This window comes from Haliotis rufescens, unplaced genomic scaffold, assembly GCF_023055435.1.
Source record: "Haliotis rufescens isolate VD_foot unplaced genomic scaffold, xgHalRufe1.0.p SCAF_1, whole genome shotgun sequence".
Classification (NCBI taxonomy): Eukaryota; Metazoa; Mollusca; class Gastropoda; order Lepetellida; family Haliotidae; genus Haliotis; species Haliotis rufescens.
In genome coordinates, this window is record NW_025963779.1 from 19,656,292 (window position 1) to 19,728,380 (window position 72,089).

At 39.9% G+C, this 72,089-nt stretch overlaps 1 protein-coding gene across 6 annotated transcripts; it reads right to left on the minus strand.

The window, feature by feature from the left end:
* Positions 1-1,715: 1,715 nt before the first annotated feature.
* LOC124113390 (tubulin polyglutamylase ttll6-like) lies at positions 1,716-56,787 on the minus strand. 6 transcript variants are annotated; one of them, XM_048392643.1, is made up of 19 exons: positions 56,652-56,787; positions 46,887-47,045; positions 37,606-37,857; positions 37,090-37,228; positions 27,640-27,680; positions 27,358-27,476; positions 27,118-27,248; positions 26,162-26,318; positions 25,301-25,444; positions 24,279-24,364; positions 22,829-23,054; positions 21,548-21,729; positions 20,474-20,659; positions 20,175-20,352; positions 18,224-18,442; positions 12,321-12,701; positions 8,720-8,933; positions 6,810-6,836; positions 1,716-5,521 (listed from the first exon to the last, which is right to left on the minus strand). In XM_048392643.1, the coding sequence occupies exons 3-19, from the start codon at positions 37,829-37,831 to the stop codon at positions 5,238-5,240; spliced, it is 2,940 nt and encodes a 979-aa protein (XP_048248600.1). In that variant the 5' UTR covers positions 37,832-37,857; positions 46,887-47,045; positions 56,652-56,787; the 3' UTR covers positions 1,716-5,237. The 6 variants fall into 6 exon arrangements, with proteins under 6 accessions (XP_048248600.1, XP_048248595.1, XP_046329656.1 ...); XM_048392638.1 differs by lacking the exon at positions 56,652-56,787 and adding an exon at positions 50,904-51,011; XM_046473700.2 differs by lacking the exons at positions 12,321-12,701; positions 56,652-56,787 and adding exons at positions 14,972-15,337; positions 50,904-51,010.
* Positions 56,788-72,089: the final 15,302 nt, after the last annotated feature.

The window sequence follows — 72,089 nt, forward strand, 5'->3', positions numbered from 1 at the left end:
GAGCTTCCAGGAGCAGTGGTCTCATTCGTACGATAAGTATTCATCGTTGCTATTGTAATTCTATTTATGGCATGACAAGCAAACGGTTTAACCACTAGGCTACCGCACACATTGAAATCACATGCACCAATCGACAGTATAGTAGGAAACATCGCTCATGCGTGTCACCTAAGAGATATCGCTACAATAGAATTGCATCATAATGCTTTGCAGAACATTGTGACGTCAACAGTTACCAATGACGTCATAATAATGTGACATCACTAGTCTCTATGTTAAAAGATTATGAGTCTGATAGGTTGTTGACTTAACCGCACTAGGTTTGCTGTAAATTGTCAAAGAGTCTCTGCTTGTACAAATGTATACACATATCTTTGTAGTCTACATCCAAATTTTTAAAAAAACCATATTATTTAATATGGGTGGCCCAAGTGGTCCTGCGAGTGTCGTCCAACGCAGTTAACATCTTGTAGAACTGTCTATCTGGGCTGAGATGTAAAAGCTTCAACCAGTATTTTACATCTTCCCGAGCCAAGAGAGTAAACTGACTTTAAAAGTCCAGTTTCCACCCTTGCCGAACTAGGCTGGAATTCCTGGACTCGATCGTACCACCACCAGTGGCTATTATGAGTTATGTAACTTCTATGCCTCTCATATGGACCAATCAGATTCCACCTCTCGTATCACTTGCATTTGCTTCAAACAAAATGGTGGCTCCCCGTGCACCAAATCACATGAGCACCTTGGTGAAAAACATGAAAAGATTTGGAAAATATCTGTTGACAACGAGTTGGCGGTGGACATGCTTTGCAAATCCTGCAATCGATGGAAATCTGCGTGACAGTTTACGAACCGGATTTTGATTTCGTTGCGCGATTGTGATTGGACTATGCATAGACTCGTTAGTCCAGCCAAAAGCTAACTCCATAATATCAGCCTAGGTCGGCAAGGGTGGAAACTGGACTTTTATAGTCAGTTAACTCATTGTCCCAATTCTGACCAGTCTGAGGCAAAAACCGCTTTTGGGGATAAAATCTCAACGACGTTCAGGGGTATCGTTATGGTGCATGGCTAGTTGTACCGTTGCTTCACGCTGCCTCACCAACGATGTTGACGATGAAGTATCACTTGCCTCCCGTCCACCCACTGTACATATAACGGACCATTAGCTTGGTGACTGTCATTCGGCTAAAGCCAAAACCCCCTGCTACGTGGCAATGCGTTGCTTCTTGATGTATCATACAAATTACGTATTCTTTTAGCACCATTAATCTCAGCATGATATTTGTCTCTGTCCAACGGTTTGGGTGTGAATGAACAGTACATCGTTCCTTTTATATCCCTATCTCTGTAGGCTGGCAAGCTGCAAGTGCAGCAAATGTTTCACTTCAAACTTAAGTTCCACTGATCTGGGTAATGTAGCACGTGCAATGATGTGGTTGTGTTCGGGCGTATGATTGAAATTTGTAACATTTTTTCCACAGGATGAAATGTGCTGCAAAAAAAATCTCAGCCCCTAAAAATGAAGAAAAAACCCAATGACTCTACACACACACACCCTCCTCCTCCCCTCCCCCCCCCCCCCCCCCCCCCCCCCGACACACATCCCAGAATATCAAATGACCTGCAACTTATTTTGTATCCATTTGCATTTGTCTGTGAAAACATCTTTTTGACACTGAAAACTAAGTGGTTAATTACAACAGAATCACATGTAGAGTACACCAAACTTTATTTTCTTCAACAAGAACAAACTGTACAAGGACAATATACATAGTAACTACCACATGTTACCATCTTAAGAAACATGAGTAGTTGCTGATCACAGAGATGCAGGAGAGACTGGATGTCAGGACGTTAACAACAGATATTGTCAATATCTCAAGATGCAGGAGAGACTGGATGTCAGGACGTCAACAACAGATATTGTCAACAACTCAAGATGCAGGAGAGACTGGATGTCAGGACGTCAACAACAGATATTGTCAACAACTCAAGATGCAGGAGAGACTGGATGTCAGGACGTCAACAACAGATATTGTCAACAACTCAAGATGCAGGAGAGACTGGATGTCAGGACGTCAACAACAGATATTGTCAACAACTCAAGATTACAAGATTCTGGACTTTACAACTATTACCAATAAGAGGACTTTCATTGTCATGGACATATTCTACACACCCATGTTTTTGATAGGCAAGGATTTGATGATGCAGCCAAAGCAATCCAGTCTACTTGGTGCATGGTGGAGCTACACCTTCATCATGAGTAAACATAGGAAAACATATTTTCAGAATAACAAAGTACAATATATATCCATACACTCATGTGTCTTTTTTATATCAAACATAATTGTTTTAATTCATTTTCTAAAATAAACATATTCTCATAACTTGTAACAATGTAACATAGAACCAATATCTGAAGTTAAACATGCTCAAAATGTGATTATGGCAAAACAAAATCAAAGTATAGTTATCAACTTGGAATGTTTCTCCATTTAAACCGAAAGTCACAATGAAACTGATGTAAATGATAAGAAGGATGGAAGTAGAATCACACACTAAACTGATGTACTCTCCTTATTGTCTTACCTAGTATACCTGGGCCCATTTGCACATAGCTATCTTAGTGTTAGGACTATCATAAGCTTATGTTAAAGTATGGGTGTTACGATCATCTTAGCACTAAGATCGTTTTGTGCAAGTGGGCCCTGGTAGAAAACCACAGTGACTATCTATATTGCTAGAACCCATCGGAACAATGCCTTGTCTACATTCAATCCTTTCAACTTTTGAATTATTTTTTTTCCATATATGATTACAACATTGCTATGTGTATCTATAGTCACTGGCTGTCCAAACAAACTGAAATGTGAGGAATCTAATCAAGAGAATGTTCACTAACCATACACAACTTTAACAAATACATTGGTCTGCCTCACAGTAAACAGGAAATGCCATGTACGCAAACCCGCAACAGTTTTTATCTCCATAATCCATTCTTGTATGAAAGTTGGTGGGTTGGTTTGTTGTTTAACGCCGCACTCAGCAATATTCCAGCTATATGACAGTGGTCTGTAAATAATCAAGTCTGGACCAGACAATCCAGTGATTAATATCATGAGCATCTATCAACGCAATTGGGATCGATGACATGCATCAATCAAGTCAGCGAGCCTGACCCCCCGATCCCGTTAGACGCCTCTTACGACAAGCATGAGGTATGAAAACAAAAATTTAACAAATATGGCTAAAATCTTTTTTGCAAGTAGTTGTCAGTCATGTTTCCATGCAAAATTATGATCAATAACCATAATTATTTGTAAATAGGTTGTGTCACACCAACAACCAGGTGCTATGGCAACAACAGGCTTGGAATATTGTCAACATGGGTCAGATCTTAACAAATAGATTCACACTGCATGCAGTAAAGCTCCGCAATACTTTCTTCAGTGAAACTCTGTTAGTGTACAAACCTACCTTCCTGACATACACGGGCAAACTGATCTAATGAACTACATACATAGTTGGAGTCAAGTGTCAAAATGTCGTCGCATGCAGAATACCTCCCTGAATATCAATACAAAATAAACATATAATCTTCCTAATAAAATAATGTGATCATAATAAACTACACATTTCATAATCTTAGTTTCATGAGGCACATGGTAAGCAGTGTATGCTTGGGGGATGGCACTATGAACGTTATTATAGAAACGTCTCTCTGTTTGGCCATCACATTCTTGAAAATAAATTACTTTGGCAACAACTGCTTTAGACCATAAACATATTTTGGCTATCGCTGCTTGATACGAAAAGTCGAGTTGTTCATTTCAAAATTGGAATTAATAAGACTTAGAACCTAAAAATATTTCGGCCATCACTTCTTTTAAACATGAAATATTTTCGCTGCATAAGTACATTACAATTTTCCTCCACTACTCTTCATCAGGGCTATTTCGTTGGGACACTAACATGTAACTTGTTCAATTTTACAGTTTTTGCACATTTTGTGTTTAATATATTTAAGTTTAAAACATCAAAATAGTCAAACAAGTCAAATATCACAGCTGTTTCATAACCAGCAAAAGACTTAGCGAATGTCTATAATAAAGTCCAACAATTCTCTCCTGATTTATCAAGTCATGTTACAGAAATCCAATTACTTCTTCCGACATTCACAACAAATAGCAAAATGATAAGATAAGTTCAGTCACCCAGATTTCAATACATTTCCACCTCAAGTTGTATTGCGAAAGTTTATCACAGTTTCAAACCAATCCTAAAGACCACAACGTGGTAGTATAACAAAACACTGAATTTCTGCACCAGCCACTGATGGCATCGGCACTGATACACATGCCCATTATATAACAAAACAAACACGATGGTCCAGTACACACACAACTATTTCATACAATAAAAAATCATCTCCAATAGAAAAAATATTTGGAAAATGAATATCCCAATGCTGATTATTTTCAATGAATACTGTACTCCTTTGTTGACCAAAACATCATTGTTTTGTCAAAATGACCAAATTGGGACCAGAATGCTTCTGTTTAAAATGGAAGGAGAAATATGTACTAAAATATATGATAAATTAGAAAAGTCCCTCGGCTTGTGTAACAAGTTTTAAAATATGATTGAACAAACTTTAATATTGTAAGAATGAGACCGTTTGATACTTCCTACTAAATATATTTCCCCAACTCTCGCTTCATAGTATTTGTACAAATGCCATACCTATAGTTGTCTCAAATATAATAAGTCATGGTAATAATATCTTCATATTTGGAATATCAACAAAAGCATGGAGCAGAACCATGTCTGTTTGTTATAATTTACAGGCAACTTTGTGGTTATCAAAGCAAACAAACTCACTCAAACTAACTTTAAGCATATACATAGAAACACTGAAAAAAGAAATATAATATGAACAATCTGCAGGTAAAAAGACCCTGGTACAATATATCACTGTGAAGACACTAATTCTTCAAGGAACTGAGTTTTATATGTAATCATGTAAAAATCAGTGTAATTGTAGATAATACTGAGACACTGTCGATACTCCAACATCCTCTATTGTGAAAATGCAGATCCGAGGCTCCTTTCTCCATTAAAACTGGGTTGTTGGTGCCCTACAATAGGGTCAAGAGTTCTTTAGCATCATTAAGACTCCGCAACAACTGCTCATGTACAGTTCCCACCCTGTACATGCCAAGGATTCAGTATCAGCTGTAGACAAAGGCGTGGTTTTCTCTCATTTCCAACTGCCGTAGTCTCATCGTATTGGACGCGCCACGTATCCGTTGCGACTTGGTTGAGCGGTGACTGGCAGGATTCTCTGTCATAGAATGGTTTGAACTGATTCTACTGAGGCCACTTCCTGGCGAAGATGCTGACACAACCATTTCTGGTCGAACAAGTTCTGGACGTTGGATGACTGGTGCCGGTGCCGACACCACGGAGAGACCATGTGATGGAGGGGCAGGGCCAAACCGAGGGAGGGGGAGATCTGAAACAACACACCATTACTTACTGACAGAGACTGGTATTACAACCTACATGGTCACCAAGTGATTTGGGATTTATGACTTTACATATATAATGGCAGAACAGTTTTACCTTTGTATCTTATTCTTTAAATATTACATGAAGTTTGATTTTACAAAGTAGTTATTATCCATGTGAACTCAAATTGTCTTAGGGTAAGCATGAAAGAGAGACATTGTCCGACAAGTAAAGTGTGCATTAATTAATCTACATGCTGTGAAGTTTATTTCAAAGGCCACTAGAATATGACTTAGTACAAAAGCAAAGTAAGAAGAATGAATGCTATGTTTAAACTACTAAGACACAAGAAGCAAATGCTTCAATTGTTTGTATTGAAACTGAAAGCAGACTAAAGGAGACAGAGTTATTGTTTTAAATCATACATAATTACGTGTTATTAAGTTTAATACCTTTACTGAAAAAACAATTCCATAACAGGCATACATGATGTCAGTACACAAAACATCAGGCAAGACCAGTGACAAAACTGTAGATATAGATATAGTCGAACTATCTCGAAGAGTAAATAGTCATGTTAAAATATATACGGCGGATACACACGAACTAGATGTAATGATACTGCATACACAATATTATATTTGAGAATATTTCCAACATGCACACATCTAGTTTAAAGTTAGAACAATACAGCAGCTTATAAGGTTAGGTAAAGCACAGCATGTACATGTTTTACTGGTTGTGTCATGTACTGCTGCAGTGGCTGCCAGATCGTATAGAGCAGTATCATTAGAAGGGATGAAGAGAGACAGGCCCACAGATACATGATCGACACCCCAGGGTAGCGGCCTCTTTTATTGTCATTCAAACAAACATGAAAACAAAACAATTAAACTGCAGACTTATAAATATCATTTATATTTCCTTGCTCACTTGTCATGAAAATTTTGAACATTTGATGCCTTTCAATTACAGTCCTTGGAATTTGTTAAGAACTGATAATAGAATAGGTCCATTTTCATGCAACAATTAGCACTAGACACAAACATATTAGAAAAATAGGGAAGTGTCATCATCATCAAGAGATCTGCTCACAGTGAACTAAACAATTACTTTTGTTGTTTTGTTTGACGTGTGCAGTGAATATCCCTGTCGTATACTGTTAGTGTTGTGTGACAGACTGCAGCAGCCATACTGACAGCAACCCCAGTCGACACTGATGAAGGTATATACATGTGTGCACTGCAGGAAGCTTACGCTCAGTTAGACACTGAGCAAATTCACTGGCCTACCTATCAGATACTCCCAGCCTTTCTGCCCTAGAGTAATGGTAATGGGTTTGATGTATTCAACAAGTAACAGTAATAGTCTAGTAGGCAGATCATTCTCTACACTAATAGTCTAGTAGGCAGATCATTATCTACAGTAATGATAGTCTTGTAGGCAGATCATTCTCTACAGTAATAGTCTAGTAGGAAGATGATTCGCTACAGAAATAGTCCAGTAGGTAGATCATTCTCTACAGTAATAGTCCAGTAGGCACATCATTATCTACAGTAATGATAGTCTTGTAGGCAGATCAGCGTTAGAAACAAACAGTTGTCGTCCACTAGTCCTTATAATGATAACATATAGCAAAACCCTTAAAAAGGGCACATTTCTACTAGTCCTTATGATATTGGGGAGTTTGGCAAGGACTATAGGACGAGTGCCAATTTCTACTGCTGCAGATCATTCTCTCCTGTAATAGTGAAGAAGGCAGATCATTCTCTACAGTAATAGTCAAGAAGGCAGATCATTCTCTACAGTAATAGTCAAGAAGGCAGATCATTCTCTCCGTAATAGTCAAGAAGAGAGATCATTCTCTACATTAATGGCGACAGCGAAACTTCATCAAGATGATGTCATGCATCATTGTACCAATCCATACAGTAAAAAGCGAAATTGATGACTTTATCTTGAAGTTTCTCAATAAAAGCATGAACTGATGGTACTATGCATAGCCTATGGGATTTGTGAACTTCCTACCCAGTGTCTTTAGTATGTCTTTTCAGTGGCCACATTGGTTTTACGCTTTGGTGAAAACCTCTTAACTTAAAAGGAACAAAGGTTGCAAATGTGAAAAATGGAAAATAAAATGGAAACAGGAGACTTTATAAAGTTGATATTCCAATGTCTATTTCAGAATCAGGGTCTGATTTTTTTTGGGGGGGGGACTTTAATAATGCAATGTGATCTGTACAGTCGAGTATCAGAACAATCCTCAAGCACTGGCAGCAGCTTTAGGTTTAATACACTTGATTCTCAGGTACAACACATATTAGAAAAACCTCCCTTTAAATCCTTTCCATTTCTACATGAAGACAAAAAAAGAACATTTCTGACAATCAGGGTAGGACACTTTTCACACAAATAAAGACACCACCAATCCACATCCATTTTCCAAAGTAATTGTTTGAGAAAGTTATTGTATTTTTCAACCTTGAATATTGATACAAGGCTTTAGCTTAAAATCCCATCATCATCAGACCCTTTCAAACCTTCTAATCAACCTAGATCAAAACCTAAATGTCAAAACCTCTAAGATCAATAAACACCCCAAGCAGACATAACATCATCAGACAATATGTTCCTAAAAGTCAAGCTTGAAATGTCTATCTAACACAGTTGCCTTAGACCATGGATTAATATCCTTCTCAATCACAAGCCCTCAATATACTCAACACCATATTACACCCTGATGTATATATCTACCACCACATCACACCCTGAGGTATATATCCACCACCACATAACACCCTGAGGTATATATCTACCACCACATAACACCCTGAGGTATATATCCACCACCACATAACACCCTGAGGTATATATCCACCACCATATTACACCCTGAGGTATATATCCACCACCATATTACACCCTGAGGTATATATCCACCACCACATAACACCCTGAGGTATATATCCACCACCATATTACACCCTGAGGTATATATCCACCACCATATTACACCCTGAGGTTAATATCCACCACCACATAACACCCTCAGGTATATATCCACCACCACATAACACCCTGGGGTGTATATCCACCACCATATTTCCAAGTCCCTCTATACAATGTATCAGCTTAAAGCCCTGAAATAACTGCATGCATGTCATCACCCAAGGAAAACACTGCACTCTGCAAGCCACCATACCTGGGTCTCTTCTCCCATGTGCACTGAGTATTCGAGCCTTCTGTGTGGGCGTAGTTGTGTCTGACCGCCAATCTGTCTGACCACTACTCCGAGCTAGCAGCCGATTCCTCTCTGCCTCCGTCTCGACCATGCTACTCCGGTAGTCCGTCTCTGGCACAATGGTGGCTGGTCCACTCCTGTTGGCTGCAATAGGTTTCCGTGACAGCTGTCGTCTCTGGAACAAACAAGGACACTTTTCCAACATTTGTACATGACAACCTTCATCTACCATAAAACATATTAAACACTGAATAATCATACTACAAAGTTTACATTTACACACCAGAATAAAATTAAGAAAAATAATTCACAATTGGATGACTTTTCTTTGAAAAATATTATCTTATCAAGACACTTAAAAGAAACCTTTTCACTATTTCACTGAGAATGACATCCATCACACAAATGTGTAACCATGAAATAAGTGCTGCTCATATGCAAGGAAGCAATCCTTACTCTGACACTGAGCGCATAAACACAGCTGAGAGTGAGCATGTCAGTGAATGAATACAAATGCTAATAATCTACAAGATAAAATGACTGAAAGAAAACATTTCATGATGATTACAGTGAGTGAGCTAAGCTTGACTGACAAGTGCAGTGAGAGGAGTTAATCACACAAATGAATTGATGAGTGGGTGTTGAGATGACATGCTCACACGACCTTGAAGCCAGTCAGGGAGCACTAGAACCCTGACGTCTAGACACCTGGTGTCATGACAAGCACATGTTGTGGGCCTCCTAGAAGCCAGTCAGGGAGCACTAGAACCCTGACGTCTAGACACCTGGTGTCATGACAAGCACATGTTGTGGGCCTCCTAGAAGCCAGTCAGGGAGCACTAGAACCCTGACGTCTAGACACCTGGTGTCATGACAAGCACATGTTGTGTGCCTCCTAGAAGCCAGTCAGGAAGCACTAGAACACTGACGTCTAGAGACCAGGTGTCATGACAAGCACATGTTGTGTGCCTCCTAGAAGCCAGTCAGGGAGCACTAGAACCCTGACGTCTAGACACCTGGTGTCATGACAAGCACATGTTGTGTGCCTCCTAGAAGCCAGTCAGGAAGCACTAGAACCCTGACGTCTAGAGACCAGGTGTCATGACAAGCACATGTTGTGTGCCTCCTAGAAGCCAGTCAGGGAGCACTAGAACCCTGACGTCTAGAGACCAGGTGTCATGACAAGCACATGTTGTGTGCCTCCTAGAAGCCAGTCAGGGAGCACTAGAACCCTGATGTCTAGACACCTGGTGTCATGACAAGCACATGTTGTGTGCCTCCTAGAAGCCAGTCAGGGAGCACTAAAACACTGACGTCTAGAGACCAGGTGTCATGACAAGCACATGTTGTGGGCCTCCTAGAAGCCAGTCAGGAAGCACTAGAACCCTGACGTCTAGACACCTGGTGTCATGACAAGCACATGTTGTGGGCCTCCTAGAAGCCAGTCAGGGAGCACTAGAACCCTGACGTCTAGACACCTGGTGTCATGACAAGCACATGTTGTGGGCCTCCTAGAAGCCAGTCAGGGAGCACTAGAACCCTGACGTCTAGACACCTGGTGTCATGACAAGCACATGTTGTGTGCCTCCTAGAAGCCAGTCAGGAAGCACTAGAACACTGACGTCTAGAGACCAGGTGTCATGACAAGCACATGTTGTGTGCCTCCTAGAAGCCAGTCAGGGAGCACTAGAACCCTGACGTCTAGACACCTGGTGTCATGACAAGCACATGTTGTGTGCCTCCTAGAAGCATGTCAGGAAGCACTAGAACCCTGACGTCTAGAGACCAGGTGTCATGACAAGCACATGTTGTGTGCCTCCTAGAAGCCAGTCAGGGAGCACTAGAACCCTGACGTCTAGAGACCAGGTGTCATGACAAGCACATGTTGTGTGCCTCCTAGAAGCCAGTCAGGGAGCACTAGAACCCTGATGTCTAGACACCTGGTGTCATGACAAGCACATGTTGTGTGCCTCCTAGAAGCCAGTCAGGGAGCACTAAAACACTGACGTCTAGAGACCAGGTGTCATGACAAGCACATGTTGTGGGCCTCCTAGAAGCCAGTCAGGAAGCACTAGAACCCTGACGTCTAGACACCTGGTGTCATGACAAGCACATGTTGTGTGCCTCCTAGAAGCCAGTCAGGAAGCACTAGAACACTGACGTCTAGACACCTGGTGTCATGACAAGCACATGTTGTGTGCCTCCTAGAAGCCAGTCATGGGGGCACTAGAACCCTGACGTCTAGACACCTGGTGTCATGACAAGCACATGTTGTGTGCCTCCTAGAAGCCAGTCAGGGAGCACTAGAACCCTGATGTCTAGACACCTGGTGTCATGACAAGCACATGTTGTGTGCCTCCTAGCAGAGTAAGACAGTTCCAAGAAAACAGGGATAGCTAGTGTCAGAAGGATAGAAAGACAAAACATTTGAAGAAATATTCTACAGACCTTCCAATCAATGATCAGTAAATCAACATGATATCATAAAACTATGATTCCAGGTATCAACACGGCGGCAACACATTATGTCTTTATTAAAATGGCAAATAAAATTAAATTTACAATAAAATAATTTTCTCAAAATGTTTAATCAACATAAGCGACTTTACAATAATATCAACAATATTGCTTCAGATTCATTCCATTTCACATCTTACACAATGTTTTGACTACTATGTGATTACCTCCCTTACATACTGAATTTGAGAAACACAAATGAGCGCAGTAGTCTATTCAGGCAACATCATGTACATGGTTGCCGGTTAATTCTTGTGATGAACCGGCACGCAGGCATTGTCTTCATCCCATTATTGTGGTGGAATAAATAAACAATCACTAGAATTATATTTTGAATTGTGGCTCAAAATATTGAGCAGGCAAACCAGAGGTTGATAGTGTGAGCTTCAGTAATTGGTATAAGAGTATAATGACAAATTATATCATCATTGTAATACAGGAGAATTAGTTACTCATGCAATTGCTTCTTACAAGCAAGGGCTCAGACTAGGGATCTGGGGGGCATGGGTGGCCCAGTCGTTTAAGGCGCCGCGATTCGCTGTGTAGAGTTGCGTCCCTTGGGCACGCCGGAAACCTATGACTGGGATCGAATCCCAGTTAGCCTGATTATGTTTCTAGGTTTGTCGGCACTATACCCGTGCTCGTGAGTTTCACCGAAGTGGTAAACGTCTGAGACCTGCATCACTTCGGGCTTTCCTCCCACACGCCGTGATATAACTGGAATAATATTAAAAGCGGCGTTAAACCCAACTCACTCACTCACTCAATCAGACTAGGGATCTAATCTGCCCTGAAATTGTCACCAGGGCACCAGCTGACTAGGGGGCTACAAGAATTAGGATGAAGTGCTATGATGGTTCATTCTGAAATCTACAGCAACATAACCATGTGTGTTACTTGTATGATACAATGCGTGCAAGTGTATAGTTAAGTGAATGACATGCATCCATGCTGGACAGGTCTACCCTGTATCCAACAGTGAAGCTAGCTACAAGCCATCTTCTAGAAGCCCCACCACATCTAGCTTGTGACACAAATCACTTACCTGAAAAGCTGGGACCGTTCTCTCATTCACGTTGGCTAAACTGGCGTTTTTGCCCTGCCATCGTGTTCCATTATTAGGCTGAGTGGATAAATGAGTATAGGGTAAGGTATACGGCCCTATAGGTCTGGTCAAGTAGGCTGGGGGTGGGATGATTGGGTGGGGGGTGGAGGCCATGGCCAGGAGGGGGAAGGAGGTCGCTAGGAAGCTTGTGGGACTTGATGCAAAGATGGACTGAGACGTCACAACAGGTTGAGAAGGCACGAGGTTAGAAGTGAGAGCGGCGTGAAGTTTGGGAGAGTATGAGTGAAAGTGGTGACTTTTGTCATGCAAGTTAACTTTGGTGTTGTTGTGTGTTAGAGATTCGCCGTTCCCTCCACTTGTCTGAAAGTTAGAACAGAGTCAAACCCTTCAACACTAATCACACACGCAAGCCACAACATACAACGTCAGTAGCACCTTAAACTCCACACACTGGTACACAGGTATCTCATCACCATGACTACAAAGGGTCTAGCACTGGCACATCACTGGTTTCGCACAGTTCTGAGACTTTAATATTCCAAAGAGAACATTCATTAAACTTCAGCATCACTTTTTCATTGAAAGGAGTTGAATGAAGATACTTGTTATCTTCAGATACGTCAGGTTGTTGTTATTTGCACTCTTTCTCATAGAGAACTCAGATGTCGAGTTTTGTAGCCTTGTTTACTTTTTGTTACAGTATAATCCAAGTTTGTTTCCCAGGTACCGGTACATCAGTTAGATTCAGTTATCGCTGGTTATATGAACACCACAGCCAGTTATGGCAGAAATGTATTAGACGAAGCATACAACCACAGTACACCAATATCACAGAACAGGATATGGTAACAGTTCTTATCAATATCTACCAACTCGACAACATTACAAACACACCCCAAGCCAATGATAAGGATAAGTTTTGCACATACATATAATCATTGACAGGTGTTAGTGAATATTTTCTCCTGCTAACATCTATTGCTATTTATACCTATCTACCAACATGCATATGAATTATGATGACCAAACGATTTGCAATGCCTGAAGCAAGGGAGCAACCATTTCCATTAAAGCTATATAGAATTATAACATACTTGTTAAATACACAAACTCATCAAGACATTAGTTTGGAAGGCATTTTTGGCATGAGGAAAATAAATTAAGGAAAAGGTCAGAGCAAATTAGGTAGATTGAGATTTCAATACAATACTGCAACCAAATATGTACTGGGTCAAGGAGTTAAAATCTAAACTTTAAGTAGTTACTTTGCTTAAGCAATAGGATATAAACATATTGAATTAAGAAGTAAAAAAATGAACATTTCCATTTTGTTACACAGTTAAACTAAAATTAATTACATAATTAAGATTTTGTTTCTGATAGTAATAGAGAACCACTATAACCAATCAACTAATATTCACTTTTCCATGATGTTAAAACTACTGCATGAATCATGGCTATCTAAGTCTAACAAAGTCACACAACAGAAACTACAAAAACATGTATGTAAGTACTTCTCTATTAATTATGTATTAGTCCAGAAAGTATAAATATAGTCAAAACCTATATCAGTCATACTTCCCACAGTTCTATTAACCTTGTTATTCCACACCTTGTTTGGTAACACTAATGCTATCACACATAACGTAGCATCAATTGTCTCAGCAACTCTAGGAAACCAAGCGTCCCCACCACCTGGGTCAGCGGCAGGCACAACACCGGTCAGGGAGGCTGTCACTCCACAACAACACTGCAGAAACCATTGGGGGAAGTGCAACAAGAATACCATTCTTCAATCTGTAGTTTGGAATGACATCAGTCTTGGTACAGTAATACGTACTGGTCAATTTCTTAATGAAAATCTTATACTTTGTGTGTGTATTTCACCACTGAATGAAAATCCTTCTCATTCCGCTAAGTCATCCGTCTTTCCCCTTGTTAGAATGAAAGGCCACTTTTGTCAACAATTTAGCTACCCTATCGTCATGAGTCAATTTGTCCAACACTAAGCATCTCAAGGTCACATGACTGTCAGAGTTCACTTTTACTCATATTTGCTTTCTATTTGACACTGTTGTGCAAAAAAGTTCTCACTCCGATGAAGAGCCAAATAATTTGTCAGAGTCCATAATATCCTCAAAATGATGAATTGTAATTTTCAATTTCACCAGCCCATATAATATACAATAATTTGACTTCAGAAGACCATGTCAAAGAGCCTACATAATATACACTAATTTGACTTCGAAAGACCATGTCAAATATATTTGAAATACTTGTCGCTTCTCTTTCATGGTGTCTAACACTATTCATGAAGAAAATTTTCATTCAGCTTTGTATCATCAATCGTTCTGAAGTTACTTGCATTCACAGATAGCAACGCTAGCTCTAAATAATGAAGCGTGAAACTTTGAACAAACCCAAATGATAAAAATATTCTGGTTTCTGCAGTCACTGCAAGGCTTATGGAAGGTGAGTGGCACACAAACAACATGGCTTCTGGTTAAGGAAGCGGTTAAAATTAAGTCTACGCAGGCAGGAAGCCTTCTCCTCAAACTGCACTGTCAGTAGCGGCAGACTCACTGCACATATACACCAGTCTACACCACAAACCACCACTGTCTACCAACCTCGCTGTCAACAATATCAGCTTCAGGTGCCTCCTGCTCAGTATCATTGTCGTGTGTGAGGAGAAGCTTATTCTCCGTGGTACTGTATGACAGTCGCACGTGCGGGAACTGGCGTGTGATGTCTTTAGGATTGCGGGTGTAAACCAGCCCTGACACCCCAGGGTTACAGTGTGGATAGTTGGTGGCTCTGTGGCTGGCTCTATCATACTTTAGACTGATGCTATCGTTAGAGAGTACGTGGTTGGCACCAAAGTACCTATCCAGCAGTTTTTTATAATACTGCCTGTCTTTGGCTCGGATTGGTGGCGGGCGGCCACTGATGTAGGGGTCCATGTGTCGGCCAGGGAGTGGCCATCGGTGACTGTCCTAGTGATCACACAGTGCAAGAGAAAGCAGATTAGACACAGCTAGTCCAACAGCACAGCCATCAAACATGGCTCTCCAGTATAGGATACAAGTAGGGGACTCATGCCAGCAAACTAGTTCATGAAAAAGATATACAGGTTGTGTATCCATATTCAAACCCTTGAAAGGTTTTAAATGTTTGTTTACAGTAGATCGATTTGAGAGAGGACAAAGGTCCCTCGGAAAATGAAAATCAAATTAAATGATTGAACATCTCCACAACCTACATTTGGCTCTCATCAGTCAATAACATCCATTTGGAGTTTATCAATTATCAACTGTGGTCAACTGTGCTTTAAATTCATATATTTTTCAAAGATGCTAATTTCGTACTTCCAACCAGAAATTTCATGAACTAGTTATATGAGCATTAGCTGTAATATTTTAAACATGTTTGATGGCTGTGCATGTCAGTGGGAATTTAGTGGAATTAAAATGCAAAATCAAAACTTCATCTAAAACACATATCTACAGACAAAAGCTCTAATGAACTAGAAAATATAAGATTTAGACAACTATTCACATCTACAAAATATCATCGAAGATTCTACACTGACAAGTAAAACAAAACATTAGAATGGTTTGTGCATGCAGGTGCATATAAAGCAGAGAGATGTGCAAGGCTGTGATGGTGCAAAAAGCTTGGTCAGCATGCAACTTAAAACAAGGGACGGAGGATGGGGGGACTGAAAGCATACATAATCACATAGGAAGGATTCCATCACATCTATTCCACAATCTCATTAAAATCAGATCTTAGTTCTCGCTACCGCCAAACAAACATCTGAAGACATCCCATTAGGGGTCGCGTCAGAACGACCTTTCATCCGACCAATCAGAGCGTCGCGAACCAGATCATGAAAGTGACATTCGGAATGTGAATTCTGATAATGCAAACTCGAAAACGTTAACACGGGATATTCTGAACGATAGTTACGGGTTTAACGACTGAATCCATACAATGTAGACCATCTATTAGCCATTCCAGAATGTTCTTTTGTGCAGGTTTCAAATCTGTAATCGAGAATTTGACAAAATATGTTTTGAAGCGTAGTCGCCAATTTGAAATTAGTGCCGTAAAGCAGGAGAAAGCTGCCTTCTGATTGGCTAATGTCAACTTTTTGTCAGTCCTTCTATCGGTTGGTCAAAGTTCACGCAAGGTCGATCTGACGTGACCCGTAATGGGATGTCCTCAGATCTTTGTGTATAGCGGTAGCGAGAACTAAGATCTGATTTTAATGAGATTGATCTATTCCACTAACATCACATTGAAGTGTTTATCTTGTGGATCTTTGCTTCAACCATACTACTCAAATGATTTTAAAGAACAGCCCATTCATTCATATTACTATAGTTAATCTATCATGACATGACAAATTAATCATAGTCCCAAAAATGAATCGGGAGTTCTTGAGTAGTATATTTACTGGCAGTTGATTTCTTGTTACTACCAGAGCACCACTTAATCATGCTTAAGTTTTATCATTCCATAAATTTACTACAAGTAGATTTTCAATGTCTTCACTATCACTAGGTCTTCAGCAACCCATGCTAGCTGCAAAAGGCGACTATGCTTGTCATAAGAAGCGACTAACGGGACTGGGTGGTCAGGCTTGCTGACTTGGTTGATGCATGTCATCGTATCCCAATTGCATAGATTGATGCTCATAATGTCAATGACTGGATTGTCTGGTCCAGACTTGATTATTTACAGACCGCCATCATAGAGCTGGAATATTGCTGAGTGCAGCCCTAAACAACAACAAACAACAAACAAATCACTATCATGCAGCCTGTTGCATGAATTAGTGTTTTACAGAGTGAAAAAAACCACCAAAATAGATTAGCAAGGCTATAAATAACAGGCTCTCAACTGTCATTGCTCCCTATTCATAAAACTTTCATTTAATTTGTAATGATAATATTCATAATGTTTAAAATAGATAATCAGCCTCAGTTTGAACAGTTCCAGTAATATTCAACAATTTCCCCAAGTAAAGCACACATGGTATAAGCTAACCAATCAATGCTCTCTCAAATATAGTAGGCCTCACTTGCCAAAAGGAAATAAGTGTACACTATATATGAGACAGATGACCTGGTTGGTGTGACTGCAAGATAATTAGGTGTGAGGTCAACAGTCTTGCCAGCTAATTTACACTCTGGCAAACAGCCAACAAAGAACTCTTGATTGACACCCATGTCTGATAAAAGCAATCACACATGCAATTTACAATCATAGCCAGTCAATTATATTCTAAATCTGGTCGAGGGTTTATGGAACAGTGTAATTATTTTCAAATATCTTTTGATCATGCTGCCTAATCAGGTTCTGCATACAAGAGCAACTGGCAAATCCCCCATGTATATCACTAAGTAGATAATGCAGGCTTTACTTATGTCACTCTCATATACAATCAAACGACAATTATACCTTACTGTTGACAAAACCCCTTGTTAAGCAAATGTTTTGGTTGTATAGACCAATTAAAATGGTTAGTATGCAAAAGTAATGAGAAAGTTACCTACACAGAAATCTTAAAGTAAGGTTCGAGTTATGTGCATACATGAATCCCGGACCCGCTTGCACAAAATCATCTTAGCGCTAAGATTATCTTAAGCCTATGTTAAAGTATGGGAGTTACGATCATTTTAGTGCTTAGATCGCTTTGTGCAAGTGGGCCCTGGGGCCCATCCCATAAAGCCATCGTAGTGCTAAGGTGATCATAACTCCCATACTTTAACACTGGCTTACGATAGTCGTAGCGCTAAGATCGCTTTCTGGAACGGTGCCCTGGTCTGTTAATGTCATGCAGCTGTTAGGTTAAACACACGGCTCATACTGACCACAGGTGGGGGCAGAGGTCTTGGGTCGGCCTTCATCACCCCCATGGTACCAGGGGTACAGTGTAGGAGGCGGTACACATGCTCCACGATGCCGAGGCCGCGGACGAGGTTGTCCCGCTGCAGCAGCCCACTGATCCTCTCCAGCTCCTCCTCCTCCCTGATCTCCATCGGCTTGGACGTGTCGATCATCTCCTCCTGCTGCAGCCTGCTGTCACTGCCCTGAGCACAACATATACATGTTTAAAGCCATACCTATGTATGTAATAGGGCTGGGACTGGTAACTCGGGTGCTCAGGTCGGGTGGGTACTGAGAAGGACCCAGGAACCCACTGGACTACCCGGACTCATTGGTAGTCATGTGATAAATTGTTTAATGATAAAAATGATCTAGAACTATATGCTTACACTTCAAGTCACTATTGTTCACATTTCAATCTGACTATGCACCCATTCCTTCTGACTTTTATATGTTTGAATAAAGATGAAACTTAAGTCATCTTCATTGTATCTATGACCAGATCGTCTTATACTTGTATCTAATTCCATTTTGTCCAGGGCTACGGTCAAACTATTCCTAATCCGACATTTTGTACCTATCTCTTGAGACCGACAGCAGTTACCTGGGCAGGGTCGGGTAGTAGCAGGGTGGGTGCCTGGGTATTTCATTTTCCCAGCCCTAGTATGTAAATTGTTGGTGAGTCAACAGACGTTTTCAAAAATTCTCTTTTTATTCCTGTCAACACACTTTACAATGTAACAATTCATCCATAACACACTTTACAATGTAACAATTCATCCATAACACACTTTACAATGTAACAATTCATCCATACAAATGAGGCAATCTGGAAGTATAAAATCATAGAGGTTTTTAATGCACGCTGTGCTACATAATCTACATATAGCATGTATAGTTCACTTTTGTGTGTGCCCAGTTTGTAGCAATGACACGAGGAGGACAACCGTTTCACACCAATTGGTAGGGAACCTAAAACAACCATAATGGCAACTTATCAATCTCATTAAAATCATATCTTAGTTCTCGCTACCGCTAAATAAAGATCTGAGGACATCCCATTACAGGTCACGTCAGACCGACCTTGCGCAAACTTTGATCGACCATTGGAAAGACCAATCAGAAGGCAGCTCTCTCATGCTTTATGGCACAAATTTCAAATTGGCGACTACACTTCGAAACATATTTTGTCGAATTCTCGATTACAAATTTGAAACCTGAACAAAAAAACATTCTGGAATGGCTAATAGATGGTCTAGATTGTAAGGATTCAGTCGTTAAACCCGTAACAATCGTTCGGAATACCCCATGTTAAAGTTTTCGAGACTGCATGATTAGAAATCACATTCCGACTGTCACTTTCATAATCCGGTAAGCGATTGGTCGGATGAAAGGTTGTTCTGATGTGACCCTTAATGGGATGTCTTCAGATCTTTGTTTAGCGGTAGCGAGAACTAAGGTCTGATTTTAATGAGATTGGGCAACTTATCAGCCATATCAGATCTCATACAAACACCTCAAACCTGGATCTTCTTGCACAAATTAAGTCCATGATGCCAAGGTACAGAGGCCCATTCCACAAAGCTATCATAGCACTAAGGTGATAGTAACTCCCACACTTTAACACAACTTACGTTGCGCTACATTCCCTTTGTGGAACAGGGCCCTGGAGCTACAATTATTATAGTGATAAGATCATTTTGTACAAGTGGACTCAGATCTGTTATATTGATAACAATTCAATGAAAGCTGATATGAAAATATAGGCCAGGCCAAACATTGCACACATATCATAAATACGCAGTATCAGACAATACACTTTTCCCACACCCTGCATCCTTGTACAGTGATGAAGACCTAGGGCCTTAATGGCTTGACATATATCCCATGTATTTCCGCTGGATGAGAGGACTGTATCGTATTTATATGACATACCTCCAAATCTGTTTTAGAAGAGCTTAGTCTGCGTGACGGCATGGTGGACCGACGTAACGTGCGACGTTTCCGACCGGTTGGGGACTCTGGCCTGAGTATACTGCCATCCTTCTTCTTCCCTCCCTTGATCATAGACTCCATCTTCTCCTTCTTCCTCATGATCTCCTCACGTTGTTGTCTGTAACACAGTATGTAGGTATCAAATTCTCATCAGTCCTTAATTACAACAACAGCAACAGCAGCAATATTGTCCTCACCCTATACGTAAGTCGTTACAGGTATCTGATGGCGCTTCCTACCTTGCCAGCTCTGCACGAGCCCTGAATGCCACTGTCTCCTGGAAGAGGGTCCCGCTGCTGTGGAAGAACTTGTCATACTTGTCACAGCCTGGGCTGGGATAGATCCTCCGGAAGTTGCCCATATGTGAATTCTCATAGCGCTCCTGCTGCTCCATAAACAGGGCCTGAGCCTGCTCAAGCTCTTCTCTGTAGGACACACAAGGGATTTAGAGAGAAGGAGACATAGTCAAGTCTGTCTGATGGGCGCAGGGTGCACGACATTCATGCATGATCATTTGTCTATCATAGGACTATCAAAGTACGCAACAATTCAAATGTTCAGGTTCTCAAAACTCCTTCCAGCTGAAACATGTCTCAGGTCCATTTAACATATACCAACGGTGCCAGTATATAGTAAACATCATAGTCACAGCTCTATACCTGTATTTCATCATTCACCTCAGACATTCATAGCACTTAAACAGCTCTGTGGAATAGTGTAGGTGACATCAGGCTAGAATCAAACTGAACTAATATGGGGTTTAACATTGCCTTCAAGATTATTGCACTTCTATAGTGATGTGTGTCTGCTTGTACTAGACCTGACTAATGCCTGTTTTATAGTGCTGCAGTTTAACATGGAAACCCCTTGACAACTTAGACAAAGTATACTGACTCTGAACCTACCAGTCCTTGTTTTATCCCCTTAATGCCGAGGATCAAACAGGAAAACAACAAGTACCATCTTTTAACACCTTTAGGATCGAACCACTGAACTTTAGCTCTCTGGGAAGGTGCTCTATCCACAAGACCACGAGAGCGGTGCAGATGACGCGAGAATGAGTGAGTGAGTGAGTGATTATAGTTTTATCACACTTTCAGGAATATTCCAGCAATATAATGATGGGGGACACCAGAAATGGACTTTCCCGTGTGGGGAATCAAACCCTGGTCTTTGGCGTGACGAGCGAACACTTTAGCTTCTAGGCTACACGACTGCACCTAGCAAGAATGAGGGTAAAGGATCTAGCAAGAATGAGGGTAAAGGAGTAATGATGGATCATGCTTGAATCACGTTTGAACTGATCAACTCACTTGGTTTCCTTCTTGGTGTATTTGCCCAGCAGCCTGTCCTTGATCTTCTTCTTCTCCTCCTCAATGCAGCGCCTCCGGTCACACGCTCCGCAGTTGATGAGGTTGAGTGTGTCGTACACTAGCGTGCCCTTGATCTCACGGTCAAGATCAGCATCAGTGGTGAAGCTTGGAGAGTGATTCACCTGAAGTAGGAAAGATAAACAAATTGGAGCCTATCTTATACATACAGTCTAGACAGTGTCTATCAAATGCTTAATAAAATGTAAAAAAACTTTTATATAAAATGCTTCAGCAGTTTCACTCATACAACATAAATATGTTTATAACATATATATTTCTTAAAAACAGACCTAGTTTTGAGTTGTTTATTCTTAATAGTGATAACAAGAACACATTCAGGCACTGTTCCTGAGGCACTGTTCCTAGCACAAGGATGGCTTGGTGGAATGGGGCCCACGGCCACATGGTACATTGACCACCTGGCAAAGTACACAGCACACCATCCGAGCGGTGCTGATTTATACAACCGATACATGTCTCCTGGGAATGATTTATAGGCTTTGGTTGAATCCCATTCAATTACTTATGTCTGACCTCCCTCCATTACCTGTGAAAGTCTACACTGTACACTCTCACCTCCAGTATCTGTGAAAGTCTACATTGTACACTCTCACCTCCAGTATCTGTGAACGTCTAACTGTACACTCTCACCTCCAGTATCTGTGAAAGTCTACACTGTACACTCTCACCTCCAGTATCTGTGAAAGTCTACACTGTACACTCTCACCTCCAGTATCTGTGAAAGTCTACATGGTACATTCTCACCTCCAGTATCTGTGAAAGTCTACACTGTACACTCTCACCTCCAGTATCTGTGAAAGTCTACACTGTACACTCTCACCTCCAGTATCTGTGAAAGTCTACACTGTACACTCTCACCTCAAGTATCTGTGAAAGTCTACATGGTACACTCTCACCTCCAGTATCTGTGAAGGTCTACATGGTACACTCTCACCTCCAGTATCTGTGAAAGTCTACATGGTACACTCTCACCTCCAGTATCTGTGAAAGTCTACATGGTACACTCTCACCTCCAGTATCTGTGAAGGTCTACATTATACACTCTCACCTCCAGTATCTGTGAAAGTCTACATGGTACACTCTCACCTCCAGTATCTGTGAAAGTCTACATTGTACACTCTCACCTCCAGTATCTGTGAAGGTCTACATTGTACACTCTCACCTCCAGTATCTGTGAAAGTCTACATTGTACACTCTCACCTCCAGTATCTGGGGCCTCAGCTTCCTGTCCAGCAGAATGTCCACTCCAAGGATCTCGAAACATCCACTGCCCCTGACGTGGTTGGGGAAACATGTGCGATAGTTGTGCTTCAGTACAGAGTGAGCCGAGATCACAGTCTTGATGATGACGTCATCAATGTCATTCCACATCTTGTCCACATCATACCCCTTCTCTCTCATGTAGCGGTTTATGGTGGATATACGCCTAGACATATAGCAAAGTGTTTACAGCATACCTGTTTTAGTATTGCCTGGGTAAGGTTGTCTTTAAAAAAAATGTGATCATAAAAATTAAAGGGAACATATATCATGTGATCATAAGAAAGTTTGTTTGTTTGTTGTTTAACACCGCACTCAGCAATATTCCAGCTATGATGGCGGTCTGTAAATAATTGAGTCTGAACCAGACAAGCCATTAATTGATATCATGAGCATCAATCTACGCAATTGGGATACGATGACATGCATCAACCAAGTCAGCGAGCCCGACCACCCGATCCCGTAAGTCGCCTATTACGACAAGCATAGTCTACTCTTATGGCAAGTATGGGTTGCTGAAGAGCTATTCTACTCCGGATCTTCACGGGTAGATCATAAGAATGAAGGGAACATGTATCATGTGATTATAAAATGAAGGGAACATGTATCATGTGATCATATGAATGAAGGACACATGTATCATGTGATCATATAAATGAAGGATACATGCATCATGTGATCATAAGAATGAAGGTAACATGTATCATGTGATTATACGAATGAAGGGAACATGTATCATGTGATCATAAAAATGAAGGGAACATGTATCATGTGATTATAAGAATGAAGGGAACGTGTATCATGTGATCATAAGAATGAAGGGAACATGTATCATGTGATCATAAGAATGAAGGGAACATGTATCATGTGATCATAAGAATGAAGGACACATGTATCATGTGATCATAATAATGAAGGGAACATGTATCATGTGATCATAAGAATGGAGGGAACATGTATCATGTGATTATAAGAATGAAGGGAACATGTATCATGTGATCATAAGAATGGAGGGAACATGTATCATGTGATCTTAAGAATGAAGGAGACATGTATCATGTGATCATATAAATGAAGTATACATGCATCATGTGATCATAAGAATGAAGGTAACATGTATCATGTGATTATACGAATGAAGGGAACATGTATCATGTGATCATAAAAATGAAGGGAACATGTATCATGTGATCATAAAAATGAAGGGAACATGTATCATGTGATCATAAAAATGAAGGGAACATGTATCATGTGATCATGAGAATGAAGGGCACATGTATCATGTGATCATAAGAATGAAGAGAACATGTATCATGTGATTATAAGGCTTGCACCAGTCAATGGATCATCAACATAGTAATCACATTACATGAACATCTAATCCACCCACCTCTTACTTCCAGCTTCATCGTCCCTCACAAAGTCTGTACTGTGCTTGTTGATGGCGTAGTTGGTCAGGTGCATGTACACATTGTCCTGAAATGCAATCAGCACAAACACTTAACAATGTTAAAACATCAGTGTTTACGTCTTTGAGTTATGTTATGAAATTTGATACTGAGTTAGTGGTGTATGGTGTTGCTGCAGAACATCTGCAAATCAAGGTCACTGGGAACACATAAACTGGCTATTCATCAACACTACACATACTAAGTCATCTACACTCCATATACTAAGTCATCTACACTCCATATACTAAGTCATCTACACCTCATATGCTAAGAAAACTCATTAGTGGTCTAGTGGTAGAGCGTCTGCCCTGAGAGAGGAAGGTCAGGGGTTAAGTCCCCGGACGCATCATACCCAAAGACATTAAAAGTTGGTACTTGTTGTTACCCTATCTGGTGCTCGGCATTAAGGGGCTAAAACAAGGACTGAATGGCACGGAATCAATATACTGTGTCTGAATGGGGTATTCATGTTAAACTGCAGTGGGCTAGCACTATAAAAATGGCATTAGTCTGGACGAGTACAAGTAGCTGCACGCACACACGCTATATAAGTCTTGAACGTGATGCTAAACCCCATTTCACCTCACCACATATGCTAAGTCATCTACATTACACATACTAAGTCATCCACACTACATATACTAAGTCATCCACACTACATACACTAAGTAAGCCACACTACATATACTAAGTCATCCACACTACACATACTAAGTCATCCACACTACATATACTAAGTCATCCACACTACATATACTAAGTCATCCACACTACATAGTCATCCACACTACACATACTAAGTCATCCACACTACAGAAACCAAGTCATCCACAACTTAATATTCTGCAGGGTAATGAATCCTTTCAGAAAGAATTCTGAATCACATTTCCAAGGGCATGTCTCTGGCATAAACACACGTCATATTGAGAATTGTAAAGCTAAAGTAGCTGTGACGACTCACCGTGTTGCCAGCACTGGGCTCCACATACTTCTTGGTGGCAAACCTTGCCAGACCATCTTTGAACACAAATATCCTGAGAGGGTCACATGATGTTATTAAGGTGTAGATTCGGAAATCAAATTTGAACCCATCTATTAAGAATGGCTGAAAGAAAGACAAAAATATGTGATTAAATGTGACAATAATAATAACTACTATAGTGGAAGATCAGAATCATTTGATCAGTATTTCTTTCAACTGTGAAATATTCTCTTGGTAAAGGGGATCACAAAAGCACCCACAATCTACTTCATTATTACATTATTCAGCAGACAGCTACACATTATCAGGATACTAAAAAAACATGGAAGTATAGGAACAAGCTTGTAGATTTTAAACTGACCTCACTATGTAATCAGTGTGCGAAACAAACTATAGACCCATGGCCTGTGATAATCAAAATTTGTTCGGTCTACGATGTGAGAAATTGAAGGATCAGTTGGAAAGTCATAGCAAAAAGTTTGTTTACACATTTTAACATTCTTCAGACTTTGTTCATCTTGTCGATTTGACAACATCTATTCATTTTCTCCGGCTAAAAATGCAACAAGAAATATGTTTGGAAAAGGTCTTTATTCTTGCTGCACTCTAGATTTTAAACTTTTCAAAGCGTGCATGCCCCTGTACTCCCCTAGAGGGCTTGATTGCATAGTGTTTCGTGTGTAGGGTTGTCCACGGAAGTTCTGGGGCTACTAGAATATATTTCTTGACAGCCCAATGGGCTACATGTGATACTTCTTGGTGTAACACACTTTAACATGCAGACAAATCAAATGATCTAGACTTGAAGAAAGAGTTCAGTTAATAAACACATGATGGCACCTTATTGAGGTAGACTTGGCATATCATATGTTCATGGGGTTTGATTTCCTTGGGGTTCTTGGTGACCCAGATCCCTCGACCTTGACATCCAGACTCTGGCTTCAGGATGTAGGACTTGTTCTTCTTCTGCCTTGTGTATGCTTGGAAATCTCCATAGCTGCACACAAAATACAGCAGATGGTGAAATCAGAGTGAACCAGTCAATGGCCAGAGTGTAGATTTGCAGCCAAGGTGCAGCAGCACATACTCAAGCACCCATGGCCACAAGAAAAGCAATGTGAAATTTGAAATTGCAGACCATTTCAGGATATATGATAAATAAATATATAAGGCTTTCTAGTGTTATTTTTAGTCTCTATTTTCCATATATATCATAAGATTTACCAAAGACATCGTATACAAATAGGACTTCATTCTTCCCCCTGCTTAGTGAATGTCACACCATCCCTGTCCCACAAATTAAGTTTATTTGTTTGTTGTTAAACGCCGCACTCAGCAATATTCCACCTATACGACGATAGTCTGTAAATAATCGAGTTTGGACCAGACAATCCAGTGACGGACATCATGAACATGGATCTACACAATTGGGGTATGATGACACGCATCAACCAAGTCAGCGAGCCTGACCACCCTGATCCCTTTAGTCACCTCTTACGACATCGAAAGCATGGGTGGCCGAAGACCCATTCTAACCCAGATCTTTAAAGGTTACAAAGCCTTGTGGTTCAATTCCCCAGGGAAAAACAAGTCACCGACTCGTTCACTCAACAGTGACACACACCATTGAGGTCATGCAGAATGCTGTAGCTGCCTTTTACAGCAAGCATGGATTGCTGAAGACCTATTCTATCCCAGATCTTCATGGGTCCCCTCAAATAAAGAATTGTGTTCTCAACCAACTGCTCCCAACATCCTGACAACAACATACAACATGGTGTACAACATGTACATACTCAGCAGGAAGGCACCATGTTTTAGGGAAGACGTTGTATTCCTTAGGGAACATCTTGAGCATTCGGTTGAGGTTTCGAGACAGCAGATCCTTCCGACAAATCTCATTCATTCCCGGGAAGTGATTGATTTTCTGAAGAAAAAGCCATAACTTACTGGTTCATACAATAACTGACCTATCTCAAAGTAGCAATGATGTAATGTCTATGAGGAACTCCTTCTACAGGAGATTCTGTGCTCACCTGATACTTCTTCATGTCCATGACTCTCTCCAGTGCCACGGAGTAGTCTGTCCAGTACAGTGACCAGTCGTCATCATCGGACACCTCCTTGAAGCCAAACCTCCGTGACGTCCGCCGAACTACAAGATGCATCATACACACACAGATATAGTTGTGTCGACTTTATTCAGACAACATCTAACATGATCACGTCCAAAGTACCTTAAGTTACTCCACAGAGGACTAATGAGTGAAGCTAATCTTGTTGAAGTGACTTCCCCTAACAGGAGGAACTGTACTCACCCACATCATACTTGCAGTTGGAGAGACAGATGTACAGCAATCTACAAGAAAACAATTCAAAGTAATTTCAGGTACAGATACAGCACACATGGCTGATGCCAAACGAACACCATCTGAAATATGAGTATTAGCAGTTGTCATTCTGAAAAAAAAATATGACCTTACTTCCAATATGCTCTATATAGATATGAGAAATAAGATGATATATTTTCTTCAGAATGACAACTACTATCTTAAACTCATATTTCATAATGTCTATATTAACATGACCTGTTAGAACTGGCCCCACGCAACATATGCTGATCATAAGGCAACTAAATGAATCAGGTAGACAGTCTCGGTGTCTTGGTTGGTGGTGTGTAATTGTACCCAATTGCATGGAACAGCGCTCATGATGTCAATCACTGGAATATCTGGTCCAGACTCAATTATTTACAGACTGCCATCTTAAGCTGGAATATTGCTAAATGTTGCGTTAAACAAACTGTATATATATAATGTTCAAATATCCTGATAATTGAAACAAAACACTGAACAGATACCTCGGAAATATCTACAAACTCTTCCTAACACACTGAAGCAAGGAACATGACGAAGATGATTACTCATGTCTTCCTGCTGTATGAGACACACCCTGCTCACGGTATGGAATCGCTGAACGGCATATTTTGATTACACCCTCTATTTTATATACCTCTATCTAATACCTCTTTCTGTCCCCATAGCTTGTTCCTGAAGACGAATTAAGTTTTTTTACTTCAACAATCTTTCAGGTTTGAATGATGATTTTATTAATTTAGATCCAATCTGCCGTTCAGCAATTCCATTCCGTGCTGCTGTTATTGATTGTGCCAAACTCATCTGACGACCATTACATTTGATGAATTTAACAACATACTCATTAGCATGATTAGGAAACTGTGTTAAGTTACTATGCCCATTATCACTGCCTTAATGATCAAAACTACTTGACAGTTAACTCTCATTAATCTCTCAACAATAACAAGCTGTGCAAATGAACATTAAAGGCCTTATATTATTGTATGCTAGATGTCATTCAAACACAAATCATAAACATTATTTAATTCTGCAAATAATATCAGATCAATTGATCAACTAGTCAAGAAAGTATTGTATTCAAACACTCATAATTTGGTAATTTACGGAACCGATTAATAAACTTAATTGTGTAAATGCAAATTTCAACTACGATATATTCCAACAGAATATTTTTCTTAGCATGCTAAACACTGAAATAGGCAGAAATTGTAGACTCTCATGGTCGGAGGTTCAATATAGCACTGAAGTGTGCCACATTAATGCTATTGTTGCAAAATGTTAATAAAGCAAACGCCATTCCTGACGTTTGATCATTATTTCTATGTAACAACAAAGGCAACTGAATAAGTTCCTGATACTGATGTAGTTTCTTTATTCCACCATAATGAGATAAAAGGCTCGTTTAAATCTCTTATAAACCTATCAAAGATATTGACCATCGTTTTGGACGTTATTGTGTATTCATAATGGGGAATATTCTTTAGACTTTATCTACATTTAGATGCTCAACTCACACTATAATGATAGAAATCCGTCGGCAGTAAATCAACAGAAATTTAAGATTTTGTCCATTTTGTATAGTATTAATAGTAGAATTAGAATACCATGTTTGCCTCAAATGTCTGTTGTATGCAGGCATAACAAACAGTATTTTACCAAAGTCTTATTGTGTCCATCCAAACCAGCAAAAACTTACAATACTATTTTCCAGCTCAAATGTGTCATAACTTTTAGTTTAGGTAAAATTATTTTCTTTAGATATGTTAAAGATGTTATTGAGTATACTAAATAGCAATACTGTCTGGTACTATACATAGGGCAAACATCCTGGCACTCTCTATAATATATCTAATGTGAGTATATATGCTTGTATAATGGGCCAGTGGCCTCATTACAGAATAGTGAGTGAGCAAGTACGTTTTTATGCGCTTTTAGAAATATTCCGGCAATATCACATCAGGGGACACCAGAAATTAGCTTTACCCATTGTACCCATTTTGGGAATTGAACCCAGGTCTTCGGTGTGATGAGTGAATGATTTAACCACAAGGCTACCCCACCACCCCTCATTACAGAATAGGGGCGGTCGGGTAGCCTGGTGGTTAAAGTGTTCGCTCGTCACGCCGAAGACCCGGGTTTGATTCCCGACATGGGTACAATGTGTGAAGCCCATTTCTGGTGTCCCCCGCCATGATGTTGCTGGAATATTGCTAAAACCAGCGTAAAACCATACTCACTCACTCACTCATTACAGCATAAACAACACACACACAAAAATATAACACCTTTGGAGGTTTTACTTTTTCTTAGACCTAATCCTGGGTATGAGGTTTTACTTTTTGCTAGTAAGACAGAGTATGAAGTTTTACTTTTCATGGTAAGACGATGAGTAGGGAAGCAGAGTGAGTTTGGACTTCAGGTTTCAAACATCCAATGTTCTTAATTCGAAGACAAGAAATGCAACTTTTTCATTACTGATGAGTGATGAACCACAACCCCCTGGGTGCCATTGTACAAATCAACCTTAACTTCCTGGGTGCCGTTGTACAAAAGAACCTTAGCACTACGACTGCCAGAAGCCTATGTTAAGGTATGGGACTTACAACCACCTTAGCACTAAGATCGCTTTGTACAACTGCACGCTGATCAGTAGTCAGGCACTCTTACCATCAGCCCACAGAACTGGAAGAAGGCGTGGTTCATTAGAAGGTCCCATGTTTAGCGAATATTTCATAGCCATATATATTTTATACCCTCAGTTTTACTAGCTCGGTCACTGCCTTCCTCAGGTGTTACTATGTCATCCATAACAGAGTCATGTTTTATCCTTTACTTAAAAAGCCAAACATATTGTATATTGACTGCCCATATCACACAAGTAATATAGACGTCCTCTACATTGACTTGACTTGATAGTCAATAATAACCTATCATATCAGATTAAGACTTATATTAATGCCGGCTCATGTCCTAAGCGTGTGATCCCACTGAAAGTCACAGTCGGTGAATATAGGGATCATACCCACGTAGCCAAGAGACACAATGGGGTATAGATTACTCATATATCCTTTGATGACCTCTCCCTGTACCGTAATTACTCAGGAAGAATGAGACCTCCTTAAGGCTTTGACTCATTTCAACAAGGCTGTATTCACAGTGCAAACTGCAATAAACACCAGAGCTCGAGATCAGCTGTGTATTTGTGTAAAATAAGCATTAAATAAACAGAAATACAAATCAAATTCTCGCCTATCAAATACTCAACAACAAAAATAAATACGCTATTGAAATACAACTAATGTGTATATTACAACAATTACATAAAATGATTGAGTATATATTACAACTGTTAGATAACATGATTGAGTATCAGCCCATCGCGAAATTCAATCACTGACATCATTCGAGAAAAGTTTGTGCAACAAACTTGAATACCGATAGATTCCAATTGAAAAGCACATCGTGCCTAGTCAATGTATCTTAAACAGTCGCTGATTGAAGATTACAAAAATACCTCCTTTTTTTTTAATGCTAAGTTTTGAAACAAAAATGGCTTCCTGGAAAGGGATCCACAAGCAGACGCAGACAGGTTTTGTTTTTATTGATTTACACAGATTGTTACAAAATAGGTTTTCAAGTTAAAAAAAACAAATGTCAAGAAACAGGTGGGTAAAACAAATTTCATTACCCTCTAAAAATTGTGGATACCCAATCAAAATCAAACCCCTGGGTAAACTATCCCAATACCCAAAAGCTTATCCAGAGCTCTGAATGTTATTTTGTATTTAGATGTTAATTCATACATATGCAAATACGCAAATAATTAATTAAGAATTCTGTAAAAGGAATACATGAACGAATATCAACATATTTCTCCTAATCTATATTGTTGTATGCACGTTTATTAGAATGATACCCGTAGTTGCGTACATTGACATGTATACCACCCTGTTGTCTTCAACACAGATACACCACAGCAACCACCGAGACCTAATGAATTAATCAGTCCATTTTTTAATCTGATGTTTCTGTGTACCAAGGCAGATAACTTATCAACTCCGCTGTTTTTCCTTTGCTAGGAAAATGCTCTGTGTTAATTAAAAGTTGTGATTCACGGAATGAAATTTACCCTAGTTCTGTGATTACCATTAACACATATTTGATTAAACCGATCTCTTGCAGCTTTAGAAATGAAGTGTGAAGGGAGGAGAGCGGAAGAAGGAACGAGGGAGAGGACCTGGTGTCCTTGAGGCTGACTGTTGTAATACTTTGGATCCATGAACCCCATTAATCTTTTATTTCTAAATCAAAACTAAGGCTTCGGACTTTGGCCCCCTTGACTTTGATCCTTATTTTGAAATTGTGGCAATACATTAGGCAATTTTTTTTTAGTTCTTGTTTTACGGATGCGCTGTTCTTTCAAAGTCCAAATGTTGCAAAAAAATAAAAATAAAATTACTCCTTTTTTTATTACCGCCCATCTTTACTTCAAAAAATGCATAAAACGTTCAAACGAAAAAAGATTTTGTTTTCTCGTTGAGTGTAACACATAGGGAAGTCACTCTGATATTTCTAGCTGGGATCCCATCAAAGCTTGTCAACGCAAAGCGCAGTGGTGACCAGTTTAATCGTCACCCATGGTGCCAAAATGGCAGCATGGGCAAAAGACAAGTAAAGAAAATCCGAGAGGTCTTTTTTTTTTTTTAATTTGCCAACCTCACTTTTGAAATGAGTTTTAAATCCATAAACCAAGAAAGAAAAACATGTCGCCTTAGTAAGATCTCAGACATCTTGAATTCAAATCTGGTATTTTGTGTGTGTGTTACGATGCAACTTATGTAGAACCGAATATTTATAAGTGCCGGGTATAATTATCTCCATAGGAGTTGGGGGTGATACATGTGATACAAACATGATGTTCCACGTGTTCTTTCTAAACCTGCTTCATCACTCTGGCTGGGCTACTATCAACTTTATATGAAATAATAAAGTTCCGTAAAAATATTATTGATCTCAAATCAAAAATATATATTTCAACCCTGAGACTCGATAACAATGACTACTATCATTTTGAACACTTGCTGAGTTTCCTTGCAAGGGTTTTGAAGGCACTCTGTGAACTATACTACTCAACTTTGACAGGGATAATCAGATATGTCACATATTTAAATACACACTTGACTGTGTTAATTAATAGTTGAGATTCACAGAATGAAATTTACCCTAGTTCTGTGATTACCATTAACACATATTTGATTAAACCGATCTCTTTCAGCGTTAGAAATGAAGTGTGAAGGGAGGAGAACGGAAGAAGGAACGAGGGAGAGGACCTGGTGTCCTTGAGGCTGACTGTTGTAATACTTTGGATCCATGAACCCCATTAATCTTTTATTTCTAAATCAAAACTAAGGCTTCGGACTTTGGCCCCCTTGACTTTGATCCTTATTTTGAAATTGTGGAAATACATTAGGCAATTTTTTTTTAGTTCTTGTTTTACGGATGCGCTGTTCTTTCAAAGTCCAAATGTTGCAAAAAAATTAAAATAAAATTACTCCTTTCTTTATTACCGCCCATCTTTACTTCAAAAAATGCATAAAACGTTCAAACGAAAAAAGATTTTGTTTTCATGTTGAGTGTAACGCAAAGGAAGTCACTCTGATATTTCTAGCTGGGATCCCATCAAAGCTTGTCAACGCAAAGCGCAGTGGTGACCAGTTTAATCGTCACCCATGGTGCCAAAATGGCAGCATGGGCAAAAGACATGTAAAGAAAATCCGAGAGTTTTTTTTGTTTTTTTTAATTTGAGTTGGGGTGATACATGTGATACAAACATGATGTTCCACATGTTCTTTATAAATGTGCTTCATCACTCTGGCTGGGCTACTATCAACTTTATACGAAATAATAAAGTTCCATAAAAAATATTATTGATCTCAAATCAAAAATATATATTTCAACCCTGAGACTCGATAACAATGACTACTATATCATTTTGAACACTTGCTGAGTTTCCTTGCAACAGGTTTGAAGGCACTCTGTGAACTATACTACTCAACTTTTGACAGGGATAATCAGATATGTCCCATATTTAAATACACACTTGACATATTATATGAATCAGTTTTGTGATTCATGGAAAGATTAAAACATCCCTTTCAAAAGTGGAGTAGTATATTATAAAGCTATACACTGCTATACCCCAAAACAACATCACAGAGCAACTGTCTGATCCTTACATTAGTATTAGGAACACCCTGAAGCGGACTGCTTTAGCAAAGTCTCTACAGCAATGTACTGACTGTGTATGGCTTAAACATACAATCTCCAAGATAACATCTCGTGTTTCAGATCGGTGGGTGACTCCTCGCGTTAACAGGAATGTCCACAAGGCCTGAGGGAGAACCACATGAAAGACGCCAACAACAAAAAGTCATTACAATCTAATTAATTATTTATCCTAAAGTTAATCATGTTGATGTGTGTTGTGTAGAAATCAAACACATGGTTAAAATTATTTCTGGGTGTCAACCAGTTCATATTTGAAATTTTGTTACCCAGTTCATATCTAAAATATAGCTGACAATTTATTCCTATTTTTCAATCAATCATTTCAACGATTAATGATAATTCAATTCACTTCTCTTCAGTCCAGAAAAAAACTATTTGCTTATTTTATTAAGGATGACTCTGCCTTACATTTTGCAAAGGTGAAAAGAAGAAGTTAAATGCAGTGATTGACTGAAAAACAAATATATGCTCTTTTCTTATAATTTGAAATAAAACTATTTTAAGGATTTATTTAGGGAATAATTTAATATTTTAATTGTCTAGATTGATTTTATATCATGTATTCTCTTTCCCTTTTGCATATTTAACAAGAAATGGGTGAAAACAACATAATTGGGCTGCCCTTATGAAGCTTCGTATCCCTAGTTTCCGTACCAATCCGCAGCCGTACCCATACAACCAGACCCTTTCACCAACATGCAGCATATGCCCGCTTTTATTACCATCCCCACCTCATTCAATCAATCATGTCCTATCTGGGCCCTACCCCACCTGAAACTACCTGACTATCAACACAACACCCACACTACACAATAAATCAATACTGAAACTCATCTCAGCTGTCAAATCCGTTGGCGTTGGGCAAAATATTTATTGTATCCTGGCAAAACTGAAGGCAACCCTTGACATGTAACTCATCTATCTGTTATAAGCTTCAGTGTTGGCAGATGGCAATAAGATTTGCTTGGCAGTAGACAAACTTTGTGAACAGTCATGTGCAATATTTGTTTTATATCTTGACGCCAGTGTTAAAGTCAAATTTAGATGTGACATCAGAAATATTGTATTGATTTTAGTGGGTAGGATCTGGTATAATGAACATAGGTGCATACCAAATTAAGGAAAATATTTTGTTGCTTTGAGGCATCACAATTTTTGGCTTTGGGCTAAAAAAAACCAGAGTTACACCGAACTATTAAGCATATCATATCAACATAATATTCAGCTTTAAATGTCAGTGTAACATGTACAAACTCTCACTACATAAACCAATACCATAATGAAGACATAATATAAAAAATAATTTTTTTGTTCTTTTATTGTATAACGCCGCACTCAGCAATATTCCTACTACATGAGGGCTGTAAATAATCGAGTCTGGACCAGACAATCCAGTGACTGACATCATGAGCATCGATCCTCACAATTGGGATACAATGAGATGCATCTACCAAGTCAGCGAGCCTGATCACCCGTTCCCGTTAGTCGCCTCTCACGACACAGTCGCTTTTTATGGCAAGCATGGGTTGCTGAAGACCTATTCTACCCCGGATCTTGACGGATAAAAAAATATATTAAAAAAATGTACATTATTTGAACTAACAATTGAGTAATTCTTGTAAAACAAGGAAACATTCTGACAATATTATCCTTGCATGCACCAATCTCTAGATTCCAGCCTTCTTGCCCCCATCTCTATTCACCACAACTAGATTGCTAACTCAGTTAATGCTTTCTGCTACGGTGAATTGCAACAATGCCTGAAACATTAGCAGTCAGTGCAGAGTGTACAGAAACCCAGACTAAATGGAGGGATTAGGTTTCCTTATACGCCAACATACCAGTACCATGCCTTCTGTAGCAAGGGGAGACCTTTTGTAACCTCACTGCACACACGATATATGAATCTAATACTGTCATGACGTGGGTCGGGGCTGATGAAAGGTTATTAATGTCGCCGATGGTCTCATAGGAATATGGCAACATTTCTATTGACACAGAAACGGTGCCTTAACTATATGTTAACATTACCTCTGAATAAATCCAATGTGATAAAGTTTAACAGTGTGCATGCTTGTATCATTGAGGCCGGTATTAAAGTCATGACTTTATTGCCCTGGTTGAATGGGGTTCATTTATATGACACAAGTGTGGCTCAAGGGGGTTGTGATGCTGTCATGTCAGACTGGTCTTGACCCTGGATTTGCTTGAAGCTTCTATGTGTGTCATAAACATTGTACAAGATTGAGTGGAACACGAGTGGCTTGATGTCTCCACTTTGTCTCGTAGAATATGTTAACCCATTTCAAGCACCCACTTTGTCAAAGCAAATTGTTTCAGGTGTAACACCCCTCCTCTTCAGTTAAAGCAATAAAGCTATATACCACAAGAGTGGGGATCCCATGATCCTCTAGATGTGCGAGAGCAGCTGAAAACAGTTTTTCAAATCATATCAAACTTTCTATTGGCTATTCCATAGTAGGGACAAAATATCATAGTCAAACATGCAGAGGGCTATCCTGTTGGCAACATCTCTTATCAAATCAGAAGCCTAAGAATAGATATTAAAATAGAATATAGACAGAAACATGAAGGGTTTACTGTGCGAGGTATTCCACGGTAAAAATGTCACCATGGTAGCAGGAGCTGCTTAGAAAAGCAACTGAGTGAAACAATCTTAACGTAAATAAAAGCTAACAATACTAATGGGATATACAGTAAACTACAATTATAACAAACTCAAAGGGATCACTAATTTTAGTTTGTTATAACCATTGTTCGTTATAAGCATATATACAGCAAATGGCCGGGATAAAACAAAACAGTTTGTTATATCCTCCAGTTCATTATACTGTACATGCCTGAAACATTATACACTGTATATATTAAATGGGAAATATAAGTCCAGTGTTACCAAACACCAGATCATTCACTTACCTAGCCCAACTATTGACTCCGAGCCAAAACAGGGGCAGCGTGCCCGGGACCTTCCAATTAACCTGTTCCCAGGTCAAGGTTACCAGTGAGGCGGTATAATCAAGTAATGCATTACGACTGGAACCTCCCAGCCAGCCATCCATGTCATGCAGTGTTATGTCTTACCGTTTCTTCTTTTTCTTCTTCTTCTTTTTATCCTGAATGTCCTTCTTGGATGTGACATCAGGCGTAGTTTCCACAACACTCTCCCTCCCCTCGCCCTCGCCCTCACCCTCACCCTCGCCGTCATACTCATATCCCACATCTGAGGAGAGACAAAGCAGGAATTGTAATCAAATGGTCACTGATCAGGAGTTTTTCTGTGTTGTTTCATACATGTCAACATAGTCAAAGAAATAACACAAAATGCTTTCCATCCTCAACTCAGTATATACAATGAACTGAAGTGACATCATCCATTTGTAACATGAACATGTCGCATTCACTCTCCAAAACACACATTTGAGCTTTTCATGAACACACATAACATGTTATGCTCTCCCTCAAAAACACATCCATACACCCAAGGGGTCCTTATCATAACCCTAAAAGCCCAAGGGCATCCTGATATTAAAATGCTATACGAGCATCCCCTTTATTTGTGCCACTTGTAAGTATAGAGATTCCACAGGCAGCACTTACCCTGGTCTGCCTCCCCATCCTGTTCCGGGTGGATCAAAAGAGGCGAGTCGTCATCCACGAGGGTCAGCTCTTGGCCACTGGTGCCACCAAATCCCGAGTCCACATTGTCCTCGGTATCACTTGCCTCGGACTCGGACTCGGAGCTGCTGCTGCTGCTGATGACGAGGTCATACTCCAGATCATCTGCCAACTGGTCTGGGTCTCCATCCTGTTCCCTCCTGTTCATTGCAACCTTATACTGCCCACTGGGTTCTGCAAAACAGACACAACCTATCACAGCAACCTTATACTGCCTGCTGGATTCTGCAGACACAACCTATCACAGCATCCTTATACTGCCTGCTGGATTCTGCAAACAGACACAACCTATCACCACAACCTTATACTGCCTGCTGGATTCAGCAAACAGACACAACCTATCACAGCAACCTTATACTGCTTGCTGGATTCTGCAAAACAGACACAACCTATCACAGCAACCTTATACTGCCTGCTGGATTCTTCAAACAGACACAACCTATCACAGCATCCTTATACTGCCTGCTGGATTCTGCAAACAGACACAACCTATCACAGCAACCTTATACTGCCTGCTGGATTCTGCAAACAGACACAACCTATCACAGCAACCTTATACTGCTTGCTGGATTCTGCAAACAGACACAACCTATCACAGCAACCTTATACTGCCCACTGGGTTCTGCAAAACAGACACAACCTATCACAGCATCCTTATACTGCCTGCTGGATTCTGCAAACAGACACAACCTATCACAGCAACCTTATACTGCCTGCTGGATTCTGCAAACAGACACAACCTATCACAGCAACCAATTACTTAGCTATGATATGAAGTGTTGGCTTCCATTGTCTACTGCTAATCACCTATCAGCGCCAATCATCTGTTGGCTTCCTTTGTTAGCTTGTACCCTTTTTTATTTTCTACCTTTTGTTATCTTATCAATTTTGTTATCCTTACATGTACATACATATGCTCTTTGCCTCATGGCATTCATTCACCTGATGAAGGAGTAAGCATATACTCCGAAACGCTGTGTTCCTCATAATAAAGAAGTTGACATCCATATTCTCTTCCTTATGTGTATCACTTCTAAATGCCTTTCAAAGACCTGAGATACAACCTATTTCAGCAACCTTATACTGCCCACTGGATTCTGCAAACAGAAACAACCTATCACAGCAACCTTATACTGCCTACTGGATTCTACGAAACAGACACAACCTATCACAGCAACCTTATACTGCCCACTGGATTCTGCGAAACAGACACAACCTATCACAGCAACCAAGTCTAATAAACAACCTCACTGTATGATCCTTTTCAACACCAAGAACTGATGCTTTTAAGTTAATACTTTTTATATCAACAGGTCTTGCCAGAAATATTTGAGATATGACAATTATCAAGCAATCACTGTTCATCGATGACCATACGGGTGGTAATAGCCTTCTCAACACTGATTGGGTGACATTAACCATGTCTTATCACAAAGTGTATAATGAATCGCAAATCAACAACCATACCGACAAGCTGTCACAGGTGCGAAGCTTCATCAATCCTTCACCCTGTCCCACCTAGCAGATTAACTTTCACCTCTCAATACATCAATTATTCAAACTCCTTAAACATTTCAAACCATCAGAAATTGAATCCCAACTTTCGCACACCCCACGGTACGTCCCAACCACCACATACGTTCACCTGTATGGACAGCCAGCTTGTTCTACAGGGAACACTCAGAGATAAACTATTTCAAACTGGGCACAGACGTACTGGAATGACATGAACAACTGTTAAATTTGTTTGTAAATGTCAATGTGCCCATTACCAACATGCTAAACAGCTTCTGTGAGTAATTAGATCATGAAATATTCACCCCCAGAAGAAACATTAAAGTAAAGAGAGACTGGGAGTGATCAGTACATGTGCCCTTCACCATGGCTGGGTAGGACCACGCCAGTGTTCAGAATACACATCGGCCTGTAGGCCCTAGGCTGACAGATTTGTTCTCAGGCTGATAGTTTTAAATTTCAGCGGGCCTTAACCATGCTGACGGACGGCAGTTGATTTACGTAATTATTTATTAAGCATTATTTACGTAAAGTGATTTACATAACTTTCATATCTAGGATCAGATCAGACCTGTCAAATGGTGTATGACATGTAGTCGCAAAGATGTTTGTCAAGTTTATAATTTCCTGATAAATGTAGGCTTCATTTATCACCACTAAGTCTCTGGAAACTCGGTGTGATAGCAGTAGAAGCTTCTGGTTCACTGGTTGTGTTTTGTGTAAAGCAAGAGTATGTCTCCCTGCTTCAGCTAAAATGTCTGGGCCTACAATTTTTCCACTGGGCCTACAGTTTCTGAAATGTGCTGGCAGGAAAGCTTTGATGCAGGTCTTAGACAGTTACTTAGACCTGTCTGACAAAAATGATTTCTTCTCGTCTCTGATTGATAAATGTGATGTTAAGGTATATGTGAGATATGCTTGATCAAAATGATTTCTTCTCGTCTCTGATTGATAAATGTGATGTTAAGGTATATGTGAGATATGCTGGACAACGTTGTTATGCTTTAACCTTTTCCTGGTGCAGACAAAACTAATTACGATGCTTAGGAATACATAATACTGATTTATCATCACCTCAATTTGACAAAGGATTAGGTGACCATTTTTTTATTTCTTGGTTCATGGATGCGCCGCTCTTTCAAAGTCCAAATGTTAAAAAAAAATAAAAATGAAAATTACCCTTTTTTTATTACCGCCGATCTTTTCGACAAAAAGTTCAAACATAAAAAAGATTTCATTCCCTCGTCGATCGTAAAGCAAAGGGAAGTCACTCTGATATTTCTTGCTGGGATCCTTCTCTAATACCATCAAAGCTTGTCAACGCTAAGCGCAGTGGTGACCAGTTTAACTATTTCAACACTGTTGGCCGTTCAAAGCCACAAGTCACACCGCACGGTAGACCGTCTAAGCCACGTCAAAATAGTTTATAATTATATTAACCTACTTGTCATATCATTCATTTATTAAATCTATCACATTTCACAATGTCTGAAATACGTATTCCATTTGATTTTATCATTTTTTTACCTATAGGTTAAAGATATATTCACTTGACACAATTTCCCGCAATGTTATTGAAAATAAAATTCTCGGACACACTTCGATAACGGGTCCTCATCGAACATGTCAAATAGCAAAATAAAGACGTTTCACACGCTGAAACGTCTTTATTTACAAAGTAATAAAATCATCAAAAATATATCTATAAAAGTTGCCAAACTGACATCTTAGTTATTATTTCCAACTTTTCATGCGATCGCATATCGTAAGTCAAATGACATCTCGGCTTTCGTCGCCTCGATTTCTCGGCTCAGACACGATGTCTTAATGCCAAAATATATGCATAAGAAATCTTTGTCACAGCTCCAAACCTAGCTCTTTGTATCCATAAAGTTCCATATTTTTAATATAGATCGCGATTTCATGCTTAAACGTTCAGAATAACATGATTTAACCCAAACCTTTCGCCAAAGTCTGAAAATTATCGTTGCTGTAATTTGATTAGCTGCCTTAGGTCACGTGCTTAAATTTGACCAATCACGAAACTTGTAGCAGATTTTGTCGGTGAAACAATATAAGTTTTTTTAATGTATACTGACATGGCAGGACTTATGTGTAATTCATACGAAGCTTTGAAAACCGAGGTATTTCCTCATGTTAGTGAGCGGACAGCCACTATCATCGGGAAATGGGTGATGACAGATATTATTTGTAATTCTTTTTAAAATAATGTTCCAACAACGTAAACAAATGAAAATTAAAAAGAAATAGGTAAGTGGATTTTATGAATTCTTATATTTGCCGAAAAAATCGTTAGATTTGCGCTTAATTTGGACGTTATGAATGTTTTAGCTTACATTATTATTATTTATTTAAAACAAACTTTATTTAGTTGTTCATGAATTATTTAAATAATGAAATACACATAACTTTCATATTTATAAACAATAGGATTAATTAGACCTTTCAAATAGTGTATGGCCAAACATGTAGTAGCAAAGATGTTAATTTCAGCAGATAATTCCTTGATAAATGTTGGTTTCATCTATCACACAACAGTCTCTGGGAACTTGGTGTCACAGCAGTAATCTTCTGGTTGGCTGGTGTTAAAAGAGTTAAACGTTGCCCATGCTGCCAAAATAGCAGCGTCTTTCATGCATTTCCACCCATGACATGAATATTGTTATGTTGCCATCCTTGCACAAGCTGTGCCAGGGATATAATAAAATGTTCTTGAAAAATTGAGTTATTTTACTTTTATTACGCCAGGATATTTTTTTTCATACCTACCTAACTTTTTAGGACAAAATTCAGGTAATAAAAATGTGAGAGGCTTTTTTTTTTGCTTTTTTTTTTAATTGGCCTGCCTCACTTTTGAAATGAGTTTGAAATCCGTAAACCAAGAAATAAAAAAAGTGTCGCCTTAGCTGTGTTTGAAATTAAGGTGGACTTTCAGCATGTTCAAATTGTCTGTTATTGTATTCTAGTTGGGACCATCTAAATCTTTCATCTTCAACATCAGGGTTATTACAATCATAATCAAGATATTAATGATAATTCCTAAGCATTATTTCAAACAATGTAAAGTACAGTTATTATGTTTTTACCAATCATAACAAGCATGAAATACTCACATCCCCCGCCAATATGACATGTCGGGTTGTGTGCAATGTAAATGGCCTAATTGCAGCAATAAAAAAAGTTATTACTGGTGTTGTTTTTTCATCTGCAGTTTATGATACAATATGTAACTGAATTTGTAATGAGTAAGGATGAGACATATGGACAAACAACTTCTTTATTACAATAAGGATCAATGATTTCGGTGAAGGTTCTGACATCGTTATCAAGCAAGTGAAGTACAGAGTAAGGTTGACAAGAATATATAGTGTTTATACAGTTGAGTAGGTTTAAGATCAGTCTCACAGTTGTATTTGTAATGAGTTGTGTTTCTGCATGAAGTTAGTCAGTGAATGCAACAACTGTGTCCATGACACTTTTGGAGGAACATACACTCAAGCAATGCAGAACTTACCAACAAGAAAGGAAATGTATTCAATACTGTGAGATGACTTTATGTGCCAAGTTTGGTGAAGAAATATAGTATGGTTTTCAAGATCTGCTCTGGAAACGAGGACTACCGCCATTTTCAGTCTAAATCAAAGTCATTGCCATGGAAACTCGAAAAATAACTTTTTTTTAAATCCCAAACTATCAAAAGGCACCAGTTCACCACTAGACCTATCTATGTGCGAAGTTTGATGTAGAAATATATGTACGGTTTTCAAGATCTGCTCCAGAAACGAGGACTACCGCCATTTTCAGTCTAAATCAAAGTCGTTGCCATGGAAACTCGCAAAAATAATTTTTTGAAAAATCCCAAACTATCAAAAGGCACCAGTTCACCACTAGAACTATCTATGTGCGAAGTTTGATGAAGAAATATATGTACGGTTTTCAAGATCTGCTCCAGAAACGAGGACTACCGCCATTTTCAGTCTAAATCAAAGTCGTTGCCATGGAAACTAAAAAAAACCAAACAAACTTAAATCCCAAACTATCAAAAGGCATCAGTTCACCACTAGACCTATCTATGTGCCAAGTTTGGTGAAGAAATATGGTACGGTTTTCAAGATCTGCTTCGGAAACAAAATGTGACGGACGGACGGACGGAAGGACACAAAAAATAATTTTTTTTAAAATCCCAAACTATCATAAGGCACCAGTTCACCACTAGACCTATCCATGTGCGAAGTTTGATGAAGAAATATAAGTATGGTTTTCAAGATCTGCTCCAGAAACAAGGACTACCGCCATTTTCAGTCTAAATCAAAGTCGTTGCCATGGAAACTCGAAAAATAATTTTTTGAAAAATCCCAAACTATCAAAAGGCACCAGTTCACCACTAGATCTATCTATGTGCCAAGTTTGGTGAAGAAATAAGGTATGGTTTTCAAGATCTGCTCCGGAAACAAATGTGACGGACGGAAGGACTGAACGATGGAAGGACGGAAGGACGGCACCCATTCCTATATCCCCCTTCCACTTCATGGCTGGGGATAATAATAACATTCCACTCAATATGTGAGAAAATCTAATTACAGTGCTTACAACTTGACTAGCATTATACTGACACAGCCAACCTTCCAGGTATATTTAAACATGGCAGATTGAATGGCATGTCTTCACACCAGGTGAATGGCAACACTCACCTCGATCAGATTACTTTCAGTATTGCGTGATTTGTTTAATCAAATACATACAGCTGAAACTTGGCGATCAAACCACTAAGGTGTGCAGATTGTTTCAGTAATTAACGTAATGCCAACACAGTTGCCTGTGTCAATACTGTTAGTTTACACACCATTCCCTGGTACCCATCAAAATAACATTCTGACTTGCTATAAACATGATAAACAAGAAGCTGCTATAAAGAATTTCTTCAAAGCTGTGTAATATTTGTGAGTAGTATGTCGTCAGCCTGACATCCCCTAGCCTGTCAACATGGCAGCAATTGTATAGTACTGCCCAGTCACAAAGAAATGCGATAGATCCTTGATACAAACATGTCAAAACCTTTGTATTTTAACAGCAAATCCTTCATGGGCATAAATCATCATGAGCACAAAGACAGGGTCATCCTATATCCATATAAGCATTGCAAAGTTTTAAAGTAAACCATTTTTGCGTTTACCAATTTATCCTTTTTGTGTTTTCATAACTAAATGTACACATCCTTTTACGTTTTGCTTTTCGATACAAATCATGGTGGCGATATCAGCTACAATATTACAGTACTTGAACACAATAAGGAGTGTTAAACCAACAGGCATGACCGACAGTTAAGTAAACAGTGTCTCAATGGCCCTAGCTGCCGAAGTAAGTGTGATTTATACATGGCTGTGGAATAATTCGTGCCCCTGGTACACGTCTCCAGCCATCTGTCTTTCAGGCAAATACTGTGAAGCCTACACCCAAGTACCTGTTGTATTTAACTACAAGTAGAACCAGATCTATTCTCGTGCTTAATAGTAACAGAAAAAGCCTTGCATCTACAAATCATTATTGTGACAAAACTTTATATCAGTAGAATCACAGACATGGATGTTACTGCTAGGCAATCCTTTACTGTTATTGTCAACACCTGAAGCCTAAACAGTGTTCAAGCAGAAATTAGGAGGCCAAACCGAAGCACATTTGGAGTACTTTACAAGGGGAAAATCTCAATTTACAAGGACTCCTACTTAAAGATACATTTACCTTTGCATCAATTTCAGTAATATTTAATGACTTGCCATATTTGAACCAAAGCAACATGCAAGGTTGATACCCAGATGAAAACAATTCTGCTCACAGTATGTCAAGGCAGTGGTCAGTATCTACAATGTCCCCTGCAACAACCACTGAAGACTACAGACACACTCCAACATGGTACAACTCCCAACAAGGCAGTGGTCAGTATCTACAATGTCCCCTGCAACAACCACTGAAGACTACAGACACACTCCAACATGGTACAACTCCCAACAAGGCAGTGGTCAGTATCTACAATGTCCCCTGCAACAACCACTGAAGACTACAGACACACTCCAACATGGTACAACTCCCAACAAGGCAGTGGTCAGTATCTACAATGTCCCCTGCAACAACCACTGAAGACTACAGACACACTCCAACAAGGTACAACTCCCAACAAGGCAGTGGTCAGTATCTAAAATGTCCCCTGCAACAACCACTGAAGACTACAGACACACTCCAACATGGTACAGCTCCCAACAAGGCAGTGATCAGTATCTAAAATGTACCCTGCAACAACCACTGAAGACTACAGACACACTCCAACATGGTACAACTCCCAACAAGGCAGTGGTCAGTATCTACAATGTCCCCTGCAACAACCACTGAAGACTACAGACACACTCCAACATGGTACAACTCCCAACAAGGCAGTGGTCAGTATCTACAATGTCCCCTGCAACAACCACTGAAGACTACAGACACACTCCAACATGGTACAACTCCCAACAAGGCAGTGGTCAGTATCTACAATGTCCCCTGCAACAACCACTGAAGACTACAGACACACTCCAACATGGTACAACTCCCAACAAGGCAGTGGTCAGTTTTAATCTACAATGTACCCTGCAACAACCACTGAAGACTACAGACACACTCCAACATGATACAACTCCCAACAAGGCAGTGGTCAGTTTTAATCTACAATGTACCCTGCAACAACCACTGAAGACTACAGACACACTCCAACATAGTACAACTCCCAACAAGGCAGTGGTCAGTATCTACAATGTCCCCTGCAACAACCACTGAAGACTACAGACACACTCCAACATGGTACAACTCCCAACAAGGCAGTGGTCAGTATCTACAATGTCCCCTGCAACAACCACTGAAGACTACAGACACAGTCCAACATGGTGCAACTCCCAACAAGGCAGTGGTCAGTTTTAATCTACAATGTCCCCTGCAACAACCACTGAAGACTACGGACACACTCCAACATGGTACAACTCCCAACAAGGCAGTGGTCAGTATCTACAATGTCCCCTGCAACAACCACTGAAGACTACAGACACACTCCAACATGGTACAACTCCCAACAAGGAAGTGGTCAGTATCTACAATGTCCCCTGCAACAACCACTGAAGACTACAGACACACTCCAACATGGTACAACTCCCAACAAGGCAGTGGTCAGTATCTACAATGTCCCCTGCAACAACCACTGAAGACTACAGACACACTCCAACATGGTACAACTCCCAACAAGGAAGTGGTCAGTATCTACAATGTCCCCTGCAACAACCACTGAAGACTACAGACACACTCCAACATGGTACAACTCCCAACAAGGCAGTGGTCAGTATCTACAATGTACCCTGCAACAACCACTGAAGACTACAGACACACTCCAACATGGTACAACTCCCAACAAGGCAGTGGTCAGTATCTACAATGTCCCCTGCAACAACCACTGAAGACTACAGACACACTCCAACATGGTACAACTCCCAACAAGGCAGTGGTCAGTATCTACAATGTACCCTGCAACAACCACTGAAGACTACAGACACACTTCAACATGGTACAACTCCCAACATGGCAGTGGTCAGTATCTACAATGTACCCTGCAACAACCACTGAAGACTACAGACACACCTGGTACTCACCTTATGGTCATGGTACAGTTCCCAACAAGGCAGTGGTCAGTATCCACAACTATGGATGCATCTAGTGCAGCTGATATGTATTTCTCAAGAAAATCCTCAATGTTCTTCATCCAATAATTACTTTAATTTAAAGTTGATGTCTTAAACCATCTTGGAGATCTGAAACAAAAGAGAATCTTTGAAATGCCATAGAATATCATAAATAAGTGTGGCAAAACATTTTTGACGGAAACCTTGACGCACAACGGCTATATAATTTCAAAATTCAATACATCAACACAGCTTAACCATGTTTAGTCTTGGCGCTACTCATCATAAACTGGGACTTCATGTCTCCCATGTCACCCTGTGACAGTGCTTGGGCATCGTTGCTGGAGGTGAATGTGTGTGTGTGTGTTTGTTGTTTAAATCCATGCTCAGTAATATTCAGCAACATGACATCCTGTTAAGAATTGAGTCTGGACCAGACAATATATTTTGGATATTTATGACAATAATAACTGTCATACATCATTGAGCCCTGATTAGATGTTGGAAACCTCTAAACTAAAAGCACAGTAGGTTTATCTCCCAATTAAAATTTTACCAAAGAGCACAAATGTTTCATTTCTCCTATTTCATCTAAAACTAGAGGAAAATTTTCCTACAAACATTTGGCAAATACAATGTTCATACATACCACAGACATGACACACATGAAGGGCAGGGATGGGTAACTCAGGTACCTGGGTCGAGTGGGTACTGAGTAGGACCCAGGTACCCACAGGACTACCCTGACCCATGGTTTGTCACGTGATGTATTGTTTAATGACAAAAATTATCTAGAACTCTATGGTTACACTACAAGTCACTTATGTTCACATTTCTTTCTGACTATGCACCCATTCCTTCTGAGTTTTAATATGGTTAAATAAAGATATTCTTAATTCAACTTCAGTGTATGAATGACCAGATTGTTTAATACATGTATCTAAATACATTTTGCCAGGGTCTCACTAAAAATGTTCCCAATCGGACATTTTAAGACATCTGAGACCTACAGTGGGAACCCGGGTAGGCTCGGGTAATAGGGGTTGGGTACCTGGGTAGTAAATTTGGATTCTTCCCAGCCCTAAGTGTGTGACATTTCTTTCTAAAAAAAAAATATATACAGTGTAAACATTCTATCAACACATCCATCTACAAAACAACACTAAACATCTGAACATGCTGAAGGGTGGACTGCATGTAGTGACATGTGGCAGTAGGATACACACACATGAAATACATACGGAGTAGATCCTGGTGCAACTGGACAGTTAAGTTTTTATCAAAAATAAGTAGATTAATACATTTTAATCACTCACAATTCTAGTGTTTGTTTGTTGTTTAACGCTGCACTCAGCAATATTCCAGCTATATGACGGCATTCTGTAAATAATCTAGTCTGGACCTGACAATCCAGTGATTGATATCATGAGCATCATTCCATGCAATCGCGATACGATGATGTGCATCAACCATGTCAGTGAGCCTGACCAACTGATCCTGTTAGTCGCCTCTTACAACAAACATAGTCCCTTTTACGGCAAGCATGGGTTGCTGAAGACCTATTCTACTCCAGATCTTCACTGGTCTACAATGCTAGTGAAAAGGCATTGATTTGATCCAAGCTTCAAGAGCAGTTATTATGAAAGATAATTTTAATAAAAAGCTACAGCAAAACGTTTATATTATCTAAATAAACCAGTAATATGATTATCCCCATACAGATATATCAATTTCTTTTCTACCACCATTACCCTGTCCTGTGCCTATATGACATGTTATATTCCAAACACTGGTGTATTTACCTGTTTGTATATAGTTTCATGTGTGTCTTATGACTATGGAGAAAAGATGAAGGTGACTATAGTAGGTCAATACCTCCTTGAAGTGTGGAATGTGGAGAATAAATGACTTGTGTCAACATACACCACAGGAGACCACCGTACATACACCAACCTGGCTACACAATGTCCACCCTTGCTTGTAGTTCTACAGGATATTATTCACCAGACTCAGACAGTTTCTTCATATTGTGTGACAGTTTCTTCATATTGTGTAAAGAAACATTTCTTTAGAACTACACAATGAACTGAATACTATGACTACAGTAGAGGACAAATAGATATCTATAATAATATTTAGTTTAAACACTGTAACCATTACAATACCATAAACATCACATAAAGGTCTGATCCCAAATGGAAAATTAAAGGGTTCAAATGTTGTGTGTGCGTGAGTGTGTGCATGTGCGCGTGCGTGCATGTGTGATAAAGGAACACACACAACTAGTTTTTTATGCAGCTCAACATCCACTTGCCATGCGATATGATTTAATAACATGGTTTTCATAGCATATTCATCATAATCACCTTTAACCATTGATTTTAACAGCAGTCATGCCTCTGAAATAACTGAGGTGAATGTTTCTAAGGCACTTTCAACCATTGATATAATAAATCTATGTGCACTAAAGATACTTGTATATGCTCTATCTACAGCCATGCTAATTTGGGTTTGAAAAAAACAAAAACAAAACAATTCAGGCCCTTTTCAGTAGGTTCTGGAATTGCTATCTTCCACAAATGTTGAGAAATGAAACTGTTCACACATGTCAAATGTGCCTCTATCCAAATAATTTTAAGAAAAAATAAGACCTAAAACCTGTTAAAGCAAGTTTCCACATAGTTCTTGAGCAAAATGACTTTTTCCTTAGTTGTTTTGTATTGCATAGAAATTGCACAGAATTAGCATGGCATAAGATAAACTTGCAATACTCATTACAGCGTTAGAAACTGGCACTAGTCCTATTGTCCTTGCCAAACTGCTCAATAGTTAAGGTATCATAAGGACTAGTAGACATTTATCCTTTTTAAGGGTTTTACTATATGATAAGGATTTTATAAGGATTAGTGGACTAAAACTGTTAGTTTCTACTGCTGTCATTATATCGATTAAGTTTTTAATGAATATCTGGGGGAGCTGATAGTAACGTTAATATGTAAAAAATTGGTTTCTGATTATGCTTTCTTGCCAAAATCTACTACAAGGTTTGTGATTGGTCAAATTTGAGCATGTAACCTCAGGCAGCCTATCAAATTATAGCAATGGTACCGTCCTCGTGTATGATGAATTTCAGATTCTGACGAAAGATTTTAGTTAAATCATGTTATTCTGAACAGCAGGAAATCGTGATCTATATAAAAAATATGGAGCTTCATGGATGTATCATGCTAGGTTATGAGCTGTGACAAAGATTTTTCAGACATATATTTTGGCATTAAACATCGTGTCCGAGCCGAGAAATAGAGGCGACGAAAGCCGAGATGTCATTTCACTAACATTACCCGTGATAGCACGAAAAGATGGAAATAATAACATACCTGTAAGTTTGACAACTTTTAGATATATTTTTGTTCATTTTATTTATTACTTTGTATAATATATTTAAAGATTTTCTTGAAATGTCTTTATTTCGCTCTTTGACATGTTCAATGTGGACCCGTTGTCGAAGCGTGTGTCCGAGATTTTTATTTTCAATAACATTACGGGAAATAGTGAATAATTTTTTAATCTATTGATAAAAATGATAAATTGAAATGGAATACGTATTTCAGACATGGTGAAGTGTGAAAGATTTAATAAATGAATGATATGACAGGTAGGTTCATAAAATTATATACTATTTTGATGTGACTACAGCTTGGCCGGTCTACCGGCCTATGTTGTCTGGGGACTCGAGGCTTCTTGGCTGGTCTACTTGCGTATGGTGTTGAAAAAGTTAATCATGTTCATCACTACTGAGGAAGTGACTAAAAGTTGTTTATTTTGTAAATAAAATGATTTCAACACGCTGAAGCAAGTCAGACATTATTGAGAAGCTAATACTGGACAAACTACACATCCCACAGTTACATATAGAAAAATGATACATGATCCAACAATGCATCTTAAGCCATGCCATACTTGCATTTTAAGCTGTGACATACTTACATGGTCACAAATATGGTCCACTAAAGATTTTCCTAGCCTGTGAATGAGAGTGCCATAAAGTATCCCCAGATCTAGCCAAGATCTATCCCTTATGAAAGGAACTAACAATAAGCTCAGCCTTGGAAAATGTTTATGAGAGTACAACACACAACACTGAGCAGTAGGTCAATAATTAATAGCCCTCCCATGCTGTCAGTCCAGTAATCACAGCCCATGGAATTGTCTCAAACTTGTAGCAGATTAAATAGTCATTAAACGTGAGCAGATTACAACATAGCTTCAAGTAGACGTGGTTAATCAATAAACATTAACATAATTACAGATAATAGCTGACAAAATTGGTGATTATTACTATGATTACATTCCTTCTGTCAATACTTTGATTATCTCATAAATAAGATTACACACATTATTATTTTGATTAGCTTGCTGTACCAGTTGACAGATGCACAAAACACATCAAAGATATCCTTTGAGATAGTAGAAATGTTCCATTCTCAAGAACATGCAGTGTTCAATATTCATGAAAGTCATGGTGTTCTAAAGATGTCATAGCCATGATAACCTTAACCTATAGAAGGGTTCACTCTAGGAATTTTCTGACTGGGCCCTTTATGTGAAAATTTCAAATATTCCAGAGGTACACCCACACTTGCCCATACAGCACAATGTTAAAATGCCCCACTGTATTTGAAAATGTGGGCCTTTTTTTTTAAAATTTAGGGGCTAAAAGCACAAGGCCCCACCTTAGAATTATCCCTGCTATGGAGTTAGGGGTACCTGGATTCAAACATTATAGGAGCAAACCTCAAGAACCTCAGGGCCTCCTTAATTTGAACCCTGACTTGTCCATACCTTGTCTATGTTATTATTATTCAGGCTAGAGCTGAGAAAACTGGGTTGCTATTTCTTGTGATATTCCATGAGACAAATGGCATTCAGACATTTTCATGATTGAAAAAAAGTATGTTTGGTAGACTTAGAATGTATTTAGGATGACAATCTATCAATATCCTAGAAAATAACCAATTTGAAACTCTGTATTTCACATCCTCTCTAACACTACCAGTACTTACTTACGCTTCAGAGGTCACAGGTACTTTGGAAAATAATTACCCTTTTCTTCCCTAATCATGCTAATGGCAATTACTGATGTGAATAATACATGTCCAGGGATTATCCTTGAATTTTTCACCTATGAGAGAAAATCCCCCCTGGTCTAAAAGCAATGAGATTTTCTGGCGTGTGATGAGATATGGGGGGCTGACCATATCAAATGAAATCTTCTCAATATTAACCTTTTTTTATTCATCAGAAGTGATAGTTCATTATACAATGATTATTGCTCCGGGTTCACCCTTTTGTTTAATTAGCAACAATTAAGTCCTTATTTTATCTGCAGAAGGTCGGCATGTTTGCCATGTGCAGCAGCCAGAAAATGTTTACGAGTAACCGGAGGCCATCGCCCTATGAAAACGAAGATTGCTTGCTTCTGTTTCTCGTTTGGGTAGAAATATTTATACATGTGCCAGAAGAAATGTAACAAGATTGGGTCTAAGTGCTAGAGAGAGCATCTGAAAGATGTCAGTTTGACATGACCAAATACTGTAGAAACATACTGCTTGACTGTAATGGTCCATTCGAAGTTTTATGGCGCTTACTAAACTAATATAGTATGCATATTTTACCCTGTATCCAACTGACCGACAACTTGTTAAGATTTACGACTTATTAACAATTTATTTTAGACAATAAGAGTTTGATAGCACGAATGAATCACCGAATCTGCCACTTGAGGGAATGGAAATTAGCTTTTATTGAGACAAGCGTATGAGTTACTTCTCATGACATTGAACATTAATTTGGTGGGAGGAGCTGAAATTATCATCGATAGTATTTTGTTAGTTATCCGGGAGTGATGCGGGGATTCAGAGACTCACAGCTAACCAGAGAGGCTCTCTGTATATTGGAAGACTGGATCAGAAAAATCAGACGAACTATCAGACTCTTCTATACATTGCCTTAGATATGTGTTGTGCATAAACAAGTCGGGCTACAGAAAAAACATCTGAGGACCTTGTGTGTGTAATTATCAAAACTTCCGTCTCCAGTAAATGGACTGTGAGAAACAAATCTGACTTGTACTATTGAGAAAGGTACATCATCCCCGGAACCAAGGAGTTCAGAGAACAAATGGCCAAGATAGAAGGGTATCGTACCCAACACCACTACGGTTACAGATGGTGGAGGTGTAGGGTCCCAATTCCTGGACGGAGAAAATCAGCATGGAGGGTTATCAGAACTACCTATTGGCAATCAACATGCAGTTGCTTGGATTAACAGTTGTAAATACCAACAGAAACTGGGCTGGGACTTTCATGATGCTGATTATGAGTAAGGATGCGATATATTATATCATGAGATACATAATATTTTGGCACTTGGCATGCTGAAGAGCTGCATCCAACCATGAAGAGAATAATTACAGATGCCAGCTTGACATATTTGGTAAATTGTAGTAAATTTAGATCATAACATGGACTTTATAGCTCTTGTACATAATGACTGAAAATAGTATTTAAAGCATTAATTTCTCACCATTTAAAATGTCCTCCTTAGATATCTTTGTATCTATACCATGTATACATAATTTCACAAAACAATTCTCATAATATGGAACAAAGAATCGCAATGAACAGGGCCTGTCTTGCTGATGGACCCAGTGTCATGATTTCCTGTTAAGGGAAGATGGAATTTACAGTTCTTGTTTTGTTCCTTGACTACAGGGTAAAATTAAAGATGGACAATTTACTTCACTAGTCTGAAATAAGATGAAAAATTGATGGACTGGCATTTAAAATTTAATTATATAACATAAACTACTAGTCCAAAATGAGCTGTGACAAAGTTGAATATAACACATGGTGTCTACCCCTAGCCAGATGCAAATGACTTCCTAGTTGGATAACGTTCATATCAATCATCATTCCTCACACAACAAGAACCAAGTAGGATAACGTTCATATCAATCATCATTCCTTACTCAACGAGAACCAAGTAGGATAACGTTCATATCAATCATCATTCCTTACACGCGAACCAAGAAGGATAACTTTCATATCAATCGTCATACCTTACACAACAAGATGCTACAATCATTGGTCATAAATAGTCATTTTGTCTTCAAATTACTTTCATGTTACATCAGTGCAGCAAACAATTTCTATTAAGAATATTAATGTATAAAACCTGGCACAAAAGGCATATGATATAGATAACACTAAGTATCACTAGAGTATCAGAAGAAAACCTAGGGTCAACTGCAGTATTTGGGTTCCCACTTTCAACAGCTTTGTTTATAAATAAGCGCGCACGCGCTAGTGTGCCAAAATCAGTTAGGAGGCATTTTTTAGCAAAAAGGACCCCAAAAAGTAGCTGGACGTGAAAAGTATGGTCTAAAACTACGCCTTATGGGGGCCGAGAGTTTTATGATAGAAAGCATAGCTGTATTCCCGTGGGGTTGACTTTGTGTTGCTTGTGAGTGGGACATAAATGATGTAAAACGTCAGGTGTCTGATCATGTGACATTCCTTATATGGACTTGTTACTACAAACGCCACTACGCTCATAGCACTTTTCAAGGCTGATAAGTGTTTCATTATTTGTCACTTTTATCAAGAATCTTTATAACTTTTCAAGAATGTCTGATAGTAGAATTCTGTATGATGATTTGTATGAATTGTGCGGGGATAAGGGAGACTTTGGGACTGGTTAGAGGATGCAGGTGTGACAGGACAGTTTGGAGGGCCTTGCTGTAAGTGTCAGAATGATGTGATTAACAGAAGGGACAGCAGTAGGAGTGAAGGTTATATGTGGTAGTGTAACGTAGCAACAAGAGGTGTCATTATAAGATTTCAGTGAAGCGTTCTTCCTGGTTTATAGTTCTAATTGGTCCATTCCTGACATTTTGAAAATTTACTGTTTATTGGGTTTACAGGTATAGAGGAGATTTTGTTATAAAGTTCAGTTGAAAGGTTTGTTTGGAAATTTTGGAATGAGAGAATGAGGCTATTGGGGTACCTGGTGTAGAAAAATTTGGGAAAAGAAAGTTTCACAGGGGGAGGAGAGTGGATGGTGTTTTGGTGTTTGGTGGGATTGAAAAAGACTTCTAGCAAGATGTTCATCACTGCTGTTGAAAAACGAAATTGCTAAACATTGCTCCCAATTATTAAAAGATGGATTAAAACAGGGATCAATCATTCATTCGGAGTGTTGGAAGGCTTATGACTGTTTGGAATCATTGGAGGGAATGGGGTACATTCATAATAAAGTTAACCACAGTGTAGAATTTGTAAATTCAGAAACAGGGGCATGTACAACATGGAGACCAGTGAAGGCATCTTTGCATTAGTAAGACATGAATAAAAGAAAGTATGATAGTTATTTTGTTGAGTACATTATCAGAAAAACATATAAGTTGTTCAGTTTGTTCCGGTTTGGGGACCCAAATACTGCAGATTTAAAACAAGAAAAAAATATAAATATCTGAGCATGTGTACATGAAGCAGCAGGGGCTGAATAACTTTATTAATCTTGTTGGAATAAACCACTGACTTCAGAAGACAAAGCATGCACAACATGACAGAATTTGACAGCAAACTGATTCAAGCATGTACTAAAATTATCAATAATATGTATATATAATATATATAATCTGTAACTGTAATCATGTAGGACAATCTGTGTCGTGCGATTATTTTGTGAATTCCTTTATATAAATATATATATGCATGACATGCATATATCCACACAAATGATTACTTGCAATGAGTGCAAAATGTCATTTTCTTAGAATAGATGTTCTGTTGCCAGGAAAATATTACCATTGTATGTGTATTCATTTATTCAGTATGATGCAATGCAGGTAATTGATGTCCTGACACTAATGTGTTCACGACTACCCATATTGCCTCAATCCACACAATAAATAAACTTTATTATATTTGGTACCAGAAATCCTATGAATCTTGTGTTCATATGTGTTGGCTAGTATGCAGTATACCAAATACCTACTTTGGTAGCCTAAAGCAACTTTTTAATAACCATGATTACCATGAAAAAGTGTTGTCAATCAAAAATACATATTATTTCATGTGCCAGGTGAGCATTTCATCTGCTGTGAATGGGTTAACTTACACATATTTTCCGTTTCTTTACTCATTTAACAGTTTTGCATTTGCACTAAGAATGTTATTCAATGATATGCCATAGGCATTTGCTTATTTACTTCTTTACTGAAGAATCGGCATGTGCCATTTGCATGTGACATATAGGTTTTCTCATTGAAACAAAAAAGGAATCCGACTAATTTATTCAAATGATTGATGACTTTGTGTTGATTATGCATATATGATTAAGTTGGGGAAAAAGTATGACTTCTTAACTGGATAAATAAAAAGTAGAAAGTAATCACTTTTGTGATGACCAGATATGACATTAACGAGAATCCAACACAATTTTATTGATAAACGCAACGGCATTTGCCCGATATATTATTTGGCCGAATAAAATCAGTTGACACAAACGTGTACGCATATATCCAGAAACGCCTTCTAGCAGCTGTGTATACTGACAAGTTTCGACCCTTCGATCACTGAAAATAATAAAAACGCACTGAACAATTCATCGTTTGTTCACACAGGTGACAACTACTATACTCTCAATGTGACAATAAACCAAAATGTTTACCTTTCTGAGAATGGTTTCATATTCCAACTTTGTCTCTGAAAGCATGCAAATTGGAGAATGTTTCACGATTAGATTGTTCCTGTCCGCCATATTGTTTAAACATGGCGAATGTTCCTTGACACTTTGTAAACAATATCATTACGCCAATATATAATTTATAATATCAACAAATGTCTGTCCTATATTCAATCATATGAGATAAAAGGAAAACGTACCTTTGCTATGTTATTAGTAAACATAATATCACTGTGTTGTTCCCACTATTTTCTTTAATTGGTATCGGAACTATTTCTCTAGTCAGTGCGATGGTTGCTGGGGTGACGATATCTACTCGCATGTAGTTCTACCAAGGGAGGTAATCTGTTACAGATTTTCAATAAGCACAAAAACTGAAGTTGGCAAACATACGTTTGTCAATGCACCGTAAATCTGCGCTTGTGAGCGTTACAGTTTGCAAATACATTTATGAAATTACACGACCTGGGCGAGAACAAGAACCTTTTGAAACATAAAAGGCATTCAAATTTGAAATGGATATATAGCTAGAGACCAATACAGTATGTGGCTGAAATAAGTGGTCTCTGTTTGAACATAGTTTTGTCTACGATTCGTTCATGTGTGACCCTAATGTTTATTTCTATTGATATTTTTCAGATTTTAAGTAAGGACTTAAACACACTTATCCTGCTTATAAATTTCCTTGTGATTAATTAAGTTGTATGCTTGTCAAAAATTCATTTTAATGATCAAATACATCAGGATGGCAATTGGTGAAGACGGTCAAATCGGAGTTGAAGAGAAGAGGACTGCTAGGGACGTACTTTGACCGTACGCATGTAGCGGGTGTGGTATAAAGACCGAATACATATTTTAACTAAATATTTCTCTGTTGGAATATATATTAATCCATATATACCATCAGGATCTATTGGTCACTCTGGTACTGTGTTATGTTCTTCTCCCCGGGTCGGTACATTCACATCATATATCATGTGCCGTTTATAGAGATTGTATATAATGTATATGAGTACACGCGACAGAAATATTGTTGATGCGTGATCCAAAACTTTACTTTGGGCGAAGGAACCGAATACTAACAGGGCCTCTCTACGGGAAATTCGGTAATAAAAACAAGACAGCTTGAGAACTTCAAAATCATACTTTATGCAGAAGAACATTATTGCTTCACTAGACTTGTTCAAAGTATGAATAAGCCTAAACAAATTCTGGGAATGGCGCTTTGACTTTCCGAAAGATTGTTGTGACCAGGCGATAGTCATTTTACGACGTTTCAACCACTTTGCCGAAACCATTCTTTTCCAAAAATGACGATCATGTAAGATAGTATACCGATCAATTTTTCAAAATGATAAAAAACGCAAAAAACAACAACAACATGTTGATGCAAATATTGTATTACGAAAGTAAAATCATTTGGCGAGTTATAAACTGATAAACACACTATTGACCAACAATTCTCAACATCACAGACAACACTTCCGTTAAAATTACAGATTACACTCATGACGTCATGTGAATAAACATGATCATTACTGTCACTAGTGTCAATACATCAGTAATGTGTATGGACTGTACGTGCAGACAGACATGCGGACAGTTTGTTAGGCGTCTTATGACGTCATCAGGAATAACCCTCAATCCCTCCCTCTCTGCTTGTTCCATCTGAGGTTTGGGACGGTGTCGGGTGTTCTAGTAAAGATGTTCTGTGGGTGACATGTATGGTGAAAGGGCTGGCCATGGCAAAACATTGACGTTGTTCGTGGCCACAAACTGTTGTGCTTTGTCCTGTTGAAACAAGATCCGGGGGTTACCCTGCAAGAACGGTAACACGACGGGATGTGACACGCGGTCTATGAAATGCCGGACATTAATATTTCCATCAATGACAACCAGTAGTTCAGTCTTCTGTCGGCCACGTATACCACCAAACTGCCACCGCCAAACGGTACAATCTCCTGAATACAACAAGGAGCTGTTCTTTCTCCCACACGTCGGTGGATCCGTGTCCTTCCGTGGGCTCTGAACAGCTTGGCCACCTCGCATCACAGTGAGGAATCTGTTACGTAGGTGCAAGGAGAGGTGATGGCGGTGCTCAGTGGAAGCCGTGACACGTGAACTTACACGTGAACTTCCACCTCGAGACCTGTCTGCAGTTCTTCCAGTCACCCTGTAACACTGCGTCAACGTGGTAATCGTCGTTCTCGTACAATGTGTGATGATTGGAGAACTTGCCCCCCCCCCCCCCCCCCCCCCCAACTGCACCATAACTCTCTCTCTCTTCTCTCTCTCTCTCTGAGAGCCGACAGTTATGAGGATCTGACCTGGCTATGTGTGAATATGTCCTAGTTCCTAGAATGCGCTAGTCGTTGTTCATGCTATGAACAACTGATGCGTCTGGTTCCCCACTAGAGTCCCCCACGTAGCAGTGATACAGCTGTAACATTGCTGACCGCGACGTTCAATCACATTATTACGCACGAACTCATGATTTGAAGTAAATCAAATGCCACAAGGTACTATGTGCAGCCTTGCTCATATGTAAATCATGCAACGGCACGTATGGGACTTACATCCTGCTGAAAGTCATCAAAGATTCATCTATGTATGCATTCTGACACAAACGGCTGCCTTTTAGAAAGGCAACTGTTTAACTGAAAAAAAATAATAATTTCGTAATGAATCACCCGATGAGACAATTATGGAATATTGTAACGGACATTGTCTCGGTCTCGGAACTTCGGTGAACTGTCAAGCAAGACGAAGGAGCAAAAACGCGACATCTGACATTCTCGCATTCTCATAACACTGCACTGTCTAGGACGTGAAGATGCGACATTTGGCAATCGAGCAGACTCTGGCAATCTAGCGAATCCAAACCAAAGGTCGAGATCGAGGAGCGACAATATATTACACGGGTTTTTTTGTTTGTTTGTTTGTTGGTTTGTTGTTTAACGCCGCAGTCAGCAATATTCCAGCTATATGACGGCGGTCTGTAAATAATCGAGTCTGGACCAGACAAACCAGTGATTGAAATTATGAGCAACGATCCACGCAATTGGGATCGATGACATGCATCAACCAAGTCAGCGAGTCTGACCACCCGAACCCGTTAGTCGCCTTTCACGGCAAGCATGGGTTGCTGAAGACCTATTCTACCCCGGATCTTCATGGGTCTATTACACAGGCAGTACCATTAGAACAGATAGATAATATGAACTCCCTTGTTTTAAATGTCAACAATGCCAGACACTTTACATAAGTTGCTGTTACCGTTGATGTTCAAATATTTTACTAACTTACAAATATGAAACTTGTAAACAATATGCAATATGTCTTAATCTACATTAATGAGTAAAATATGGTATAACAATGTTGACATATACAATAGTTAAATTTTCTTAAGTGTAAGGAGGGTGAAATTTCAACTTTGCGACTCCTAAGTCTTCTTTATTCTTTTGTTCTAAATGTTTTACAAAAGATAATTAGCTTCCAATGCTGACACCTCTCATTAAACTTAACCACACATTGGCGACACATCTAAATCAAGTATCAGGATATTTTAGTTTTTTGAGTGAGAGAAACTAGTTATGGGTTAGTAATATTAATAGAGGTGGAAATGTGTTTGTCTTAATTGTCAGTGACTGCAACATATTGAACTACAAGCAGACAAATATGAAATGAAATTGTGGCCAGATTTGAACAGCAGTCAACAATATTGAGTGGAGCTTTCCAGCATGGTTTTGTATTAGAATTAGAGTTATCCGCCCTTGTACAGGGCAGGTTGGATCATTCTAGAAGTTTCTGGAAGGGACAGTTTCTAGAAGGTTGGCTGTACCTGTTTAAGAGAGACAAGAAGACACTTATCTATGCTGAGTTGTATATTTGGTGTAAAAGTTTTGAGAAAAAAAAGAAAACCTATTTTTTTGCAATATCTTCTATAGTATTGAGTTGAATGCTAATCACGTTGCCTTGAGTTAACTTGAATCTTGTTATTGTCATTATCACTCAAAGATCCTGATTTATAAACCTTGCCTTTCTTCCTAGTGAGAAGCTAAAATGTTACGTGACCATTTTAAACCATAAATAACTAACAATGAAACCACTCGGAATACAGTGTTGTGGATCCATTGATAGACTCGTGCTCTTGAAGGACATATTTCAACGCAAAAATAGCATCTACAAAATAGGCCCTATATGGTCAAAACCTTTGTTAAGGACTAACGCTTAGTCCCTGTAAATAGATATATTAATTTCATAGCAACAAATAACTATTTAAATTCAAAAGGAGACCCAGTGAGATGGGAGATTCAGAACCTGGTGAAAATCTAGACTTGCTTTATTTAGGGCTATAGCATTACAGTAAGGGCTGGGGGAAAGGGAAAAACATATGGTTCAGGGACTATGAGACAGACTACCAGGGTTATTACGATACAGAACTGGCACTGATTGTGACCGTATCTTTTCTAGGTGCTAAGTTTTCCTCTTGCTCAAAAGCTGTTTCATCGGGGTAACAACATTCAAGGCTTCTGCACAGCTTTAAAAACTTGTGGAGGATGAATTCCAAATTTGATGCTTCAGTGACAAAGAATATGTCCGATGCAATTCTCTATTTCGATAAGTACCAGGCTCCCATGTTTTGTCCTGCATGTGTTTGTGATGGGTGTCACTGGTGACGTAGAGTACAATCACCTTCTCGCGAGCACCTGGTACGATCACTTTTCCTCAGTGATTCATGTATGCTTATGGTATAGTCGGAATCGTACAATAGACTCAGCTTTCAGCAGATCATTTCTGACGATTATGGAAATGGTTGCCGCTTTTATTGACATCGTTCAAGCGGGACGACCTTCTTGGATGTCCCGGATGACACACAGCTGTCCTGGAGTAGCATCATAACCCATCTATACTCCAGTACGAGATCAATACACACAATGTCGTTAACCCGATACAGCTGACTCAATAAAACGTTCCTGACAATCTCACAATGCGCTAGATTTAGAGGCCCAGTGGACTAAGGTGCCATAATTCACAGTGTAGAATTGCTTCTCTTGGTTGAGTTAGGATCCGATGATCGTGGGTTCAAAGTCCAAGATGTGTCCCCATTATGAGTGAGTGAGTATGGTCTTACGCCGCTTTTAGCAATATTCAGGCAATATCACATGGGGGACACCAAAAATAGGCTTCATACATTGTACCCATATCGGAAATCGAACCCGGGGCTTCGGCGTGACGAGCGAACGCTTTAACCACTGGGCTACCCGACCGCCCCGTCCCCATTATGACCCTAGATTAGTCAACACCACGTGCCACTTTGACTTACCTCCCAGATCAAGCTGATGAAGTGTTATAACTGAAATACTGTTCAGAGCGCCGTAAAACCAACTCACTCAAACACTTTTTCACTTGATGTCGAGATGACAACCAGTCCCGATACTGTGTCTGTTCATTTGGTGATCTTACCGTGATGCTAATACAGGAGACAGCAAGGTGGTTCGCGAAACTCAGAAATTGGATTGAAACTTGTCCACCTGCCTGCTTTGACTGTTTTGAATGAGATCGTCTCCGCGGCGATCTAACACTCTTACACTTCAAATGATAGATTATTTTCCTTCGTGATATGCTTTCAAGCTCTTCACAAAAGCCAGCGCACGTGTTGCACAATTACTGAAATTGTGATCACTTACCTCGTTTCTCAGACTGTCAGATCTTGCTAAAGATGGAAGAAATACTGGACACCAAATTTGGAAATCATAGAAAGTAATGCGTCTTCGATTTCTTTGATTGATTTTACTAAGTGTCCTTCTTATAGTACGGCAGGCTGCCAGGCACTTGCGTAATACAGGAGCACGAGAGGGCCTCGTCTATTTATTTACATAGATACCAAAGCAATGACGAGTGGAAATTGGAATTTTCCCGGACATGGCGTGATTGGCATTGTGAATTACCATCTCGAGAAAATGTTCCCCAGGTTGTGTGAAATATTAATTTGCCAGTGTTTGGGGCGAGATAAAATCAGTGGTGAGCAGAGTTCGGGTTGTCAGTGTTGTAACTTCATGTTCCACTGGACCCCGCCGACGCCCGAGCCGAGAAAGATAATTAGGTGCGCGGTGGGGCATATTTTATGATAGGATGAGACAATTAATCAATCTATAAAAGATGATTCTATGATTGATTTGTTGTTTATTCGGAGATTTATCAGCACGGACTTAATCTAAATCTTTGCGGGAATAATAAACTTCATGTTGGTTCATGACGTCATACGAATTGATTTTTTATACCAAAAAGGTAAGGTACATTTGTATACTAGTGTTTATATACAAATGCGCAAGTATTTACAAAGGTAAGCAAAAGTGGTCCTATAAACAGTTTCAGGTACATAGGTATATTTGTTTATTTGTTAAATTTGCATGATGTACTCTAAGAAAAATAGAAACGCATGACCGATTGCATTACAATAATTTTGTTTCTTTCAACGCCATGGATCATCTACATATACGGATGTGAGTATTTGGTATAAGGAAATTGTGCCATTTGGTTTTGAAATTTTCATTTTGGGTGCGTTGTTCACAAATTTCTAAAACATGTCACCCAAACGCCACCATAAACGTTTCACACGTGCAAATTATGGAAAACGTAAGGCTCTGGTTGGCTATAAAAAGAAAATATCTGTCTACAAGTTTCTTACATGGTCTTATATATCTTTTATGGGCAATTTTGAACGAACTTAACTATGCCACGACTTGACTCTGCAACAATCAATATCATCAGAGGCCGACTTCAAGCTGTAGGGTCTTAGACATTAGTTGCCCGTCGTCTTAATGTCAACCAGGGTACAGTTTCACGTCTCGCTGTACGATTTCAACATACTTGGTCATGACCGTTCACGTTCCGGCCGAACACGAGTCACTGAACACGCCCAAGATCGGTACATCCGGGTGCTTCATTTACGTGATCAGACTGTCACGGGCGAACACACAGCTGCCAACGTGCCAGGACTACGAAGGATTAACGGAAGACTCTACGGAATCGTCTTTGCCATGCAGGTGGGATTGAGAGCCGGGAGACCTTACTTTGGCTACGTCCTACCAGCGCCTTCAACGCTTTGTTGGTGTACTGACTTTCAGTTATGGAATCTGCGACATTGGATTCTGCGTCCTGTGGGTGGCTTTACGTTACAGGGACGAACACTACAGGAGGAATGGATAAGGATTCCCTGGGCCAGGATTCAGAGACTAATACAGTCAATGCCTTGACGTTGCCGTGTTATGCAAACACGTGGTGGTAATAACAGATATGGAACTTGACGTCACCACTGACCATCTGCACGACATCCGTGTGTTATGACATCCGGAACATCACACAGAAAAACTTTGTTGCTCCAATTATGTGAATTTTCATGTTTTGCAGAACAGTTGTTCATTCCCTATCATGCTTTTGAATTTACCGGGGCGGTCGGGTAGCCTTGTAGTTAAAGCGTTCGCTCGTCACGCCGAAGACCCGGGTTCGATTTCCGACATGGGTACAATATGTGAAGCCCATATGGTGTCCCCCGCCGTGATATTACTGGAATATTGCTAAAAGCGGCGTAAAATCATACTCACTCACTCACTTGAAATATACCCATCAACGGTCGATTTTTTCAGCTTTGCGTTTCTTTATTTGAAGAGTATATAAGGAGATAGAACGTAACGTTGACTCATCAATCCTAATCATCAGTTTTTGTGTCGTGTGCATGTTTTATGCCTGTTTGACAAGCATTGGCATGGTCAGCTCAAACTATAATACTGAAAAGACGTTAAAGAACACCCAGTTCTTTCATGTTACCATGTCATGGCAGATTTAACCTCTTTTCAGTATTATACATATACGTTGTTTAATTTGTTTCTCCGTCTCTGGATAGCGTTTAACGTCTCCATACTGATAGTAAAAAAACAAAACAACTACGTATAGACATTATTGTTATTTTGTCATTTGTCACTCTTCAAAAGAAGAAACGCACAGGTAGATTTGTAGTAAAATTATTTTACCTAATAAAGTCGATATATTTAATTTAATATCATAGATACAAATATGAAATTTTGGAGCTCGAAGGTCAAATGTTGTCGTTGCACAAAGGCATTGCAAACTGTTCATTGTCAAGTCACAATAAGGCCACAAAGATGCGCTGAACTCAGTATCTCGTGTGACCGCCCCGGGCAGCAATCACGACTCTGTATCTCCTCGGCACTGACTGGATAAATGTACGAATTCTGTCCTGCGCCATTCTGCTTGTAACGCGTTGGCCAGTTGTGGGAGTGTCTGCGGCGTGTTCTGACGTTGACGTACACGTCGATCGAGTTCATCCGAGAGGTGTTCGATTGGGTTGGCATCTGGAGATCTCGACGGCCAGGGCAAGTTGTTGGTGTTGGCATTGTGAAGGTAGTTTACCGTGACACGAGCTGTGTGCGGTGGAGCGTTGTCCTCTGGCGGTCAATGATTGGAAGAAGGTGAGGCTGAAGAATTTGATTCATGTAGCGATTTGCTCTCAAATGTCCCTGAACCACAACCAAGTCAGATCTCGTGTTGCAGGATATGGCCCCCAACACCATGACACTACCGCCACCGAAACTGTCGAATTCACGTATACAACTTCGACAACGATAAACACGTTGTCTTCCATCTCGCTGGTAAAGAAGCAATCGTGATTCATCGTTAAACCACACTGCTCTCCAGTTTCTCACATTCCAAGGCTGTAAGGAATGGCATCAACGCAAGCGTCGCAATCTGTTGCAAAACGGGGACGATAACTGGTCTTCTGGGTCGGATTCCAGCCTCTCGCGAAGATGGTTCCTGACAGTCTGGTCCGATATCCTCCTCAAACCAGGGATGCGGCCTGCAGTCTCAGTAGCTTTGGTATTGCGACGACGTCGGTGGAACTGTCGAATGTAGCGATCCTGTGCAGAGGTGGTAACTCTTGGTCGGACGGTTCTCGGACGGTCTGAAGTGGAATTGAACTGTGTGTATCGGTCACAAAGGCGGCAAATGGTGCTGTGGTGGACGTTGAAGTGGCGTGCAACACAAGACTGCGATTCCCCTCTTTGGATACGTCCTATGGCGATGTCTCGGCATTTTCGAACTTGAAAATGTTGACAAGTGAATGACAAATTATTGGCTTTTGCTTGCCTTTTTATAGCCACTACCACGAGTTACGAATGCCATAACTAAGTCTTGCACGTGCATTTTGCTTTACTGTTTTCCTCCATAACATTTTTGGACAAGTGTGAAAACAATGCCGTTTAAGACATTGCAAATCGACAATGGCTGCGATCGATGCTCATGATGTCAATCACTGGATAGTCTTGTCCAGACTCGATTATTTACAGACCGTCATCAATTAGCTGGAATATTGCTGTGCGCGGCGTTAAACAAACAAACATATATGGGGCATATAAACGTATGGTCATAATACCAGTGCTTTCTATGTATACGTGCACATGTGTAATTTAGTGCTATTTAAACGAGCCTCACGTAAGTCTATGTGTCAATAGATACATGTATGCTCTGGTCGAACCATAGGTGAGCTGCACCCATTTTAGTTGTATGGCCTAAGTGTAGCACGTTTATGGGTTTGGTAGATCTTGTTGACACGACCAGAAGGAACACCGTTGGTGTGTTCCAATGTACATACAGGTGTTCGCACATTCACATGCTATAATTGAAGATAAATCATACATGCACATCCACAATAAAGACATTCAAAACATGGACACGATATGTGAAGGTCATTTATGCTCAGTGTTTCACGCCGTCATATGCCTGGAATATCGCTAAAAACGACGTAAAACCAACTCGCTCCCAACATAAGTGTATATATGTCAGCCTTCATGGCGTTCTACGACAATTCGAGTCGAGAATATAACCGCGGCTCAACTAAGATAATTATAAAGTCGTTGTGCAGTGCCACGTGACGTTCAAACAATGTGACTCCAAAGCAAATCGCAGTTTTTCGCTTCCTTGTGGGTGCAATAGATTTTGTCCCCCTCAAAAATCCACGTGCCGCCTGTTTTCTTCGTGGCGGTGTCTAAAGGATTTATTCTTCCGCTCAGAAATTGATTTCCCTCCCAGGCAGGATACATGATATTTTACCAAGATCACGACAACCAATCAGATCTCATCATTCTGACATGAAGGCATGATACAGTATTTTAACAAGATCACCAGTGCGAACTAAACATTCTGACATGGAGATAAGACAATATTAAATATCAATATCATCACCATACCTGTGTATCACTCTGCAAACTTGGCTTCATCCTGCATCTCTTCGGGTCTTTGCCCCATATGAAGACGTGATACAACTAAATAGTGCCCAAAGCGGGGCTACACCCATGTCAGTCACTCACTCAACACTGACTACCTAGTTCAAGCAATGCTCTGCAGGTACGACATGCAAGCAACTGAAATCAATCAAATTATGTTATCGATCTCACGGCACACCCTTGCTCTTTGCAAATTGAATTTGGACACTGAGGGAGAGGAGGCTTCTGAAGAAAATTGGCTTGGCATCATGAAGAGTGTCTACATGTCCAAAACCTGCATCACGTCGTACCCTGCGCACAGTAACACACGAGCAGCCAGACAATCAGATGTAACACTAGGACATCTCTGTTCCTTGATGAAGGAACTGCGTGTCGATAAAGAGATAAAGACAGTCTTTGGTGAGAAGGTTGCTTTATTCGTGGACATAGTCTAAGTTAAAACTTTATGACAAGTAAAGGCCCAAAACGAGTCTCACAAACGTTATGTGTTATTGTGGACACCACGACTATAAGGGGAAAGGTCGGACCGTGGTACTATCGATCAATCGTCGTGTGTCGTGCGGTCCTCTGGGTGTGGAGGTAATGCAGCAGAAGTGACGAATCACCTTCCATGTAATCCCTGAATATATATGCGTAGGCAGCCCCATTGGGATTCTAGAGTAGAATATACTTTCCAGCAACCCGACGCAGGTCGTTGAAGACTTTAGAGGTGGTTGGTTGGTTGGTTGGTTTGTTGTTTAACGCCGCACTCAGCAGTATTCCAGGTATATGACGTTGGTCTGTAAATAATCGAGTCTGGACCAGACAATCAAGTGATAAATATCATGAGCATTGATCCACGCAATTGGGATCGATGACATGCATCAACAAAGTCAGCGAGCCTGACCACCCGATCCCGTTAGTCGCCTCTTACGACAAGCATAGTCACCGTTTACGACAAGAATGGCTTGCTGAAGACCTATTCTACCCCGGAATCTTCACAGGTCCTTTAGAGGTGGCTATGCAGGCACTATGACGTGGTTGCATGGGTGTCATCATGTTTTGTTGGCCTGGATCGTTGATAATGTCTTCAGTCAATGGTTTGCCAGGTCCAGACTCAAACATATACAGGTCGTGGTGATAGAGCTGTGCTATTGCTAACTGCGGCGTTCCACAACATTCACTCTATCAGACGCCCACAAAAAGAAAAAAAAGATAGCCCATATGGATTAAACCCGTAGATTCAAAGGTCGACGACGACAGTCTGTAAATAATCGAGTCTGGACAAGACAGTCCAGTGATTGATATCGTGAGCATAGATCCATGCATATGGGATACGATTACTTGCATCCACTAAGTAAGCGAACCTGACCACCAGATGACAACCCTTAAAGTATTTAGTGCCATAGATATAGACAAGCTTTTAGGAGTGAGTGAGTATGGTTTTACGCCGCTTTTAGCAATATTCCAGCAATATCACGGCGGGGGACACCAGAAATGGGCTTCACACATTGTACCCATGTCGGGATTCGAACCCGGGTCTTCGGCGTGACGAGCGAACGCTTTAACCACTAGGCTACCCGACCGCCCCAAGCTTTTAGGAGATGTCGGCGGGCGCAGAGTGGGACTTGAGTATGTTTAACTAGTAGGTTCTTGCAGTTATTAGTGTTTGCTTGTCTATCATTAATCAATAAGGATTTGCGGTAACTGCAACGGAGGCAAGGGTTATCCCTTTCTACCTAATCAATGTGTTCGCAGCTATGGCAGCAGAATTGTGGCGTGAAGTCCCAACTACATAACTCATACTGAGCACAGGCCAGGTATTTAAATTAATAAAATATGACGTGAATCATAACTGACGGACTTTTAAAGGTTACGAAACACAGGAGATCGAATCCTTAAGGTATGTGTTTCAAACATAAAATAAAACGAATACCAAATTCATTAAAATGGTTGTTTGTTTGTTTGTTGTTAAACGCCACACTCAGCAATATTCCAGCTATATGACGGCGGTCTGTAAATAATCGAGTCTGGACCAGACGAACTAGTGATTGATATCATGAGCATCTATCCACGCAATTGGGATCGATGACATGCATCAACCAAGTCAGCGAGCCTGACCACCCGATCCCATTAGTCGCCTTTTACGGCAAGCATGGGTTGTTGAAGACCTATTCTACCCCGGATCTTCACGGGGCTCTAGAACGTCGTATGTTATGTTTCCCACACCCACCCATCCTTCCACCCAACACACACCTTTTCGATAAAGCTGTACCCGCCCTTGCTCATATTCCGGTTTTGTGGGGTGGATATACTGAACGGCGACCAAATAAACTGACGTCCAAAAGAAACTTTACCAGAGTTTGAAATCACTCTTGCTCAAAAACAACAAAACATACATGCATGAAGTAAAGTGTATTGAGAAGATCAATATATCAACATAATCAACACTGAAAATGAAAATCATACCGCTACCGAGAATGACATCAGAGCCCCCCAAAGTTGGGTGTGGAACAAAACTGGAGCTTTCAGAATCATGGACAATAGGCAGAGTACGTAAACAATCGCTCACATTCAATAACAAGTCATTAGTAGCGTGTGTGACCACCAAATGCCTCAATACACGCAAAAACTCTTCGACGCACAGAAAAAGTCAGTCGTCTGATGAGGTCACGTGGGATTTGACGCCATTCTCTTTGGAGGGCCAAGATCAGTTCTTGCCGGTTGGCTGGAGAGTGTGGTCGTTGTCGAACACGACGATCCATCAAGTCCCAGAGGTGTTCCATGGGGGACATGTCGGGTAGGCGTGCAGGCCACGGCAGGTGGTTGACGATGTTGGCTGCGAGGAAGTTAGTGACAATTCTGGCTGTATGGGCTCTAGCGTTGTCATGCTTATAAATGACACCACGTGGCTGCTGTTGGAGAATATGGTAGGACAACTGGACGAAGAATGTTATCAATGTAACGCTGAGCTGTCAAGTTTCCGTCAACGATGACCAGCAGTGTCCTCTCCTGCCCACAGATCCCTCCCCACACCATGACACTCCCTCCACCATATGGTACGACCTCCTGCACGCAACACGCCGCCGTTCGTTCACCCCTTCGGCGGTAAACACGTTGTCTTCCATCAGCCCTAAACATACAGAATCGACTTTCGTCAGTGAAGACAACCCTCTGCCAGTCACGTCGTTGACAACGTCGTAAAGTCCGGGCGCATCTCAATCGCAGACGACGATGTTGCGCTGTCAATAGCTGTCCTCTGCATGGTCTAAAAGCCCTGATTCCATGAGCCCTGATTCTCCTGGCCACTGTCTGTCGACTAACCCTGTGACCTAAGGTATTTGTCGCCGATGACGTCACTGTCAGGAAGCGATTTCGGAGGTCATCATGGGGCGTGGTCACCCTGGATCTGCCTGTTCTTGGCCTGTCAGCGGTCCGCCCTGTCTGTCTGTAACATTGCATCAAGTTGGTAACGGCAACACGGGAGCAACCGAAGGTTCGTGCAATATGGGCGTGGGTGGCTCCAATCTGTACCATACCCAAGGCTCGTACACGTTGTTCGATTGTGAGTCGTGGCATTTCTTTTGTGTTTTTTTATCACTGTGGATGTCTGACTTGCCGTTGCAATCGTTTTATACCCTTACCCGCACGTGCATTTGCGGGTAAGGTGCACGTGTTTTTCACTTTTTCGCAGTTATCTCGCAAACATGTAACAGACGATTAACATTTTCTGCATACACTATTGTTGTATTTAGGTTATGTGTTTTAGATAGACTTCATCGGAAATAAAATTATACTTTGTCTGAAATTTATATTTTCAGTTGGTAAAGTTTCTTTTGGACGTCAGTTTATATAAGTAGTCAGAGGTCTGCATACAAAAGGAGGGAACGCCGTTGGTGTGTGCCGAGACGCACGTGCAGCATCACTACATGCCCGTGAAACACGCCCGGTAACGATTGTGATTGTGTACACACGAGTGAGGGCAGATGCCCGTGCGTCATGAAATTTTAAAGGAACAATCCCTTCGACCTGAAATTACAAATAACGTGCATGCACGGAATGTTAGAGGTGTGATTTATAATCCTACGTGTAACCGCGGCAGTGACAGGGGACGAAGGTCGAGACTTCAGTTGTGAGTTTAAACACTTTTTACATTTACTAACATCCAGAGAGAACCCGGGTTAGAATGTATCACCCTCAATAATTTTGTAACAAGCGAGGCAATTGGATCGTGGGGCCAGGCTCGGGTTGTTACCAGGATACCGGCGGTTATTTTTTCTTGGGGGAAGACCCGTAAAAGAGTTAGTGAGTGAGTTGGGTTAAACGCCGCTTTTAACAGTATTCAAGTTATGTCGCGGCGTGTCAGCTTAATGTGGGAGGAAAGCCCGAACTGACGCAGGTCTCAGACGTGTATCACTTCGGTGAAACCCAAGAGCACGGGTATGGTGCTGACAAACCTAGGAACATAATCGGGGCAAACCGGGATTCGAACCCACAATCATAGGTTTCTGGCGTGCCCTAAGGACGCAACTCTGCACAGAGACGCCTGAGACGGCTGAGCCACCCGTGCCCCCAGGTGGTGACATATGTGGAAAATGATAGTAATCGAGGAACGGATGAGCGGATACGTTAACAGCCGCTAACTGATTGCACGTCATCACACACCTGGCGCAATATTCGTCACACACCCACTGAATTGTTCGATAGGCATTACTGAGGGGTTCAGGGTGACAAAGTAGAGACAATTTATGGATAACAACTTCATTTATTTATAAAATATACTGGTATGTTGCGTGTTGTCTGTATTCTGTACATGTAAACATGAGCGTTTTATTCTCATAGTGTTAAAATATGTTTTTACCACCGATATACTCCCCAAGAACGCATACGTGATATCGATAACCTTATTAAGATGTCAAGACTTTAAATATACGTGAAATATGAATAATTATGTTTTCCTTTGGTATCAAAGTAATACTGTTTTTGTTTTAATTCATTATCAAAACCTGTAACGACCACATGTATAACCCAAACGTACAAATACAGAACGTAACCATGAATTGGCCTATATAACTGCACTGGTGTTTTCAACTGTCATGCCACGATGTACGGAAGCACAACAGAACAACAATTAGGGAAA

Excerpts from the sequence above, each read along its gene's own strand:
- LOC124113390 (XM_048392643.1), bottom strand. The coding sequence starts at position 37,831 with ATGAACAGGAGGGAACAGGATGGAGACCCAGACCAGTTGGCAGATGAT. Across the intron at positions 37,229-37,605 it reads GGATGGGGAGGCAGACCAGG|ATGTGGGATATGAGTATGAC; the intron begins GTAAGTGCTGCC and ends GTCTCTCCTCAG. Across the intron at positions 27,681-37,089 it reads AAGAAGAAAAAGAAGAAACG|ATTGCTGTACATCTGTCTCT; the intron begins GTAAGACATAAC and ends GTTTTCTTGTAG.